This window comes from Neophocaena asiaeorientalis, unplaced genomic scaffold (assembly GCF_003031525.2).
Source record: "Neophocaena asiaeorientalis asiaeorientalis breed wild unplaced genomic scaffold, Neophocaena_asiaeorientalis_V1.1 scaffold46, whole genome shotgun sequence".
Taxonomy (NCBI): Eukaryota; Metazoa; Chordata; class Mammalia; order Artiodactyla; family Phocoenidae; genus Neophocaena; species Neophocaena asiaeorientalis.
The window spans coordinates 13,314,973-13,378,928 of NW_020175393.1; the positions used below are offsets into that span (position 1 = coordinate 13,314,973).

The window sequence follows — 63,956 nt, forward strand, 5'->3', positions numbered from 1 at the left end:
CACTTACTAGAATCAGGGGGGTGCTCGAAGTTTGACCAGTATCAGGAGGAGATGGAAACACACTAACAACTCTCCCTATTTCTTCAACTTTCAACTTCTACTTTTGAACCTGTGAAGTGGGGGACGGATGAGGATTGCATTCTTTCAGCATATCCTCCATGGGTGGCCCTGGCCCTGTTGAATTTTCTCAGTAATTGGGGTCCTCCGCTTTTTACATCTGCACCCAGAAGGAATCAGAAGGTCTCAGAAGCAGCAGCTGGCACCATGTTGGGGGTGCAACAAACTCAGAGGACAGGACTGGAAACTCATGATCAGTGATCCTCCCAAGTCCAGAATGGAGAGCTGGCAGCACCGGGAAGGTCTTTCAGCAGAGAGCAGGGCTCCAACCACACGGTCGAGAGCAGGATTACAGCTCAAGGACACAAGTGTCTGGGAAGCACAAGGCCGGGTCACGGCCCAGGCTAGGGGTCAACCACAGAGCACAGGCAGTATTTCAGACCTTAAACCAGAACACAAAATCTTAGACTGGCGGGGTCTGGGGAGGCAGGCCGAATTCCAAGAGCCAGAACGGGGGCAGGAGACCAGAATTGGACTTGCCCAGATTTGGGGCCCTTGTGGTTGGAAACTCCACATGTTCCAGTGACCTCAGGTCAGATTATTCTTAGGAACAAGGTTGGGACAGGTGTACAGGGAGGTCCTGGAACCATGGGAGGACAGCAGAGGTGTGAAAACCGGGCAGTTTTCTCCATGTATAGATCCTAACTGGGGGTTCCCATCCTGGGAAGCAGGGGAGGGAGGGGAACAGCATTCTTAATACGAGGCCACGGCTGCACAGCGCCCTCTGCTGTTCATATGAAGGGCGGACCTTTATATGACCCAGCAAAGCTTGTGTTACCCAGTGTGATTTCAGGGTCACCAGGACGGCTTCTCCATTTCTCTGAAATCTCTTCCACTTATTTGTTCATGCCTAAAATTCACTTAAAAGAACTCCTCATTCCACAATGAGAAATGGGACAGATAGAATAGATACCCGGAGAGAAGCAACACGGTTTTCCTAGTAAAGCTGCAAACTCAGAGCCGCTGAGTCATTCTAGAGACCAAGCTTAGAGGAGGGGGAGAGAGGGCATTGCAAGTTTAGGCTTGAGGGAGCAGCATGGAGAAGGCAAAGTGCACAGAAAAATTAAGCTGGGGGAATAGCCTTCATGCTGTGTGACCTTGAAGAAATTGCCAATGCCTCTGTGCCTCCATTTCCTCATCTGTAAAATGGGGCTAATAATAGTACATACCTCCCAGGGTGGTCTCAGGATTCAGTGAGCCAACACATTCAAAACTGATAGTCTGGTGCCTGGTTCAAATTAAGTTATTGGTACATGCCAGCTATTATTCTGACTGTTAACCAGGGCTTCATCCATTTTGCCTATGCTGCCCCATTCCTCGTGGATATCCTGTGTCCTGGCCGGAAAGTTGAGCTCCTGGAGAAGGAGGCTGGAAGGCAGGCTGGAACGTGGAGGGACAGTCATGCTTCTTTGGAAGACTTTCTCTTCTTGCCAGGAGTGACACCTAAACTCTCAGTGTGAGAAGGTTTGCTGAGATAAAATTGAAGAGAACATTTGGTGACTGTGCTTGAAGGAGGTAGATCTATGGACTCTTTGATCTACTCATGACCTGCAAAAGCCTGGCTTCTTGGTCAAAGTTGGCAAGAGTAAGACTCAGTCCCCTTTCACCCCCTAGGACCTGCTCTGTGGCTCCTTGGCTTAGCCACCCATTGGCTTTTGACTCTGCAGCAAGCAGGGTGGTGGTGTGGACTGGAAAAGTGGAGTCAAGGACCTAGGGCTTTCACTAGACTGAAGAGGAAGAGTTAGAGGAGGCCTTCCAATGTCCTTCTAGGGGTTTGGCCTTGTCCCAAGATAGGAAAAGGGACAGGGTTTCAGAGCAAGGGATCTGCTTCAGGAATGAAAGTTAAAACTGGATCTGGCAACTGGTGCAAGAGAGCAAAGAACTCTATCTGGATAACAAGAATTTTCACAGTAATGAATTACGGAGAAGATAAATTCTGTTCTTGAACTACTTTACTCACTTAATTCCACGATCCAACCTAAGCTTCATGGAGGATTAGTAGTTAGGGCCGTCTGTATGCTGAAAGTAATAAGATTGTACAAAGGGTTCTATGGGGAGAGACATTCCTATACTGATATTACTATTCAAAAGATACAGGCAGGACTTCCCTGGTGGCATAGTGGTTAAGAATCCGCCTGCCAATGCCCCGGGTACACGGGTTTGAGCCCTTGTCCGGGGAAGATCCCACATGCCGCGGAGCAACTAAGCCCGTGAGCCACAACTACTGAAGCTGCGTGCCTAGAGCCCATGCTCCGCAACAAGAGAAGCCACGGCAATGAGAAGCCCCCGCACCATAACGAAGAGTAACCCCCACTCGACGCAACTAGAGAAAGCCCGCATGCAGCAACGAAGACCCAATGTAGCCAAAAATAAATTTAAAAGATACAGGCAGGCTCTAAAAGCTGGAAAAGACAAGGAAACGAATTCTCCCTTAGAGCTTCCAGGAGGAATGTAGCCCTGCTGATGCTCTGATTTGAATGTAGCGAGACCCACTTTGGACCTCTCTGACAGGCAGAACTGTAAGATAATATATGGTATTGTTTTAAGCCAATGAATTTATGGTAATTTGTTACAGCACTGATAGGAAGCTAATAGAGTAGCTGCAGCTACATAATCGTAGATAATTCACAAGCAAATTAGTTTAAAACTTGGCAAACCGACAGTGAAAATGATTGATCTGTATAAATTAAACACTTCAGTGCCACCTGGTGGCTGAAATCTTACAGCGACTGACTTGAAATGACATAAACCTCTAGCTAGTCCCCCAAAAGAGAAGTACTATCCAAACATGGCATGAGGCTAACTGTGATCAAATGATTAAGCAAAGGTTGAAATTGTTCATAGGGATTACCAAATAACACAGTGGAAAAAGCACTCCACGAATAAACATTCAGGAATACAGCATTTTATTACACGGACCTATGATAGAAAACAGGTAACCAGTAAGACCCGCCTAGGAATCATTAGCCAGGGGTGGTGCAACAGGTGGCTGGGGGAATCGTCACTCCATTGAAGCCTTACCCCATCAAATTTATCGGACCTCTACTCTCCCGATGTTAGCTGTGGACAAGTAACCTTTCCCAGCCTCATATTAAGTATAGTAGCATTGCTTTAACCAGATAGCACTGCTAGACCTCTTCCACAGAGAAAATCTGAGCCTGTCTGGACATACATGATCTAGTCAAAAGTGCAAGGTACCTCACACCCATTAAGATGGCTGCTATCAAAAGAAAACAGAATGTAACAAATGTTGCTGGGCATGTGGAGAAGCTGGAACCCTGTGCACTGTTGCTGGAATTGTAAAATGGTGCAATGGCTATGGAAAACAGTATGGAGGTTCATCAAAAATTAAAAATAAAAGTTCCATATGAACAGCAATCCCTCTTCTGGGTATATATCCTAAAGAAATGAAAACAGGATCTCAAAGAGATTTTCGTACACCCATGTTTATAACAGCAGTATTCACAGTAGCCAAGAGATGGAAACAACCCAGATATCCATTGATGGATAAATGCGTAAGCAAAATGTGATGGATACACATGAAGGAATACTATACAGCCTTGAAATGGAAGGAAATCCTGTCACATGTGAAAACATGGATGAATCTTGAGGACATTATGCTAAATGAAGTAAATCAGTTGCAAAACTCGCACACTGTATGATTCCACTTATATGAGGTATTTAAAGTAGTAAAATTCATAGAAATAGAAAGTAGAGAGATGGCTCTCAGGGGCTGGGGGAGGGGAAAGAGGAGTTGTTATTTAATGGGCATAGAGGTTCAGTTGCAAGATGAAAACATTGTTGTTTCACAACAATGTAAATATGCTTAACCTTACTGAACTGTATACTTAAAAAGGTTAAGATGATACATTTTATGCTATGTGGGTTTTACTACAATAAAAGAAATCGGCAAGGTAATGAAGCATGCACAGTATAGAAAAAAGGATGGCAAGTCCACCCCCCACAGTTCATGTAGTTCTCTGGCTGAGGCTCCACAGGAGTCCCTGGACACTGGAGGGGCAGGCTGGGTGCTATGGCATTTGAACACGGGCCGCATCTCAGATAGTGAGCCCTGTTCAGATGGTCCCAAGAGCTGCCTCCCTCTTGCTCTTGTTATATGGCTGAACTACAAAAGCACAGCTTCAACCTTCTCATCCTCTAACCTGATTTTCTGCTGGTCATTGAGGAAGTCCAATTCTCTCATCAGCCACAGGTCAATTCCTCTTGGCATAAAAGATTTTTCCGTCCATATTTCCGTCCATGTTATTTGTAACTTTAAAATACCTCTGAGTCTAGAGGCTCAACTTAATCTCATTACCTATCTCAAGGGAACTTGACAGGGGCCTGAGCTAACTTAATTCTCTTAGGCCTTTCACCAGCCTACAACCTTTCTTACGTTAACTCTCCAGAAACATAGCAAGTAGAGGTAAAGAACATGTGTATAAAATAAGACAACACGGATCTGAATTCTGGTTCCCTGCTGTGTGACCTTGGGCACCTCAGTTAAAGAACTACCTAATCGGTTCTTCTGATTTGGTTCTTGTCCCATTTCAGTCCAATTGTCAACAAAGTAACCTGAGTAAGGTAATGGAATTCATCAATGTTTTGCTTTATGTTTTTGTTTTTGAAGTTTTGTGTAAAGAAATCCTTTTGTACCCCTGGTCACAAAGATACTCCCTTACATTCAGGTATTTATTCAATTTGTAGAAATGATTCTCAACTGGTTGGTAACTTTGCCTCAGAGGGACATTTGCAATGACTTAGAGACATTTTGATTGTCACGACTTGCAGGAATGGGTTTCTTCTGGCATCTAGTGAGTAGTACAGGACAGCCCCCAGAACAAAGAATAATCTGGCCCCAAATGTCAAGAGTACAAATGTTGAGAAACCCTGATCTATAACCCATTCTTGGACACTGTGATATTAGGCAGGCATCCAGTTTTATGAGTTTTTGCCCATAGCAATCTAATTTTTCCATTCCAATACTTATTCTTCAATGTCCATGTACCCTCTAATTAATAAAATTAACGATAACTGCTAACACTTACTTAGAGCTTAATACATACCAGGATCTTGTAAGCGCTGACATAAATATGAATGTCTTCATACATTCTCTCCCAAATCATAGAGATCAACAAGGAGACCAAATGCAATCACCCCTAGCTAACAATTATATTTAGAGACAGTACTGCAAACCTCAGTTTACCTATCAGGAAGGAAATATTCATTCAAGACTATCAAAATGTCCTCCAGAGCCTGCCTTAGGGTGAACAGTGAGGAGGGATTTGCACAGAAGACAGAGGAGGGCAGTGGGATCCCAGTAGCCGAAGGGCACAGATCACGTCAACTAGGACTTAACCCCAAAAGGCAGGGAATCAGCCTGAAGCCCAGTGAAACAGAGAACTGGTCCTTTGGGTATCAGTCAAGGGAAGGGCCTATGAGGTGTGCTGGAGCAGAGGCAACAGTCTTGGGAAAGCCCTGGTTCTGAGGAGAGAGAGATCTGTAGAGGGAGAAGAGTCTCTTGGAGGTCTGAAAGTAAAGGAAAAGAGGAATCAGTTGAACAAAAGTCCCTACTGAAACAAGTGAGCATAACAGAGTCAGAAGGAGATAAAAAGGGTGTGGTTAACTTTTAAAATGGCACTTCACTGAAGCAGTAGAAGATAGCTCTGTTCAAGGCTCCCTTACATGAAAGAATTTTTTAAAATTAAGAAAAAAAAATTTAAAACTATATAAAGATATGGGCTAAAGATATAAAAATGCTCACAGATAAAAACGTTTACAGTCCTTAAACATATGAAAAATAGGCTTACTGTCACTCATAATAAGGGAAATGAAAATTAAAAACCACACTAAGAAACCATTTCCCAACTCTTAGATTGGCAAAAATACAAATGTTTGACAACACATGTCAGAAATAGGTACTGTGAAGAAATAGGTACTAGTGTATATTGCTGGTTGCAGTGAAAAGTAGTGTGACCTCTATGGAGGGGATTTGGCACTATTTAACAAAATGACACATGCTTTTGCTATTTTCCCTGTAGGGAAATATTTCTAGGAATCTAGTGTGATAAAGCACCTCCCTAAATATTAGACACCATATTCATAAAGTTACTCATTGAAGCTCTATTCTTATTAGCAAAGTTTGGAATCCACCCAAATGTTGACTATTTAAGAACTGGTTGAATTAGTTATGGAACATCCTCACCATGGAGTCCTGTGCAGGGGTAACAAGGAACAAGAATGTAAGCTGTTAAGTAAAAAAAAAAAAAGCCAGGGGTAGAGTTTGTGTATAGTAAGGAATCTATCGCATAAACAAGAAAGAAAAATTAGACATATATGTATTTGTTAAAAACATATATACACAAGAAGCAGAAAGTAGGAAATATGCTCACTGGTAGCAGGAGGGCAGGGTAGGGATGAAAGATGGGCTGGACTTGAGAGGCACGGATGTCAGTTATCTGTGGCTACTATAACGAGTTGCCACAAATTTAGTGGCTTAAAACAACAGAATTTTATATATTGTAGTTCTGGAGGTCAGAGGTCTCAAATGAATGCCACGGAGCTAAAGTCAAATGTCAGCAGGACAGGGTCCCTTTTTGGAAGCCTAGGGAAGAATACATTTCCTTACCTTTTCTACCTTCCTCAAGATGCCCGCATTCTTTTTTTGTTTTTGTTTTTGTTTTCTTTGCGGTACGTGGGCCTCTCACTGCTGTGGCCTCTCCCGCCGCGGAGCACAGGCCCCGGACGCGCAGGCCCAGCGGCCATGGCCCAGGGGCCCAGCCGCTCCGCGGCATGTGGGATCCTCCCGGACTGGGGCACGAACCCATGTCCCCTGCATCGGCAGGTGGACTCCCAACCACTGCGCCACCAGGGAAGCCCTTTTTTTTTTTTTTAAATTTAAATTTTTCTTTTTTTTTTAACATCTTTATTGGGGTATAATTGCTTTACAATGGTGTGTTAGTTTCTGCTTCATAACAAAGTGAATCATTTATATTCTTAAGCACTCTTCTCTTTGCCTCCGAAGATGGGAATAGGTAGGTAGAAGGCTAAGGGAAGTATGTTCTTAAACCAAGTGTGTCCGTTCTTCCTTACTCCACTGGGGGCTAGGCATTACCCCAAGGGTGTGGGTTCCATCTGGACCCCTTACTGATGTCCTGGAAGATTTCTGGAGAAGCAGGTGTGATGTCAATTGCACCTCGCTTCACCTGTAATGATGAGGGCTGAAGACATCCCCTTGTTTCTACAACAGTAAAGCATGAAGTTCAAAACGCAGAGGGCAAACCTAACTGATTGTATTTGCCAGAGTACCAAAGTTTACATTACTGTCATAGGGAAGCATTCAGTGGCACTGAGAATAGAATCCCGAGTTCTTTCTTCTCAGTTGATACTGGGTGTTTACTACGGCCTAGCTCTGTTCAGGGGCTACAGGACATGCAACAAAGGAATGAAACACAGTCTGCCCTTGAAGCTGACTCAATGAGAAAACCGTGGAAAATATCATTATACATAAAGCCAGCGCTGTCCTGAGGGATACAGGCTTTGATGGATATTGTTGAAATTTATCTTCTGTTATTCTTCTTGAGTTTGACTTTCATAAAGTATCAGCAAATCAAAAGCCAAAAACAGAGATTGATTTCTGTTGCCTTGTATCGTTTTCCTATAGGCATTTTGGATTTTAAAATTTATTATTACTGTTTTATGCAGATTATATATACATGGCAGTCAGAAATGCCAATGGCCAATGATGGAAGTTCTTTCTGGCATTCTTAAGATTAAGATATTGAGAATTTAGTGTCTGTATTTTATATTTCCATTTTTATAGATAATCACAAATAGCTAAAAAGTGATAGATTAGGGATTTATATTGATTGATTTCAAAACCCATATGACCTATTTGGTTTCTTCTGTGATTTTTTTCTTTTTTCATCTAGGTCTTGCCCTGTACCACCATCTCTCTGGATTCCAATTATACTGCTGAATCACTCTCAAAAATAGGGACTCATGTGAGTGGGTCATCTGGAAACGTTTGTCCTATTTTAAGAACAAATTAAAAGTTGCCTCAGTCGGTGGTGTCTTGACTCTTTAACTTAGATGAGAGAAAATATTAATAGGAATCAACCCTGCTTATTTAACAGGTCGGGTTGGTCTGTGGTGTCCACGGGGATGCTTGAGGAGAAGCCAATTAACATTGAGATGTGTGGAAACAGGATCAATAGTTTTCAGTAACTGAGGAAGATTACCAGAAGTCAAGGAAGTCTTTATCAGGGGCTGTGCAGCCCTGTGCCCAGGCCTGTCAAGCACTTGGCAGGCGATTGAGAAAGTCTAATTGTGGCTGATGATCAGTCATTTTACACTATTGTCTCACCTCCATTCTCCATGTTTCATTTTAGGAACAGCATAACTTGTCCAGCCAGAAATTGCCTAATTTAAACCCTGACTCTTACCTGTATGAATCAAAATGACTCAGAAAGTGCAAATAAAATATTCATTTTATTTCTCTCATAGCTTCTCTTCTCAGAACTGAGTCCATGTGTACAGAAGAAACACAAGTACTAGAGAATTGAATTTGGGTGGTCGGAGGAAGAAGAAAAGTCTCACAGGACAATAAATCGGAGCCTACATTTTTTCCCTGACAAGAGGATACAGGGTGGGCAGTTTTACAATTTATGATCAAAGTTTTAATTACAAAAAATAGAGTACAAATTCTTTAAAAGGAGAATCGCTGCCTTTTCAATATAATTAAAATGTTGATAATAAACAAAAATAGAGGGTGTATGTGTGTGTATATATACATATATCTACGTGTGTGTGTATCTTTTTCTCCTTTTATATTTATTTAATAATCACAGCCTAGACTCCAAAAAGAAGACTCCAGAACTCACAAAAGCATGGCATATTGCCCTACAAAGTGAGGAATATGTAGCACTGAGGAGTTAGACAATTCACAGGGTATCACTTATTCCAGCATCCAACAAATATTGATGGTTACGACAATAGCCCCGAATCACCTAGAATATAGTAGCTAACATTCCTTAGTTTTGTACAGTACTTTCCAGTTTTGAAGATGCTTTAACATATATACCTCATTTGACCCTCACAAATACCTTGTGTACAGCCAGAGTATAAATCTTTATTTCCAGTTTATAGGTAAAAGGATCAGAAATACAAAAAGCTCCAGTGATGTGCCTACTGTCAAATTATCTTACAAATCATGCATATTGACTTCTAATCTAATGATGGGTAGAACTATATAATACATGATCCACAAATTTCCACCATAAAAAATGAAGATCTCTGAAATAGCGAGGATATAAAATGAATGGCTTCAATTACTCAGAAACATTACATATGTGAAACATATTATTTCCCCTGATTGATTAGGTATCACTATATTTTGAAAATATGTTGTAATTCCTAATGTGCAGACAATTATTCCTTGATTCCTTTTATTTCATTTTATCTTATTAGTAAAGTTAGGTTGTTTATTTGAGATCTTCCTTTTTTTTTTGAGATCTTTTTTCTTAATGTAGGCATTTGTCACTTTAAACTTTTCACTTAGAACTACTTTTGCTGTATCTCATAAGTTTTGGTATGTTTTGTTTCCATTTTCATTTGTCTCAAGATGTTTTTTGATTTCTCTCTTTTTTTTTTTTCTTGCGTTATGCGGGCCTCTCACTGTTGTGGCCTCTCCCGTTGCGGAGCACAGGCTCCGGACGCGCAGGCTCAGCGGCCATAGCTCACGGGCCTAGCCGCTCCGCGGCATGTGGGGTCTTCCCGGACCGGGGCACGAACCCGTGTCCCCTGCATCGGCAGGCGGACTCTCAACCACTGCGCCACCAGGGAAGCTCCCTGATTTCTCTTTTGATTTATTCTTTGGCCCATTGGTTGTTCAGGAGCATGTTATTTAATCTCCACATATTTGGGAATTTTCCAGTTTTCTTCTTGTGATTGCCTTCTTTATCTTTGTACCATTGTGATCAGAAAAGATGCTTCATATGATTCCAGTCTTCTTAAACTTACTAATACTTGTTTTGTAGACTAATATTTGACCTATCCTGGAGAATGTTCCACATGTGCTTGAGAAGAATGTACATTCTGCTGCAGTTGATGGGATGTTCTGTGTATATCTATGAAAGCAATCTGATCTGACATACAGTTTAAGTCCAATTTTTTTTTAACAATTTTTCTGTCTAGATGGTCTAACCATTGTTGAAAGTGGGTGCTAAAGATCTGTTAATATTTGCTTTATATATTGAGGTGCTCCAACGTTGGGTGCATAAAGTTTTACAATTGTTATATCCTGTTGATGAATTGACCGCTTATCATTATACAATGACCTCCTTTGTCTCCTGTTACAGTTTTTGGCTTAAAGTCTATTTTGTCTGATATAAATATAGCTACCTCTGCTTTGTTTTGGTTTCCATTTGCATCCCTTCACTTTGAGCCTACATGTGTCCTTAAAACTGAAGCAAGTCTTTTGTAGCATATAATTGGGTCTTGTATATTATCCTCGTAGTCATTCTATCTTTTGATTGGGAAATTTTGTCCATTTAGCTTTAAAGTAATTATTGATAGATATGAATTCAGTATTGGCATTTTGTCAATTGCTTTCTGGCTGTTTTATATTGAATAATTCCTTTGTTCCTTTGCTCCTCTGTTGCTCTCTTCCTTTGTGATTCGATGATTTTCTGTAGTTACGTGCTTAGATTTCTTTCTCTTTCTCTTTTATGTACTTGCTACAGGTTTTGCTTTGTGGTCACCATGAGACTTACATAAAACGCCTTATAATTATAATAGTTTATTTTAAGCTGATAACAACTTAACACTGAATGCACACAAATGCTCTACGCTTTTATACTCTCCTTCCCACATTTTGTTTTTGATGTCACAATTTAAATCTTTTAATATTGCATTGTCATTAACAAATTAGTGTAGTTATAGTTAATTTTAGTACTTATTTCTTTTAACTTTTATACTAGAGTTATAAGTATAATGTACCACCATTGCAATATTAGATGTTCTAAATTTGACTATATATTTGTCTCTACTAGTGAGTTTTATACTTTCATAGGTTTTCATGTTATTAATAAGCATCGTCTTGTTTCAGGTTGAAGAAGTCCCTTTAACATTTCTTGTATGGCATGTCTAATGGTAATAAACTCATTCAGCTTTTGTTTTTCTGGAAAATTCTTTTTATCTTCTTCAATTCTGAAGGACATCTTTGGTCAGGTAGATTATTCTTGGTTGGCAGGTTTTTCCTTTTTAGCACTTTTAATATATCATCCCACTCCTTTCTGGTCTGCAAAATTTCTGCTAAAAAATCTGATGATAGTCTTATAGAGGTTCTCTTGTAACAAATTGTTTTTCTCTTGCTGCTTTTAAGATCTCTCTTTGTCTTTAACTTTTGACAAATTAATTATAATGTGCCTTGGTCTTTATATTAATTTTATTTGGTATTCCTTGTGCTTCTGGGAGTTCCTTTCAGGGAGTAACTGGGCGATGGGCATTTATGCTTGCTGCTTGCTTGCTGGACCCAGGTGTATAGCCACAGGGGGTGCTTCTGCTCCTGTTTAAAAACTGCTTCTTTGTTTGTTATAGTCTTGTGGGACTCATGAATGGAAGCCTTATTGGCTGTTAGAGCTGGGTGATTGGATGATCTGTCCTGGGGCAGCAGCATAAAAGTTGGGGTGCTAGATGTGTAGACAATCTCCTTCTAGGGAGATACCGGCAACTTGGGTTTATTGTTGGAGCAAGCAGGAGGGAGAGTGACGGAAGTGCCCCATGGCTCCCCTGGGCTCCAGGGAGGATCACAGCCAGCCCTTCAATGTATGCTAATTAAAAGTCGGGACTCTCAGTCAGCAGCATGTAAAGTGTGTAATTAAGCCCCTTTCAGGGAAAAACCAAGAGATCTGTGTTTTTGCCTGTTCCCATTATGCTGAGCCCCAGGGGCATAGCCTCTGCAAGTGCTTGTACGAGCACCAATTAAGAACTGCTTCTATGTTTACTTACTATGTTTGCTTACTATGTTTCAGTCCTGTGGGACTTGTGAATACCAGCCCCATTGGCTATCAGGGCCAGGCAGTCAGGAGACCCATCCATCAGGCAGCAGCTGCAGAAGCTGGGGTATCAAGCATGTGTAATCTCCTTCCAGAGAGATGTTGGGAACCTGGTTTTATTGTTGCAGTGAACCCCTTTGATTCCTTTTAGAGTGACTGTTTCCTCCTATATGTTAGAGGGTCCCTTTCTCATTAGTAATCTGTTTCCATATCGAATTGTGGTGTGGGTTAACAACATAGTGTAATTTTTTTTTTTTTTTTTTTTTTTAATTATTTTTTTTTTTACTAATTGTAAAGGTAATACACGCTCATTATGGAAAATCTGGGAAACATACAAAGATATGAATTTGAAAAGTTAAATTACTCATCTAGAGAATAATCATTCTCTAAGTTTTCTTTTATTTTCTATTGATTGTCATTTTACTCCAATAGAGACATTTTGAAAACAATGCAGTGAGGGTGTATGGCACAGTAAGTTGTGTATTATTACTATTTTTCTCATTATTACATAATGATTTTCCTGTGTCATTAACATTTCTTCAAATATATTTTAAATTGCTGTGTAATGTTTCATAGATAATTCACATGCTACATAATGTATGTAACCACACCCTTATCATTGGACATTTATGCTATTTCAAATTTTGTTTTTGTAATTATGAATAATACCAGGATGAACATTGTCTCAATTTGTGGTTATTTCTTTGGAATAGAGTCTTAGAAGAGGTACCGCTGGATCAAACTATGTGAACGTTTTCAGTCTGTTGACATATATTGCCAATTGCTTTCCAAAGAATTTAACTACCAGCTGTGTAGAATGCTGTATCACCCAATGTGAGATTATTTGAGTGGAATTAGTGTGGAAAGATATATTGCTGCCGTAACAATGCCACAAACTTAGTGGTTTAGAAGAACACAAATGTATTATCTTAGAGTTTGGATGGCAGAAGTCCTAAAATCAAGGTGTTAGCAGGGATGCATTCCTTCTGGATGCTCTACAGGAGGATTGTGTCCTTGCCTTTTCCAGCATCTAGAGGCTGCCTGCATTCCTTAGCTGGTGGTCCTTTCCTCCATCTTCAAAGCCAGGAGTGAAGAATCTTCACACATTTTCTTCTCTTTGATCTCTGTTTCTATCAGCATATCTTCTCTGTCTATGATCCTCCTGCCTCCCTCTATAAGAAGGCTTGTGATTACATTGGTTCTTCCTGGATAATCCAGGATCCTCTTTCCAGCTCAAGATCCTTAACTTAATGACATCTGCAAAATGTCTTTTGCCATGTAAGGTAATATATTCACAGGTTCTTGGCATTAGGACATGGGCATCTTTGGGAAGCCATTATTCAGTCTAACACAAAAGGTAAAACAAAGTTTGACTTACTATTCCCACATGCAGTTTGCAGAACTGCTCATTACTATACCGGTCTTCGTGTCCCGATAGTTCAGAAAACTTTTCATCAGGATTTTTGCATGGTTGAAGAAATAAAACATAAAGGAATGTATTTAAGTCCCTAATGAGGAAACTGAGATTCAGTGAGGTCATGAAACATCTCCAAAGTCAAATGGCTAGAAGGTGAAAGATCTACATTACCTTTTTTGGTTGTTTATTTCTTTTTGGTTATATTATCTTCAGTTAAAAAAACTAAAGATGTGTGTATCAAATCATCATGCTGTACATCTTAAACTTACACGACGTTATATACAGTTGTATCTCAATAAAGGTGAAAAAAACCCTAACAATATCAATACCAAAATGTATAGCAAGTTTCTGGCTTTAAAAAGTTAGTTGCCAAAAAAAAAAGTTAGTTGCCAATTCTATAATATCATTACTGTTATAAAAGTGGCCTATTTTCATGTCAGCAGTATTGGCACAGTACAGAAACAATTGTGGGAGGGTGTCCAGGCATGCTGCTTCTCTGTAGAAGGGTGTCAGTGGCACCATCGGTGGCTGCCAGAGTTGATATATATTTTGGCCCATTTATCTTTAGAAATCATATACCTTTCAGGATTTTTATACATTTAAACTTCAAGAAGAAATATGTGTTAGTTAGAGGAAAGCAGATTTTAGTGGACCTCATGTGTCAGGAACAAGAGAGTGTTTTATAAATCCTTTCCATGGCATTAGCTACTTCTTGGAAGGTGTAAGTCCATCTAAGTATATAAACCATGGAGCATCCTTTGGAAAACCTTATAGAGGCCTTATAAGGACAGTCAATTCACTCCTATTCCTTCAAAATATTTTTTTCCTTCAAAGTATTAAAGACAAAAATTAATAGTTGGCCATGACTTTAGTAAGCATGTTTCAGAGAAAAAAAACATGAATAATTATCTTTAGCATTTTGGACCAGATGAAATTATTGTTTTATATCTTCTGGGTCTGTGATTTGGTATAACTATGCATCTTTGCATTAAGCTGTTCTTGCTAATATTAATTCATACTATTTATATTGATTTTGGTATTTTACTTTGTGTAAGGATTTATATTACACTTTAGAAAAACATCCAGCTAGGGTTCATTATATATGTCTGGAGCACCAAAAGGCAACTTCTGATCTCCTCCCAAGTATGAGAGTTTTTAGCCAAGTTACTAACTATGAAGATGATAACCAAAGATTTAAGAGAAGTGTTGGTGCCTTTCAATGAATGAGCATATGTTGGAGCATCTCGTCAATTTACCTGACACTGTTATCAATACTTTTATGTGCTTGGCTTTCTTCAGGGAGCAGTCCACTTTGACTTGTTTGCCTTCATAGCAAGTTTTATGGAAATCCAAGAAGGCAAGGATGAGAGTATTGACACTATGATAAAGAGGATCTGGTATCTGCTGATTCAGGAACGCAAGATTACTGTTCTAACTGTAGACTCACAAATGCCTTTGAAGAGAGGTTAAAAGTTGGCTTTTGAATCTTAGTCCATTTTGAGGCCATAAAGAAAGGCACAGCACACTGCAAAAAGATGTCCTTGCTTCTATACGCTGCCTGGAATCACGAGAAGAGAAGTCTACAAACATCCTGGCTGCAGAATAGACAGTAATTAGTGAAACTGTGTACGTGTCACTAGCAGAGAGATGTTCAGAATTGCCCTTTAGACCTTTTTATCATGCCAGGCAGCACTGATCTTGCCACCTTATAAACAGAAACACTATTATTATTTATCACTTTCTTGATGGTGTTGTGCAAGTCAGGGATATCTAAAAATTATTCAGGTACTCATATGACATTCCCTTATTCTTTATTAGAATACTAATTTCCAGTCATTATCTTCTGATTCAAAGTCAACAACAATGAGTCTTGTCTCCACTTTGATTTTTTTTTTCTGTTATTTCACTGGAAATCTGGTTCAGTTGATCTTGTGACGTGCTGTAAGCATACCTTCGTTCTACTCTTTGTTAACTCTGCTACATAAGGTGTCCAATCTCACCAGTCTACATGTGATGACTGCTTATTCAGTGAGCTCCAGCCTGACTCTCCCCTCCTTACCTAATGCTCAGACCCCAAGAGCAGTGAAGAATGAATAAGGGATGCATAGAGCCCAGAGGTCATAGCGCTGGTACCCTCCCAGTACAGGAGGCCAGTGGCCAAGACGGTACTCTTCAGGGCTTTCAACTAAGCCTCTTACATTTGTGAATAAAAATGAATGAATGAATTCAAGAGGAGGCGTCAACCATTATGGTGAAGATCACCATATTCATTAACTTGTACTGTAAATTACAAGTTAAGAAGAGAGAAAATGAAGAGTTTAGTGAGAAGCAGCATTAATAAGTTATGTTACAGGATCTTGACAATCACGTAGGCAAATTTAATAATTTGACTTATTTATTTTGAATTTTTTCTTCACCAATGATCATGCTATTTCACAAAGAATTTGAGGTAGCTTAAAGGAAGAAGACAACAAAATAAAAATATAAATTAAAAAATAAGGCTAGGTAAAATATTGATAAAAGAGCAAGGCCAGACAGAGGAGAATTTAGAAAACAGAGCAATCTGTGATCTTCATCACTCTGAAGTTACAGGGAGAGAAGAAAAGTGTTCTTTGGTTGTTGCTTCAAAGTCTCTTCCAATGCGTTAATGGGAGCCGGGTGGTCTGGGGAAGTTTACTGTAATTCACTTTACTCTCCGTAGTAAGCCAATTTAATCTTTGCTCTTTAAATAAATATAGCTTTTTGATGGCTCCTTGCTTATTATCCTTTTAACTTATAATATTGAACTTCCTGATTACTGCAAGGGTTATTATTTTTAGCGTCCAATTAAAAGTCTAGGCTACTAGGGACTTTGTAGAGTACAGCTCTTCTAAATCAGCCAACTGGTGGACAATATTCACACATTCTTGGTCTTTGTGAAACAAGTACTGAACGTGCAAATATAAAGGAAAGTGTCACTTTCTAAAATGGCTTGTTTCCTATCCTATTTCTGCATGTAATGAACCCAAATGAACCGGCATGGTTCATTTTTATTTTTCTAAAAGTAGCTCCTATTTTATTTTCTAAAAAAGAAATAAAGAAATAAAAAAGGAAGAAAAAGAGAAAATCCCTTTCAACTCTCCACCAATTGGCTCAGAAATTAAAGAAAATATATTTTATCAATTTATGAATCATAAGAGCTACTTTATTAATGGATTTCTTGTAAAGCAAATCCCATTATTAGATTCCAATGGTAAGAATTCTGGTTTTTTGCGAGTAAATACTGAATGATCATTTCAGAAATCCCACCTGTGTAAATTAGCAATTAAGTTGAGCCTTTAAAAAATCTAATTGTAAAGTTCAAATTATAGTGCTATTCATCATGGTATAGGTCTTTCAATTCTTTACATTTTTTTTTTTTTTTTGTATTTCAGAAATACCATTAGGTAAGATCTCACTCTTCCAAGATAATAAAAAGCATGTTTAAAAAATGTTAAAATATAGTCTTTACAATTTTACTGAAAATAGTGTCTAAAATACCCTCTAAGTTCCTTTTGCATATGTTTATTTTTAAAATACATACCTTTTACATGTATGTGGGTATGTATATTGTTTTGAGGTCTATGTTTTTATGCAACATTTATTTCTCACATGTAGCTTTTGTTCTTCATACTTTCCATTTTAATGACTGCATAATATGTACATGTGGGATATTTTTGTTTCTTTGAGTATTATATTAACATTGGATATTTGTATTTCTCCTGTCTGTTTTCACTATTATAAATGTATGGCAAACGTACTCATAAGCTTTAGAACATTCTTTTGATAATTTAAATTCTTTGAAAATTATCGATACTATCTTTAGGGCCCAGCATGTGATCAATTTTGGTAAATATTCCATGAAATATGTGTGCTCCACAGTTGTTTTTCAATATGTATTTTCACTATGTATCACACACTGGAATAAAGTAATGAGGAAAGCATGAGTATCTTGTTTAAAGTCCAATAAACATGGATTTTGATCTAAATCAACCAGAGCACCATCTGCTGTGGCAAAAAAACTAATTTTTTCATATCTGGTAGAAATTTTTCTTTGACAGATATAAAAGATTTGAGAATATCTATGCCATCAGTTCAAATTTTTAGGCTGTGAATATCCAATATTTTTTAGGTAAGTCTTTTGAGACAATACATACCCAAAATATTAATTGGGCAGAGTCTGTTATACTGTGTGACTCATCTAAAGCTAAAAGAAGTATTGCATTTCCATGATGTTGGTGTACCATCGTTTAACAAATAATTCACCTCCTGTTGAATTTATGTTACCCCTTTTTTTGGTAGGGAACTGAGCTTGCAAAACAATGATTTAAAAAAGATCTTTATAGTTTAGAATAACAACTAGAAACCAAGAAAATTTAGTAAGGATATATTATAGTCTTTTTAATAATTTATATTTTAGTTTCAAAAGAATAAAAAATGCCAATAAGATACCAGGAGAGCTGATGTTAAAAAAGGCTCAGGCACTTAATTTAACTTGACTATCATTAAAATGACAGTTGTGACCTGTGATATTGTGATTTATACTAAGAAATATGTATTTGGTCTTTTTCCCCATTTCTGGTACAGTACTCCTAAAACCCTTGGAATTTCCCAAGTGGTAAGAGCAATAAAAGTGTCTTTTGTTACGTTAATGAGTGACTTTGGGAAAACACCTAAGGATGGGGACTGGTTGGCAGTGGAGCCAACCTGTGACTAGATGGTTGGTCCTTTCAGTCCCACTCCCCAACCTCTGGGTAGGGGAGATGGGCTAGAGGTTGAATCACTTGCCAGTGGCCAATGATTCAATCAATCATGCTTGTGTAATGAAGGCTCCATAAAAATCCCCCAAAAGGACAGGGTTTGGAGAGCTTCAGTTTGGTGACCACGTGGAGATTTGGGGAGAGTGGCAAGCTTGCCCTATGCATCTCTTCCGCTTCCGTGATTTAGTAAGTAAAATGTTCCTCTGAACTCTGAGTGTTGCTCTAACAAATTAATCCAACCTGAAAAGGGGGTCATTGGAACCTCAATTTATAGGCAGTTGGTCAGAAGTACAGGTAACAACCTGGGCTTGCAGTTGGCATTCTGAACTGGAGGGGGTCCAGAGCCTGCAGGTTGTAGCTTATTGATCAGAAACAGATAACAGCCTGGGCTTGCAGCTGGCTGGTGTTTGAAGCGGTGGGTGGAGGATAAACAGTCTTATCCTTGACCTGTGCAATCTGATGCCATCTCCAGATGGATAGTGCCTTCCAAAACAACATGTTGAGGGCATAATAAACATTTTGGAATGTTTACAATGAGGCAGGCTAGGTGAAGGTGTGAGGTGTACAAGGATGATGAACAAAACACAGTCTCTGTATTTAAGAATTACACAGAGGGGATCAGTAAGGGCACAGGGGATTAACTAAGGTACGATGAGATGTGTGCTATAATAGTCGGTATAATAGTGGTCAGTATAAGGAAATGTGGGAACTGAAGTGACTGAGGAATAAGTGGTTCTCTGTATTGGAGTGTGATGGTGAGAATGGAATGATACACACAGGTGACGTTTAGCTGATTTTGGAGGACAGAGGATAAGTGTTCCAGACAGCAGGGCAGCATATGAAGAGGCAGAGAAAGACCATCTCTTTGACAAAAGTCATCTTCTAGCTCGACAACAAGCCATGACAGTTACAAGTCTATGAAGACTTGAAAGCAGATAAATACAGTTCAAAAGTCTTTTTAATAAAGTGCTTGCAATCAAAGAAGTTTTCTTCCTTTAGTTAGCCAGAAAATTCTTAATAACTTTGTCAAGAAGTGTGTGTTACAGGCCGTATCTCATTTATTTTTCACAACAATTCTTTAACATAGGCATTATATTTGTATCTCCATTTTGCTTCTGGAAAAATGAGATTTAGAGAGTTTCAGTTGCTTAAGATGGCTCGGCCACACCTGGTGCTTGAACCCACGTGTCTGTCTGTAAGAACATTCTCTCAACTGCTATTCGGTGTCTAACCATTGAGTTTGGGAGCTTTCCCCTGTACTCTTAGACTTCTTTTTAGCCTACTGACATGGGTGGGTGGATGCACGTATATACTGCAGTTGTTTATTATTGCCTGACCACGTGGGTCACATTGTTCATTTTATGCACATCTTTTGGACTCATGACCCCTCATGCCTTTCCTAAGTTCTGACAGCAAACCTTTCTTGCACTGTTCTCAACACTTTGCCTGTTTTCACTCATTTAATCTTTAGCAACTTGCCCAAAGGCGTACAACTAGTAAGTAGTGGAGCTGGGGTTTGAACCCAGGAAGTAGAACTCCAGAAGCTATGCTCACAATTACTATAGTACACTTACTTTCAATCTTAATTACCCTTCAACTTCCCACACTTGAGACAGACTGTCTCTGTCTCAGGCTGAGCTCCCAAGCTCCATATACACCTAACTTATGGCACTGGAATTTCCTACCTTTTTGTGCATGACTGCACCGCACATCTTAATTTTTCTACTCCTACCAGAAGGAAAGCCCAGAGTTACGTAAGCGTCTATGACCAACATCATCATAAACCACGTCTCCTCTCCCTTCAATGTTTGTCACCTGGAAAAAGCTTAATAAATATTTGTGTGTTGACTAAGATCATAAATATGAATAGTGATTATTCATTATTACATTGTGATAGAAAACATTGATGCCCCAATGCTGTCACCATATGCAGAGCTGGTTATCTTGACCCTCTAGATTTTAATTTTTTAATGAATTCTTTATTTTCATGTATATATTTATATTTACATATATATATATATATTTGACTTTCCCTTTCCCTTGCTGGCGGGTGGCCTGCAATCACCTCTTTCTTTAATTCATAAACTTTATTTTTTAGAGAAGTTTTAGGTTCACAGCAAAATTGAGCAGAAATCACAGAGTTAGTTCTTATATACCTTCTGTCCCTACATGTGCCCAACCTCCAGCACTATTCACATCTCTCACCAGAGAGGTCCATTTGTTAAAATCGATGAACCTACCTTAACACATCAGTATCAGCTAAAGCCCATAGTTTACATCAGGGTTCATTCTTGCTGTTGTACATTCTATGGGTTTTGACAAATGTATAATGACACCTATCCACCATTTTAGTATTGTACAGAATAGCTTTAATCCTCTGTGCTTTGCCTACTCACCCCTCCTTCCCCCGACCACCTGTCTCCTGTCTCCATAGCTTTGCCTTTTCCAGAATGCCCTATATTTGGAATCATTCCATACGTATTTTTCTTTAAGAAGGGCTTATTTCACTCTGTAATATGCATGTAAATGTCCTCCATGTCTTTTCATGGCTCCATAGCTCATTTCTTTTTAGCGCTGAGTAATATTCCATTATCTGGATTTATCCATTCACCTACTGAGGAATATCTTGGCTGCTTCTAAGTTTCAGCATTTGTGAATAAAGCTGCTATAAACATCCGTGTGCAGGCTTTTGTGTGGACATAAGTTTTAACTCATTTGGGTAAATACCAGAAAGCGTGAATGCTGGATCATATGGTAAGACTATCTTTAGTTTTGTAAGAAACCGCCAAGCTGTCTACCCAAGTGGCTCTTGCAATCACTTCTTGCTTTTATCCCTGGCATCTCTAGTTTTCCTCCGTATTTCTTTTATTGTGGTAAAGAACACATAACATGAGATTACCCTCTTAACAATATTTTAAGTGTACAGTACAGTATTGTTAACTATGTGCATTGTTGTACAGAAAATCTCTAGGGCTTTTCATCTCGCATGATTGACAGTCTATATCCATTGAACAGCAACTTCTCACTTTCCCCTCCCCCAGCCCCTGGCAACCACCATTGTACGTTCTGCTTTTTTGAGTTTGACTACTTCAGATTCTCATATGAGTGATCACGCAGTATTTGTTCTTAAAACTATATTATCCAGCAATCCCACTTTTTAGTATTTATCTAAAAGAATTTACAGTAGGATCTCAAAGAGGTATTTGCACTCCCATGTTTATTGCAGCATTATTCGCAACAACCAAGAGGTGGAAACAACCTAAATGCCCATTAGTGGATGAATGAATAAAGAGAACGTGCTATATACATACAGGGGGATATCATTCAACCTCAAAAAAGAAGGAAATTCTGTCTTATGTTACAACATTTATGAACTTTGAGGAAATTACGCTACCTCTGTATTTTTTTTTTTTTAACTATGTACACAGGAAGCCTGCTGTGGTTGATATCTGTTTTGGGGTTTTTTGGGGGGTTTTTTTTTTGGTCATGCCATGTGGCTTGCGGGGATCTTAGTTCCCCAACCTGGGCCACAGCAGTGAAAGTGCTAAGTCCTAACCGCTGGACCGCCAGGGAACTCCCACTGCCTCTGTACTTTTTATCTCTTCTTTTCAACACCCTGTAGTCAGGGAAGCCAAGTCACTAGCCTTGTTAGAATTGTGTCTAAAGTAAGAGTAAATAGATATGTGAATCTGATCAAATAAGTTCTGTGATGCACACACCCACATCTATATGTATGTGCTTAGAGACTTTTCTTGATTATTCCCGTTTTCTATTTTCATTATTCATGATATACATTATTACATGATTGCAGTCAATATAAAGAATATAACTAGGAAACAGGAATAAGCAAAAAATGTTTGCATAAACTGCATGGGATTGAAAATTTGTAATGAACAGCAATAACAGTTTATATAAAATTTGTAGATGAAATCTATTGTTCAGATATCATTATGTAGAGGTTCTTGACACCCACCGCTACTAGCTGACAAGCTGTCCTATTTGTGTCTCTGATTGACATGAGAGAGATTGGGAGAATTTTGTTTGCTGTTAAAATAAACTTTGAGGGTTAATAAATTTTAAAAATTCTATCATAGTATTTTTTCATTGCATGAAAGTGTCACCTGAGGGGTTCTCAAATTATGTCTACATGGAAATTTCAGTTGGTGATAAAATAACTATGTCTTAAGAGACCATTTCCTCTGTCTCTTATACTTTTTTTCTTCTTTGAAATCCTGTGAAGGGAAGAAAGTATTTCTCCACTTTGCTCCCTGTAAATCTTCAGAGAGCCAATCTGATGAGAACTTTTATAAATTCCCTTCCAAACATACACCCACACCGCTCCTTTTCAACATGCTTCATGCTTCATTTAATCACAACGTTCAGCGTTTACTCGCTTACCAGGGACTTGCATTAGCACTTAGGAGTGCGCCCAGGAAAGCGTCAGCTGGTCTGGCCCTGTCTTCCTCCCTGCCTCATTTGGGCAAGAAGATTTGCAGAGTGAAGACCGGCAGCTTATTTACGTGCCAGCAACTTTTACTTCACTTTCTTTGAGTGCTTTTGGAAGCTCCTCTTTGGGATTGCTGGACGGAAGACGTAAACACCAGTCCCCACATTTGGGTCTTCAACTCACAAGCCAGCATAGTTCACAAAATTTTAAGGGGCTCAAACAGGGGATAATAACTTTTAATAACCTAAAATATTGTTGTGATTGATTTGTTGGTCTAGGATCAAAAATTCTTGTAAACTTGGCTTCTGGGACTGTTTACTTACACAGACTTACAAGGTAATCACCACTGTTAGGCAAATTCAGTCTTTCCCTCCTTCTACACACACGCACACACACACACACACACACACACACACTCACTCACGCACACAAATAAGTATAGGTTGGCATATAGAAGCCACTCAATAAATGGTAGGAATTATTATTATTACCGTCGTCACCATTATTTTTTAAGTATCATCTTAGTCATCAGGTGAACAAAATTTCCTTTAGGTAGAAATAAATTTCCCCATGGAGTACTGTTTAATCCTTCTCTTGATAATCTTTCTCTTGATGACAAGTTTGTCCTTTTCTCATTATGTTAGAACCTAAATACCCTTGCCAATGTTTTATAATGCAGGTATATGTTTTCGTGTTTAGTTGTGTTTTATATTCGTGTTTAGTTGTGTTTTATATTCGCTCTTGTTTGGAACAATTACCTGGAGGACATCAGGCTACCATGTTGAGCTGTCATGGATGGCATCCTGCACTATGGTTGGGGGCCTGTTGTGATGTGGAAGGGAATGATCTAAGGCTTTTCCCATTTCCCATTCTCCTGATGTTTCGTCACCACACACACACATTCACTTCTGAGGAATGCTTTACTTTAGGAGAACTCTGTGTCATTACCTCTTCATATCAATATGAAAATAAATCAAGGACAAACAGAGTCTCATATCATATGTCATAAGTCAAGAGCTCTTAAGCGTGGAGGTATGTCCATCAGAGTTACCAGAAGGGTTTTAAATATGCATAACAAGACCTGAACCAGAATCTCCTGTGAGACCCAGACACGTGCATTTTAACAAGCTCGATCAGTAATTCTAATGTCCAGTTAAAATTTCAAATCACTGATCTAAACCCACAGAATTATAAATATACTCCCATTGCTCAATCATTCACTGAGGCAAAAACATGGACTGTTCTTTCAGGAGATATTTTAATGGCCATCAACTGTCCTATTAAGTCATTCTCTATTGTTTTCCTGTTTTTGATTTCATTGATTCTCATTTTTATCTTTATTATTTCCTTTCTTCTGTTTACATTTGCTCTCTTTTCATTCCTGATTTTTAAGATGGAATCTTAGGTCATTGATTTGAGACTGGCCTTCTCCTGCCTTTGGGCTTGGACTGGAATTTACATCAATAGAGTTCCCAGTTCTTAGGCATTCAGACTCACACTGGAACTATTACCAACTAATCCTCTGGGCTTCTAGCTTGTCTACTGCAGATCTTAGAACTTCTTTTCTTCTTCCAGTTTTATTGAGTTATAATTGGCATACAGCACTGTATAAGTGTAAGGTGTACAGCATAATGATTTGACTTACATACATCATGAAATTATGACCACACTAAGTTTAGTGAACATCCATCATCATATAGATACAAAATAAAAGGAAAAAAATATTTTTCTTTGTGATAAGAACTCTTAGGATTTACTTTCTTAACAACTTTCATGTTTAACACACAGCAGTGTTAATTATATTAAACATGTTGTACGTTGCATCCCTAGTTCTTATTTATCTTATAACTGGATGTTTGTACCTGTTAACTACCTTCATCCAATTCCCTCTTCCCCTACACCCTGCCTCTGGTAACTTCAAATCTGATCTCTTTTTCTATAAGTTTGTTTGTTTGCTTGTTTTTGAAGTGTAATTGACCTACAACACTATGTGAACTCCTGTTACACACATAGTGATTTGATATTTCTATATATTTTAATATTTGATATTTCTATATATTGATATTTCTAGCATAGTGATTTGATATTTCTATATATTTCTCACCATAAGTCTGGTTGTCATCTCTCACCATACTAAGATGTTACATAGTTATTGACTATGTTCCCCACACTGTACATTTCATCCCATGACTCATTTATTTTGTAACTGGAAGTTTGTACCTCTTATTCTCCTTCATCTGTTTCATTCATCTCCCACTCCCTTCCCTCTGACAACTACCCGTTTGTCCTCCGTATCTGTGACTCTGCTTACGTTTTGTTAGTTTGTTGTATTTTTAGATTCCACACATAAATGAAATCATACAGTATTTGTCTTTCTCTGTCTGACATATTTCACTTAGCATAATATCCTCTAGGTTCATCCACATTGTTTCAAGTGGCAAGATTTCATTCTATTTTTATGGCTGAATAACATTTTATATCTCTATCTATCTATCTATCTATCTATATATATATATCACATCTTCTTGATCCATTCATCTATCATTGGACACTGAGGTTACTTCCATATCTTGCCTATTGTAAATAATGCTGCAATGAGCATAGGAGTGCATATATCTTTTCAAATTAGTACTTTTGTTTTCTTTGGCAAAATACCCAGAAGTGAAATTGCTGGATTTATTAACCTCCATAGTCATATGAGTCAGTTTCTCCTAATAAATCTCTCTCTCTCTCCACACACACACACACACACACACACACACACACACACACACACACCCTATTGGTTCTGTTTCTCTGGAGAACTCTGACGAAGACACCATCTAATCTTTGCTCCTCCTTCCTATTCTACTTTTATGATACCATCTTATTTCCTTTGTTGGCTTATTAGCTACAACTCTTTGTTTTGTTATTTTAGTGGTTGCCTTAGGAATTATTATACACATCTTTAACTGATCACAATCTACCTTCAAGTGATAGATATGCTGCATATAGCATAAGAACCACATAATACTATACTTTTTCTTCTTCACTCCTGATCTTTGTGATGTGTTCATTCACTTTACTTTTGCATATACTATACATCCCACACTACATTTAAATTATAAGATTTAAATAATAAGAAAAAACATATATATAAAATTCTGTTTTTTCTGTATGTTTCATTTTTGAGTTTCTATTTCTTTTTCTTCAAATTCACCAGTCTTTTCTGATCTAATACTACCAACCAGAGTCTTTTTTTTTTAATCTCAGACATTGTAGTTTTCATCTTTAGGGACATTTTTAGATTTTATATTTTCCATTTCTCTAGTTAACTTTTGAACATACATATAGAAGACAATTATAATAATAACTGTTTTCATGTCCCAGTTTGTTAATTCTAACATTTGTGTCAGGTCTGGGTCAGTTTCGACTGGTTGATTTATCGCTTCATTAGAGATGATATTTTTTTCCTTCCCATTCCATCTCTTTAACTCAGAGAGTCTGGATTCTTCCTCCCTGAGTTACAGCTTACAACTCTCTCAAGGCAGAAAGCTGGACAATTTTATATTGGGTGGCCAGGGTAGGACACACTGTAAAGATGTCATTGGGGTAGTGTATGAAGGAAGCGAGAGGGAAATCCTTGAAGATACCCATAATATGAACCTTCTAGCCAGAGAAAGGAGAAGGCCCCTGAGGAGGAATAAGGAGAAAAAAAAAAAGTAGTTAACTGTAATAGAGCTTAAATGTTGCACTAGTTGATTTTTTTATGGGGCAGGGATATTCAAAATAATAATTGTACATGCCTTAAGATGACTTAAATTAGAGTTTGTTCTCAGCTAAGATGGAAGCAGTTCTTCAAAACCATGGACCCAGGGAGCTGGATAGAGGCTAATACTCTGGAAAAAAGGCTGCTAGATACATTATTCGTTATAGCTCAATTGACAAGTTGGATTATTTCAGTTAAGTTGATGCATAGGTTTTTTGCTTCCTGTGTGGAAAAAACATTCACTGAGATGGATTTTTACAGTGATTGCTTCCCTTATGTAAAAGGAGGAATAAGCTTGCATCTTTCCTAATGCCCAAGTTTATATGTTAAATCCCAGGGAAGCAGCATTAACTTACAACCATCTGCTTGAGTATTATTGGTGTTAAGCCAAAATGACAAACAAAGAAGATAAAGGACAAATAAACGGATGAGAAAATCTTCCTTTGTCAAAATGTAGAGCCCAAGAGCTTTTAACTAAAAAGTTGTATTGGAGGATCAGAAAAATAGCACCATGATTAATAATCAGAAGAATTTAGAAGCAAGAAAGAAGGGATAAAAGACAACTCGAATTCCTACTCTTTCTTTTTTTCACAAGGGAACAGTCAACACCATCCAGGCTTGCTGTGTAGGACCTCCACCATGTCATCCCAACTCCTTGCCTCTTGGCTTCAGTTCTAACACGGAATGCCCCCCTCTTCACTGGTTGATTCATTCAACAAATATTTACTGAGTGCCTACTGAGTGAGCTTCCGACGCTCTGCTTGGCCCTGGGGACACCGCTGGTGACTAAGAGACATAGTTCCTGTTGTCATGAATCTTTCTGTCAGGCAGAAGAGACACACGTTAGCAAAGGAGCTTTATGAAGGAGAAGTTCAAGATTATTTGAGAATATGTAACAGGGAACAGAGTTCAGTGGACCAGATTCCGGGAACTACTATTTTCCTGGTGGTGGTATTGAGATCCTTTTTGCTGAGAGCCTGAGATGTGCATGATGTACACTTCACAGGTTCTTGTCATGGGTTGGATACCAGAGGCCTCAGCAGAAGTTAGGTCCTGGATCTGATAAAAGACAGCTTGCCTTGGGTTTGACGCTTTTACCTACCTCAGTAACCTTATCCAGGCACATCCTCTCTCTTCCTTTGGCCCACCTCTAAAACAGGGATTTCCCACTGCACGAGTTTGAAGACGTATGTAATTCCTATTCATGCTTATTGGATAAGCACTTATCTCAATAGTAACTAAATAAATTTTGTGTCGTGACCTTGCACCTCCATTAAAATGGAAACTATGAAGGAAGGAACGCATTTTGTCGTTTTACTGTTATTCCCAGAACCCCGTAGATTTGCTGGCCTGTGGTGGAAAAACTGATATTCTTTATTTTAAGAGATAAATAATATTACTCGTATAGTCCTATGGACAATATTATATTGCATAGATGATGTTGTCCTCTTCCAAACCATTGGTGTCTTCCTTCTTGGAATTCCAGCATTTGAGCCTCTCTTTGGACACTTAACTCTGAATTTCTGTGGCCATTAGTTATCTTTTCATAACCCGGAACTTGGGTCTGTGAATCTGCACTCAGAGATTTCATTTTGTGGCAAGCATGAATCTGTGCACAAGGCATGGTCTGGCATCAGTAGAGAATCCACATGCAAATTTAAAAAGTCAATGTTCTTTGTACTCTTTCTCCCCTCCCTCCATTTAAGCATCTTTTCATAACTTTTCTCATTTCAACATCTTTCTTTGGAAAGACATAATGATTTTTAAGTTTTAAAAAATAAATCACACACCTCCAAGAAAGACAAATTTGTGCTCCAAATCCAGGCTTTGAAAGAAAAGATATCTGATCTCCAGAGGGAGGGTAAGTGAGTGATGGGAGATGAATTGGGGCATGATTTTATGGTGAGAAGATTTTCAAAAATGAGATCATATCAGTAGCCAAAAGACGGAAACAACCTAAGTATCCATCAAAAGATGAATAGATAAAAAAAGATGTGTATATGTGTACAGTAGAATGTTATTTGGCCATGAGAAAGAAGGAAGTCCTTTTGTGACAACATGGATGGACCTTGAGGGCATCCTGCTAAGTGAAATAAGCCAGACAAAGACAAATACTGCATGGTATCACTTATATGTGGAATATTAAAGAAAAGAAGTCAAACTCATAGAAGCAGAGAGTAGAAAAGGGTTTGCCAGGGCTGGAAGTTGGGGGAAATAGGGAGAGGTTGGTAAAAGGGTACAAACTTTCAGCTATAAGATGAATAAGCTCTGAGGATCTAATGTATAACATGGTGTCTGTAATTGAAACTTAACACCGTATTGTATAATTGAAATTTGCTAAGAGAGTAGAACTTAAATGTTCTCACCAAAAGAAAAAAAAGATAAATATGTGAGGTGATGAATGTGTTAATTAACTCAGTGGAGGGGAATCCTTTAACAATGTATATGTTTATCAAATAACCATGATGTACACTTTAAATACCTTAAAATTTTGTACATCAATTATACCTCAATAAATCTGAAATTTACAAAATGGTATTATTTGATTGGAAAAGCACAGTTACAATGTTGATAGGATAGAATATTTAAAATTGAGATTATATTGGAAAATCTGGGAATATTTCTTTTGGGGGTGATCTGAAATAATCTTATCTTTTAGGAGGCTTGTCTGAAATGACTGTGTTTATTGACACATACCTTTTTTCTTCTCTAAAATAAATGCAATTTCCCCCTTTTGTCCATGAAAACACATTTGAAATAGTGTTATGTGTGGGTTAAGGGCTTGTTCATTGATTTAGTCCGCAAGCTTTTAATGACATTCTACTAGGAGCTAAGTAGCGTAACATCATGTGAGCTGCTGAATTTCTCTAAATCTCAGTATTCTTATTGACAAAATGGTGATAATAACAACAACCTATTTTGTAGCATTATTGTCATAGGGTTTTAATGGAACAACGCATGTGAAACGTTAGACATAGTGCCAGTTATGGGAAGAGTATCCGATCAATGCTAGATGCTAGATCAAGAACCTCACTTTCAATTCTGATAAATCTTTAGAGCTGTAAACCAGGTCAGGACAAAGTGTTAACATTTATGCTTTAAAAATTACGTGTGAGCTTCTCTTTTTCTATTTTTGTGCTCTTTCTCAGGCAGTTAGGTAACTGAAGAGAGTGTTTCGATTTTTTTTAAAAGCCTAAGAAGATAAACAATTACTAAAAAGCTTTAGGATTTAATTCTCGATCATAAAGAGTAATCTGAGACTTAAAAATCTGGAGAAAAAAAAAAAAGCAAGCATATGGTATCTTAAAGTACCGTATTCTAGTTTCTGATCAATATCAGAGCCCAGTAGGTGCTGCTGGGTTTTTAATCAGCAATAAGTTAAGCTTCCAAAAATTGCATCTCTTCTCGATAATTCAATAAGATGAGGTTATTTTTTCCAGGGATATGATTGGTCCTTTCAGCAGAGGGGTGGAGAGAGCAGGAAAGTCTAGAAAATGAACACCTTTCACTTGGTACTGTTTAAAATCAGCTGAAGTACAGAGTAACTAGTGTTGCTTTTGGAAGAGCCAATAGGAACGCATCAAAAGATCTGAGCAAACCCAGCCTGAGAAGCCCAGGGAAAGACATTTCTTTCTGGCAGGTCCTTAAATTGGTGAGTTTTCATAAGGGGACAAAATAACAAAGGAACAACAAATTCTAAGATGATTGTCGGGAGAGTAGAACTTTGAGTTGCATGGTCAGTTAAAGGGTATGATGACGATTGCCAAGGCATGATTCGTGGGACACAGAGACAGCAGTTCTTAATTCACTTTTCAGGGATTTCCCCCTCTTCTGTGTGATTGTAAGAGCTAGGAACAAGTTAGAGCTGAATTTTTCTGAAGATTCTGTCTGAATCTTTATTCCGAATGCCACTGTGTAATTGATGCAGCAATTTGGATTGTTTTTCCTCCTGTTGAGTTTAGGGTGAAATCTATCAACTGACGCTTATCAATTTATGCTTAAAAGGCGCGGCAGAAACAGAATTTCAGATCAGGAATAAAACAAGAAGGCACCCAGCAGTAGAACAACAACGAGAGACTGTAAAATTGCAGTTTGGGGTCTGTCTGAAGTTTTCTGCCAAAGTAACTGTGTGTCTAGCAGGTTTGTTCCTCCCAGTTATTTTTAAAACCTCTTGTGGTGTGGTTTATTCCTTCTCAAAGGAATGAATAGGCTCAGTTGTTGGAGATTCTGCAGGTGCTTCATGTTGGCCATTATTATTACTGAGGGCAGCTTCATAACTAGGAATCACAGCTAACACGATCTGATCTGAAGGGATGGAGGATCTCAGGCCCCGCAGGAAGTGAACTGGGGAAGGAAGTAGGGGATTTCGTACCCCTTTTTCAAAGTTATTTTATTTTGCCCAAGTTTCTTTTTACACTAGAATTTGAGGGCAGGGGGAGAAAATGAAATGTTGACCGTGAGGTTGCAGACAAAAAGATCTCCAACTTGAGAAGGGTCTGCAGGTCTGGTGTTCTGTCATGATGCCGGTAAGGATCCTGAGATTCCAGCGTCATCTCTGGGGTTTGTATTTTCCCATATGTTCTTGAGACGATCTCTAGGCTAGGAGCTACCTTGATGATCTGCAGAGGTTTGGGCTATTCGATTGCTTCCTTAGGAAAGGATCCTAAGGTATATGGTACAGGAAGACCCCTGGGAGAGAAAGAGGAAAACGTGCCCCACGCCAGAGGTGGGCAGGATTGTCTGGTAGGTGAATTGGGGTGAGTGCTTGGGCCCTTGTTCTAGGAGTGAAAATTACTGAGGGCTGGGAATTAAAATAGTAATTATTATATGAAATTTGTACCTCATCTTTTTTGCCTAGGAAAAGGGGTTTGGAGAGAACGTGGGATAAATTAATTTGAAACTCATTACTCAGAAGTTCAGAAAAGGAGAGATGGTTGAAATGGGAGTTACGTGACAGTTGACACTTAAAAAAAATCATCACGAACGATTTAAGAAAATATTAAAGCAGACCTCTCTTGCTTACAATCCTCCCAATGTCTTAGACTTATCAATTGGCTTCAAGCAGAATTGCTTAGGAATAAATTGACTTGAAGGTTGTTATTCTCAACGGACCGTTCAGCCCCTTTTTACATGGCTTAGAAGCTACTGAGTTGAATTGATTGCTCTCTTGCTGGCTTGGTTCTGCAACCGAAAATACTCTTTCCTTCCTTTTTCCCTCCTTCACTTCCTCTCTCTTTTCTTCCAGCCCTCTCTTCCTCCCCATGTTTCCTGTTTTGTTAAGTGGGTCAAACAAACAGGACTTTTATTTTCTTCTCTAGCATCATATTGAACCACAGCAGAAAAACCTGAAGGGTGTTAATGTACATTTCTGTTTGACAGCCAACCTCAGCTGAGCACTAGTTTTCTTTGTGGCTGTGAACACGTCCCCTGTAGAGAAGGCAAGGATCTCATTAGCACTAACTAACAGATAAAGGTTACCTCTCTGGAGACCTGGATTGCAGGTATTTGGGCTCCCAAATTATTTTATTTTTCTTGATTGCCACTTTGTTAAAACAAAGTTTTTTTTTATCCATTTTTATGTATAAAAGAAAAATACTATATCCTTATATATGCCAAAATCATCCAATTGCTTCACTAGGATACAGATCTGTTTTACAACATATTAGGATGAGTATTATTACTGCTTGATGTACATTAAGCCCCGGCAGCTGCTGACACAGTAAAACATCGTCATGAAGAGCACGGTCTATGCTTATTGAATTTACACAACACTCAGTGAGCAAGAAGAGACTCAAGAATGGGGGAGAAAATTCCCAAGGTGTCACCTGGGTCCCCGACCTGTGTCTGACACACATCCAAGGCAGTGGTGGTTGAGAGTCCGCCTGCCAAGGCAGGGGACACAGGTTCGTGCCCCGGTCCGGGAAGATCCCACATGCCGCGGAGCGGCTGGGCCTTTGAGCCATGGCCGCTGAGCCTGCGCGTCCGGGGCCTGTGCTCCACAACGGGAGAGGCCACAATGGTGAGAGGCCCGCGTACCGCAAAAAAAAAAAAAAAAAAAGACTAGATGCTTCCTCTGCAGGGGGCACAGGTTCGATCGGTCGGGGAGCTAAGATCCAACGTGTCCAAAAACAAAAAAAAAATGAGATAACATAGGATAGGCTTGGCTAATCTACACACTGAAGAATTGAATATTGACATATTTGGATCATGGAAGAAAAACGTTCAAGTGTTCACCAGTTATTAATTAGAGACTCAAGCAGGACTCTGGGAACGTGCTTTCCATTTTAAAGCAGGGGGCGTGGTTATGAGATGGGTCGGGCTGGCTTCTTCAGTTCTGCGGTGACCTCCACGTATCTGCCTTTCAGACCCTGGCGCCGGAGGAGGGCATGGCTTTGAACCACACGGCTCCGGCCCTGGATGAGCGCCTGCCGTACTACCTTCGGGAGGGGGATCCCTTTGCTTCCAAACTTTCCTGGGAAGCGGATTTAGTGGCTGGCTTTTACTTAATAATCATTGGTAAGTTTCCTTGCCTTTTCAGTGCAAAGGCTGCATCTAGAAAATTCATGGGCTGCTATGTTAATTTTGCACAAAGATTCCAACACTTGAGTGGCTATTTTGAGATGGAGAGCGGGAGGAAGCAGGAAGAAGGGGAGGGATCACAGAGTTCATACATGTTTCATAGAAACGACTCTATTATCTTTATTATTAGGGATAAATATTCCCTCGATAATCCAAAGAAGTTTTACAGCAAAATAATTTATCTTGAGACTATATTTCATTTTGGTTGCTTTGATAGTAGGCTTGTCTACCGAATGACAAAATTAATGATCATGAGCTCTTATTTAAATAGAATGCTTTTACTTTTTGAAAAATACTTTTGATATAAGGATAAGAGTATAGTCTCAGAATGGACCTTAGAACTCATCTAGTTTAGCCTCTGCTTTTCACAATGGAGAGGACTCTGTCCCAATGCTGTAGTCAGGATGGATACACTGTGTTTACTTCACCTAAAGTCAGGTCCCACCGTGATAGCATCACTAAGTAATTTTGATGAGAGTTGAAAAAAATGTATGAGTAATAAACGGAAGTCAGTTCAGGGTCAAAAGTTTTCCTGCCTGATCCACAGCATGGTACAGCTGCTTCCAGGCTCTGGTATCCAATGTGGTGGCCACGTGTGGCTCCTGAGTCCTTGAACTGTGACTTTTCCAAATTGAGATGTGCTGTAGTATTAAATAGACACCAGATACTGAAAACATAGGACCAGAAAAAATCATGTAAAATAGCTCATTAATAATTTTAAACAATCGACTACATGTCTAACCTATAACATTTGGGGCCTATTAGGTTAAATAAATATATTCTCAAAATTAATTTAGTAATATTTTTACTTTGCTTAATATGACGACCAGAAAAAATTTAAATACATATGTGGCTCACATTTCTGGTTTCCATGACATTTCTATTGGACAGCACTAGTCTAGGTAATTAGATTCAACCACAGTACTTTTCTTACATTGAAAATCGCTGTTTTAAATTTGGGTAACCAGTGTGCAGGTGGGTTATGTCTTTAGGTGTGTCTGCCTTTAATCTTTTCAGTCGTTGGGTCAAGCTTTCTCTGTCTCCTTCTCTCTTTCTCTCCCCCTCCTTCTCTCTCTCTCTTTCTCATCTACTTATTACGGGCTAAGACTTTCATTTAACCTCCTGAAATTAGCCAAACTCATTAGAAAAGTCTGGAGACCCCTCTATGGTCAGTGCTTGAGGCAAAAGGAATCCATGAAATTGAATCAGAAATTCCACTGCAAAGGGATTCCCTGGGTCCTTGGCTTTGTTATTAGTTAATATGGTACTGATTTAAATTCTTTTTCTTATCAATGGACCTCCATGTCCTTTCAAACACAAATATATATCGAATGCCTATTCTTTGCCACTGTTTAAGTTGCTGGGAATACAGAAGTGAACAAAATGGGCAAACTACTCTCTCCCCGCACAGGAACTACCTGGTAGTAAAATCCACATTGAATTTTTATTAAACATAAGTACTTTCAATGATCAGAAAAGACAGAAAAATAGACATCTTATAAATTGAATTTGTCGCAATCAATTGCAAGGAATGAATTACAAAGTAGCATCTGTAACCTGACATGTTTCTCCAGATGACACAAAATAGGGAGGACAATTAAGGGGTGAAAACTACAATCATATTCAAATGGGAGTGCTGAAGAGGCACCAGATAAAGGGGTCTGAAAAAAGTCCCGGAACAAAGGGAGCTCAGATCACTCAGGGAGTCGGGGGTGGGGCCAAATGTATGTTCCCGAGCAGTCGTTCATTCAGAATGAGGCCAGGGTCAGCTGGTGGGGGCTGGACTCATCCTGGACCCAGTCTTGGGCTTGGTGCTATGTGTGGTTCCCTCCCTCCTGGGGATGTGCCCAGATTCCTTTAAAGGAACCAGAGTGGAATGACATTCTTGGTGAGCTTTCTTAAATACTAGAAGTCTTAGGGAAAACTGGAAGATGAAAAGATAATGTGAGTTTGGAATAGAGGAGAAATAAACTAGAGACCCATTTCCGTCCTCTACTCTTTTACTACAAATACGTAGTTCATTAACGGTCTATATATGAGATTTAAATTTTTTGTATTCATAGAAGAGTCAGGATTTTGGTCATCAAAAAATGTCCCCCTCACTTTAGCTTTTACCTTCTTAATCTTCTTTTCCTTTAACTCTCATTAAAAATAAGTTTGCATTCTCCTCATACTCCCCTACGGGAGATTGCCTGTGGGAATAATCAACATGCAGCTCTTGCAGAGAGTTGACTATTTTTTGTTAAGCTTTGGGCACTGGGTGAAGCCTTATGAATCATTAGTAAAGATAATTTAAGAAAGGAAAAATAAGAAAATCAATATTCTCAAAAGAGAAGTAAAAAGACAAAGGATGTTTAAATGAGCTTTGTGTATCATATGCATAGTTACTGTTTTTTTTAATCTTTTTGGATACAAAGTAGAAGGCATGTGTTTATAATTTTTCTAGCCATGTTTTCACATTATAGTTTCCCAGTGTGCCTTGTTAGCTGGTTTCCTTTAATGCGACATGGGTTTCATTTTAGTTGGTTTAGAATCTCCACCACCTCTTCTATTTTTTTCCTCCTCTGTCTTAAGAAAGCGAAAGAGGTTTTAATGGACCACGAGGCAGCACTGACTCCTGGGATTCAGAATTTCCTAAGACCACAAATGCAGTTAATGCCTGGTGGTTTCATACCATCAGCTGAAACACACATTTTTCCCCCTTGCCCCCCCAAATGAATTGTGGTGGAGAAGTAGAAGTTAAGATAGAAAAATCTGGGTTTCTCCTGTTAATACTCTCCTTATTCCTTACTACTAAAGGCAGCTGTACCAGATTCTCATTTATACACAGCTACACTATGAAGCAAGAATTCCTGAAGAAATCTACTCTACATGTTAAGCTATGGAAGTAGGTGTATTCTTTTCTTAACTAAAGTCAGTAGGGATTGGGTCTTTTTGGATTTAAACTGGGTTTGTAAGAACTTTTGAACAGTATCATTGTAATGTCAAAGCCAGTCATTAATAAAAGGATATATAAAAGTGGGAACACATTTATATCATTGTTGGTAGGTTGGTGGGTTGACAGCTACTTTCTCTCCCTTTGGTGGGAGTGGGAGAGTCCATGTTATCAATTGTCACCCACTTCCCCTTCATACTGAGTCCAGTAGCAGTGGCAGATATCCAGCGTCCATGTCCTCAGGATGCAAAAAAGTCCTGGATGTGTCTCCAGGAGATGACCCTGTCCTTGCAGGGGGTCATGCCAGCCTAATCTGGCCTCTGCTTCTCCTGAATGCTGGTCCCCCCTCAGGAGTCCACAAGAAGAGTGAAAGCACCTCATTTGGTTTGGGTCACTTCGTCTTCAGAGTTTATCGATAGCCAAGGGGTTAACCCTTCTCATCAGAGGGGAGGAGTTCTATAAAGCTAATACTCTAAAAATGTCTGAGGAGATGCTGCATCCTGGGGATTAGTCCAAGAACTGACCATGGGGATTCCCACACCCTACTGAGCCTCACTGGGAAATTAGTGGTTCTTTTTCTGGGTAAGTGCCGTTTGACAATCCCTGACTCCTATCCCTTTGGAGGTAAACCATCCCTCGCCTGTCACTCACAACTCATGCTTTTTATTTCATCTTCTTAACTTAGATTTTTATTTAGAATCCTCTCGCTACCCTCTAAATCTATGGTGTCCATTTTTTGAAATTGAGAAGTGTTTCATATCTGAGTGAGCTCTAAATCCTAGTTTTAACGATGGAAATTTATATTTTTCCTTGTAGGGATTTTGTCCACATTTGGAAATGGGTATGTCCTGTATATGTCTTCTAGACGAAAAAAGAAGCTGAAACCTGCGGAAATAATGACTATCAATTTGGCCATCTGTGATCTGGGGATTTCAGGTAACGCAGCCACGCCATTTCTTCTTTGGGGGTTTGAATGCCTCACTGGCTCACAGATCACCCTGCCCCCAGCTTCTTTTACTCCTTTCACAAATCATCTTTACAGTGTTTGTGGTAAGCCAGCAGACTGTTGTGTGGCTAAAGAGATCATCCATTTAACACAGATGGAGTCCATTCCACGTGCCGGGCATGTTAGATGCTGAGGATACAATTTGAAATGATACATGAGACTTTGGATACCTCACAGTATAGTGGGCTAAATGATTCAGAAAACAGAAACTTACAGACAGGATTTAGATCTCTGTTTTGAGCTCTGTTACATCCCTCACTCGCTTAGGGAAATCTGTTAAAATAAACATCAAGGGGGTAAGGTCTTAAGGGTAAATGATGGGTCAGAAAAGTGAGCCAAGGAAGGGGGAAGGGTTGCCCTTGTAATGACATATTTAAGTGTGGCTTAGGGACTGACTGCAAGTATAGGAAGCTTCTAGTTCAGTGGTTCTTGACCTTGGCTGCACAAAAAAGTCACTTGGGGAACTTAAAACCAAAACCAAAACAACTCACAGCTGGGTTTCATACCCAGAAATTTTGCTTTTAATTAGTTGAGAATGTTACCTGGGCATCAGGTTATTTAAAATTAGAATTTCCAGGTAAATTTATGTGCAGCCAAAATTTTGAACCACTGGTTTATTTCTTGCTTCTTTGGCCTCTCTGGTAACCCAGCAAGGAGGGATTGGAATAAAATTTCTCTTTAACTGTAATTCATTTTTACAAATATGAACAATTTGGGGTCAGTCACTTCCCTTTACATTCACCTATGAAATTCCAGGGTTGCCTAGATACACTCAAATATGCCTCTGGATCCCCACTTTATGGTTTTAAGTTACTAGAATTATAGAAATTGAGTTTGAATAGCACACATCAACTCGTCTTTCCACTGGAAATCTTTTAGCAGGGTCTCATCCAAAGCATCCCTTCTAAAACGTTTCCCGGTATTTGTTTCTCTCTTCATAAGTGGATTTTTCTGCCACTGCCAATCTCTGAAAACAAGTCTTGGTGATGTGTCTACTTACTGAGTCACTGTTTATTACACAGCAATGGATGTGCTGCCCTCTCACTGAGTTTGGATGATCTTGGTTATTTGGGGAGGCTTTACTCAGTATGGACAGACTGAAGTATCATGACCTCTTTTGGGAAATACACATGCACATTAAGAGGAAAGTGACATATCTGGCCCTTTCTGTGAAAATAGTCGCGATACGCCTCAGAGAATTTGCGAGGCTGCAAAGTGACTGCCATTCTCATTTTGGGCACGCGATGGCGGTGTCGCAACATGAATGATGGCTCTCCGGTCAGCGCAACATGCTGCCCCCTAGTGGTTCTCTCACTGGTACTGAACGTAAAATGCTTGAATGAAACCTGCCATTTCAGTCACGTCCTTCGCTTATAGCCGACTGATGCTTAAGGCTGAATTAGACTAGGCTTAAATAAAAATGTCCTTAATTGGTCAGATACATTGAAAATGCTTTCAACTAAGCAAGTCTGCCGCAGAATTGCATAAACCACCTCATTACTCTGTATATATCTTTAGAGTAATTCACCAGAAAGCATTTTCTGCTGTGGGTTAGTTTTCTCTGATCAACTCAGATCATTTTTTGCAACCTCTGGTTATCTCTTAAATACATTTTTTCCTTCCAATAAACCTTAAACATTTTTATGTCTTAAAAATTTTTTTTTCTTGCTTCACTGTATTCCATTATAAGCACCTTGAAGAAACACATCCTAGAGACCAGATGTATTTCATCTATACAACTAATATTTATTGTTTAAATATCAATGGCTCTCAATCATGTATATGTATTAGAATCACCTGGGGAGCTAAAAACAATATATTGTGACGGCCCAGCCAGATAAATGAAGTCAGGTAAATTAAATCCAGATAAATTAAATCAGATTATCTGGGGGTTGGAGCTCTGGACACTGATATTTAAAATTAAGCAAAGCAAAGCAAAACAAAACAAAACTCCTCCAGTGATTTTAATGTGCAGCTGGGTTTAGAACCATTCTACCTAGTGGTGGAGGGAGAGACCTTTCCAAGAGGTTCATCAAAACCCTTTGGCATCCTGAAGGTTCTAGATGACATCCCATAGGTTCATCAAAATCTCCACTCCAGAAAGAAGCCTAAAATACCTTTTGCTGATGGATCCCAGGCACAACAGACACAAATTTTGCTTCATCGGAGTCACATTCAATTGTCTTTTTTGCTGTCTTTAGCACCCACCCAGCAGACACGCAATCCAAGCTCTGAGTTTGCTGTCTCCCCTGCCTAGAATATTTTCCCTCTAGATGTTTGCTCGAGTCCTCAACCACTGATTTAGCATCTACCTAAACATCACATGTGCAGAGAGGTCTTCCCTGATCTCCTGATATAAAAAAACCATTTCTGTCTATTTCCCTCCTCTGCTTCATTTTTCTTCCTGGAACTCATCATGACCCATCAGTCCATCATACTGTATCTTATATTACAAATTATTTGTTTCTTTTGCCCCCTCTATCTATTAAAAATGAATCTGTTAATCTTAATCTCCACTTTGTCCTCTGGCACCTTGTTGCATCCTGGGCACTAAATAGTTCATTTGTTAAACAAAAAACTAATTCTTTTACACTGGGTTTCCTCACTGACAGTGGGGTGTAGACCCAATAGGACTGGGAAGCTCTGATATGAGGGTGCCCAGTCTAGCCAGTTGGAGTATGAGACCAGCTGTGTAGACCACTAGAGGCGATGTATGTCTAACTTAGAAAAGCACCCAATAAATATGTGTTAATTGACTGAACTAACAGTGTACCAGGTACGGGGCACACCTGGGAGGGGTGGGGAAGGCTGGCACCTGCAGGCTGCCAATGTCAGTTACTTGGTTCTTCTAATGCATTAAGGTTGGGGAGCCCTCTTTTGATAGATGGATCAGATACAGATTTTGGAAAGCTTCCTCAGCCATTTCCTTCAAAGAGGGGGAAGATTGAATGCACAGCTGGATAAGGCGGGTGCAGGGCATGAATTAAAGTAGAAGATTACTTCCTAGAAAGTAAAAAAACAAACAAACAAAATGAACTGATGAAGCCAGAAATCTGGGTCTGGCTGTAAACAAACTGGACCTAATATTTCCAAAAAGAGCTCTCTGTTGTCTGCATGGGATAAAACTCAACAGCGAGTTGAGGTAGGTGAGGTAAATTTTAACTGAAGGGAACTTCCCTTGACAAGTTGCTTGGCACTCTAGTTGTAGGCAAACCGTTCACCATCATCTCTTGCTTCTGTCACCGCTGGGTGTTTGGCTGGATTGGCTGCCGCTGGTACGGATGGGCTGGATTTTTCTTCGGCTGTGGAAGTCTTATCACCATGACTGCTGTCAGCCTGGACCGGTACTTGAAAATCTGCTATTTATCTTATGGTAAGTAGGAAGGTTTCTATTCCCTGAGAGTCAAATCTAGGTGGATTGTCAAAGCGGTACAAGTTTTACCCAGAGGTAATAAGGATTATGAATAACCTCAGAGACCAGGAGTATTTCTACTTATAGCTTATCTTGTTCTAACCTATGTTTAAAGATTTGAACCTGTGTCAATGTAGGTTTCTTTAAATACTACTTTTATAGGAATGTCTGGTGTTTGGCTATGATGCTTTTAAAAGTATCATTTTTCTGTCTAAAGTGTGTAAGCTTTTTACCGTGTTATGCCATACAAGCAAAAGAATGCATTTTATACATTGAAAGGATGTTGGGTCCAAGATGTTTAGCTGGTTCCCCAAGTAGTAAATATAATTATATGGAAAGATGTTCTGGTTCTCCTTTAGCACTCAGGATCCCTATGACTGCAGAGAAGAGGAATTCTCCTCCAGGTTAGAGAGCCGTGCCTGCAGGAAAGGACACACATACAGAAATACCACCCAACATTCTTTTTGTGGTCTTGGTAGGTAGAAAGATGAGTAGCTAAGAGAACTGGCCAGGGGCGAGCCAGCAATAAACAAATTTTCAGAGGCTAAAGATTTTTCTTTAACGATAAAACGATTCTACATGTGAAAAATAAACTTTTCGTACTTTGGCTTCTTGGGGCTCTGGAAATCTATTGAACCCAAAAGAGAAGGATTTGGGCCCCTTAAATTTAATACTGAGAACCAGGTGTAACCAGGGAATAAGATTGGTTCCCACCACAGCTGCTTTGTTTGTTAATCTCAATCAGCTTGATTGTTGTGACCATGGGGACAGACTGTGGCCTGGAGCCTGAAATGGGAAGGATCAAGTTGATGTGACACTCTCAATGGGGTGGAATTTCTCTTTCTATTTTAAAAGTTTACAGTCCTAAATTAAAAAAAAACAAACAAACATGCAGGGGGTCAGGGCAGGGGTAGGGTCATGGCCCAATGTCTGCACCATCCAGGCTCACCTTTAAAAAAAAATTGCATCTTTTTCTAAACAGCTTAAAACTTGCAATAGAAATAGCTTGAATCAAAAATTCCAATAAAATACAAAAAATACAATTATAACTATGCTGGATGATTTCAGATTCAATATTTTTCTATAAACTTATTTTTTGGTCATATCAAAATAGATTTTAAATATAGATTTTACAGACAAAGAAGCAAAAGTTCCATTTCCTGAGAATATTTGAGGAATACTAAACCTCGATGTCTCTGCTTTTTAAATATTCTCCTGACTAGGCTTTGGGTCAGTTAAAGAGATGGTGCCGCCCATCCCCAGAATCATTGCAGGGCATAATTCCTATGGGAACTATATATTTTTTCCAGCTTCTTCTAAGGTTGATTCTCGATAGTCTAGTTTCATCATTTGATTTGTCGCACAATTAAACACTCCACACAGTGTCTTGGAATGCTGGAATTAGAAGGTCGCTTGGGGACATGTAGACCTTTTTCCCATGTAATGTGATAAACTGTTTTAAGGCATCCCTGACAGACAGCCACTTGGCCTCTTCTTGAATAATTCCAGTGACCAGTGACGGGGAGCTTACTACTGCACAAGGCAGCCCATTCTCTGATTGGTCTGCTCTCATTGTTACAATGTTATTCCTTATATTAAGACAAAACTGCCTCCCAGTAACCTCCACCCATTGGTCCTAGTTCTGACTGCTGGAGCATCACAGAACCAATCTACTAATCTACTCCCTCCTGTACTTGACAGCCTTTCACCATAACCGAATGTAAGTATAAAACACCTCACTAAGTAACCCTAACCATAAATGCTTCTACGTATGCCTATGCACATTCCTATAAATATATATAATTATTTGTGCCAGTGTCTTCTCCATTATAATGGATAACTGACAGATATTGTGGCTACGTAATTGTTACCCCTATCTGGTGGGTCCGTGAAATTTGCATTTTATGGCACCGTATGTTTGAAAAAATAGAGACAAAGGAAACAATCTGTTATATTTCTTCTTAGCGCCAAATAAGACAAACACAGGAGTAAATACTCGTGTTAGTGCAGTTCTTCATAGTCTGCAAAGGAGGCCTGGCATTGTTCATTTCACCTGTACCAAAATCTGTAAGCAGTATATCTTTATTTTCTCCATTTTACTGATAAGAACACTGACCTCTGGAAAGGTTACATGAAGAGGGTCAAATACTAGAAATGAGAAGCATTAGGCCCTTCTGATTTCCCAGACCTCACATGACACTAAACAGAGGCAGGCCTTGAGTCTGTGCTGAAGAAATCGTTTGGCTTTTATTAAGCATGTTTTGATATTTCTTCTCTGCTACCAAGAAGCAAGGCAGTTAGGGGTTACTTCTCTGGCCCTTTGGGTTTCAGGCAATAACCGGTATGGAGGTAATTTCCCCTGCAGGCTGAAGCCCTAGATCAGGCTGACCTGTCTTAGGTGGTTGTATTGAACTTTTGCAAATGATCACTAGCGCTTTACAGCTTTCCTTAAATGACTGCACTGTTTCTGCCTCTTGGAATTCTCTTTCGGCGAATGGAAACTAGTGCTGAAACACAGAGCTCATTTTTTTTTGTTGTTGTTTTACTGGAAATATTTTCACAGAATTTCTTTTGCAGAACATGATATGATCTACCTAGATTCCCCACTTCTCCATCTATGGCTGTGTGAATGTGACTGTCGTATTAATAACATTGGAAGATTCAAAATCTCCTCTCACCCAGTGGGGTCACCCCATAACGTCACCCCACACAGTCATGACCGTGGCACCAACACCCACTCCACGAGTGCTTAGGTGAGAGGCACACGAGCTTTTAGGAAGAAGCATATTTTAAAGATACGGGCAGTGTCTTATCACTTCTCCCGCAAAGGACTCTACCTTAGATAAACCCTTAACACATGCGTTTTTGGGCTCCATCTTTATATTCTACCAGTTGGCCTCTTGTCCTGGATAGGATCTCAAAGATCATTCCGGATGTTTTCCCAAGATCTTCCACTGTCTTCAGCATCCTCTCATCTTTTTTACTGCCACCTCTCCCCAGCTTTTGTCACTTCCCCCTCCCAAGGCTCCCAGATGCCTAGAGAAAACCTTCCCTGTGAAATCACTTCCAGTTTTATTCTCTTGGAAAAAGGGCGCAAGCTCTGGAACTCTCTTCCCTCCACCCTGCTCTCCCTCCGGCTTCGGTTACTGTGACCACTCCTCCCAGAATCCAATGGATTAACTCTTTGGATGTGGAATTTGACCTATGGAAGGGAGGTATCTGGGCGGAGGGTAGATTACATCCTGCTAATGCTATTCTTCCACCTCCAGGGGTTTGGCTGAAAAGAAAGCACGCCTACATCTGCCTGGCCGTCATCTGGGCCTATGCTTCCTTTTGGACCACCATGCCCTTGGTAGGTCTGGGGGACTACGCACCTGAGCCCTTCGGAACCTCGTGTACCCTGGACTGGTGGTTGGCCCAGGCCTCAGTAGGGGGCCAGATTTTCATCCTGAACATCCTCTTCTTCTGCCTCTTGCTCCCAACGGCTGTGATCGTGTTCTCCTATGTGAAGATCATTGCTAAGGTTAAGTCTTCCTCCAAAGAAGTAGCTCATTTTGACAGTCGGATCCCTAGTAGCCATGTGCTGGAAATGAAACTGACCAAGGTAACTGCAGTCGTAATTTACAAACGTGTTTTCTAATCAGTTAAAACTTCATAGGGCAAAGAGGACAGAGAATGTCTGAGACTGGGAGAACTTCGAATGTCCACTGTTTATGTCCTTATGAACTTTGTTATTATTTATTTAAACCTTTGTAGTATCTCTTCCCTCTGTCTCTATCTCCCTCTCATTTACACACACACACACACACACACACACACACGTCTAATAGCTACCGAATTTATACAATGGATCTACTGGGGGCTTTTTCTTTCTATTGAATAGCATAGCTTCTTAAAATTATTTCACTAATAAGAGTAATAACTTTTATGATTCATAGAATGCCTCACAGTATTTACTGTCCTGTATGGACTTTGATGGACACGATTAGGGACATTAACAGAGTAAGAGCTTACCATGTCTGCTTTCCTATGGGAAGCCCATCTTCACACAAGAGCAATTTCTGCAGCATTGGGGCCCTTGGCAAATGCTAGCCTCAGAGTTGGCAGCTCTTCAGATATTGTGGTGTAAGGAAAAGAGCAGACAGTTTGAAAACGGATGAGAGTTTGGATTCTATCACCGACGCTTGCCAGGTTTGTGACCCAGAGATAGATACTTAACTTCTTTGAATCTCTACTTCCTCACTTGTGTAACAGGGACAGTAACATCTATCTCTCTGGGTTGTGGTGGGGATTCAATGAGATAAACATGTTATCCTGTCAACGGCTGCATGGATGATGTTAAAGAAATCATAATTCCTCATGTCTCTTCTAACTTTTAGGAGTTCCGGTAAGGGCTAAGGCAGTGGCCTTTACACTTCCATCACGTTTCACCCTTATATCGAGGAAACAGTTTTTAGCACATACTCTCAAACTGAGTTTTTAATATTAGCACCCCCTAGTTTCCATCTTATATTTGAAAGATAAAAATAAATGTAGATTGAAGTTCTAATCATTCTTCTGGTGTCCCAATCCATCATGTTGACTGATATCCACCTTCCAGTGTCCTCACAGCCTACCCTGGACACAGACCACTGGCCTTAGGGACCAGGAGTAACACAGTTCCCTCCAGAACACAGGTGGATTAGTCCTTAACTACTAAGTCAGGACTTTTGTCCTAGTAATAGTTTTCTCTCCAAATTTCAGGTTTTTAGATGTTGTGCAAGGACCTCTTGGCTGCACAGTGAGAGCTAGAGGTTCTGGTTCCTTTACTCCCTAAACTCCACATTTGAGTAGAAGAAAGTTTGAAGTTTTCATCACTCTAAATCTATACTGATCACCTAAAAATGGAGCCGTTCTACCTGGACAAATATGCAGCATCAGGAATCATGATCAACTTCTAGCTTACAATTGGCTGTTATGTAGGAAAAATATTTCCATAAATTCAGGATCATGAATTAAGTTCTTCATTTCTAGCTCTTCCTTTAGCTCCTGTCTGTGATGTAAAAAACAAACTAATGCCAATAAATCAATCCAAGTTAAATGTGCATTCCGTTTCATCCAAATCCTATTTGGTACCAAGTACTGTTCCAGGAACTAGGTGAACGCAACCGAGCTAAAAGTGTGTTCGATAGTTCGTGGAAGTATGCCCAGGGAACCACGTGATGGCTGTCACATGGGTATGTGATCTCAGTTGCAGTCCTGTAGTGTGGCATGCCATGAAGCTGCCGAGACGTCATATGATGTCCTCTCCTCTTCGCATCCCCCAAGGTTACTGGCCTTGAGACGCTTGGCTGGTCTTAAGCAGTGAGTCTGGGTCCTCCTACCCATGAGGCCCTTCTCCCGTTTCTCTGAGGCAATCACTCATCATCCTCTCTCCTGTTAGTTGAACTCCTTAACTCAGCCCACTCACAGCCAGCTTTTACCAATACCCTAGCATCTGGTTCTTCGTGTATTTCTTGAGGGTGGGCAGCTCGTTAATCAGAGCTTCTAAAGCTCATTATACATACACGGGGAAGCTCAGCATATACCATGTAATTTGATGCATAGTTTTTTTGTTTGTTTTTATTAAAAAATTTTATTTTATATTGGGGTATAGTTGATTAACAATGTTGTGTTTGTTTCAGGTATAGAGCAAAGTGATTCGGTTATACATATAAATGTATCGATTCTTTTTCAGATTCTTTTCCCATTTAGATTATAGAGTTTTGAGCAGAGTCCCCTGTGCTATACAGTAAGTCCTTGTTGGTTACCTATTTTAAATATAGTGGTGTGTATATGTCAATCCCAAACTTGATGTGTTATCATTCTCCTTGCCCTGCACTGTGTAGACCAAATAGTCAGGCTCACCCAGACCAGATTAACCAAAGCAATGTTAAAGGAAAAGTGTAGGCATATATGTGTGTGATTTTACTTTATATGTGTCTTCTAACATGTATTCTCGTTATATTATACATGCTATCTATATTATATGTTACATCTTGGCTTCATTTGTATATATAAAACCTATATTAAAATAACCTAAACATACACTGCTTCTAATTATTGACATTTGTGCAAAATATTTAAGTCAAAATTCAACCTACGTTGAAAAATAGAGCTTTCTATTGTGGCACATTCTGTTCTAAATTTAAACTATTTTCAATTACTAGTTAATTTTGATTTTTTTTGTAGTGAGTAAAAATAAGTAGAAAAACCTTCAGGGGCCTTTTCGTAGTTAGAAGCCTTGTCCTCCATTCAACTACCTCTCAGGATTGGCACTTTGCTTGTTCATCTGTTGCTTCTGATCTTCAGAATGTCCTGGTCTAAAAGCTTATTAAAGGCCACCTCACTGGATTATGGGATCAAAATAATTCATTTCTTTGTGTACTCTAATTATTTCTAGGTAGGTTATTATCTGGGCCTGCATTTTGCCAGTCTGACCTCGTCAACTTAAAAATTGATGTTCCAGCTATAAACCTTTTTCCACATTGTAATCTCCTTCTAATTAATTAAAAAATGGTTTTGCTAGACGTTTATAGCAGGCTGAAATTTCACAGACTACAGAAATTGCAGAGGTGTGCAAAAGCAAAAAAACGCTACAGAAACTAAAAAAAAAAAAAAGAAAAAGGAAAGAAAAAACCCTTTCTCTTTGTATTCCTATGACTCAGTATAATCTCATTTTTATGCCCGCATTTGACCTTGTAAAACAAACAACATTACACAATCAGGGTAAATTCAGTTGAATTGGGTTTTCCTCCTCTTCCTAGGCTCTGTGTAAGTTCAGGGAGGTCTTTATAACTCCACGGGACCAGTGGGTGGGGGCATCTGGTTTGGTTGTTGTCGTTTATTGACCCTAGTATTGCTGAGATAGTTAAGGTGTCCTCTGGCCTCAGGCATCCATTGTCATGGGTCACTTTGCATCTTTCTTGTTTCAGCTGTAAGGCCTCTTTAGGCTCACTGGAAATTCCAGGTACTTCCCCATCCTTCTTTGGCAACCCGTTGGGTGGATGTCAAGACCTTGGCTGGCACCCTGGGAAGTGAGGCACAAGCTGTCTGCTTGTGCAAAGGCATTGAGAGTCTATTGTTCCCCCAACCCCTTCCCTGGCCCCCTGTGCTCGGTTCAGTGGAGTATTTTCAGGACAGCTTCTCAAGGTCAGTTACCAGCTCCTCTGATGTCCTCCCTTGCCTTTGGGCTGTAGGCCCTTGACGCACTGTGGGCTCTTGTATCCACGTACGTCCCTTTAACCTGTCCACACTGTACACTTAATGCCTCTAGTCTTGCACATCTCTGGCTGCAGATACTCAAAAATCATTTTTGTCACACTCGAAACCCTCTATTTCAACTATTTCCTCTCTTGTAAGTTTCGAATTTCTATTTTGAAACTCAGAGGTTGAGAAATGAATGTTTTACTTCTTCGACATTTCTGCTTGTGAAAACCTTCATACCAATGCAGTGGACACTCTTGCTGCTGCTATGATGAGGGGGAAGGTGGATGGAGTAACGGGAAGGAAATACCAGAAGTTTCAATTAATTTTTCCGTATATGACTATGCTGGGCATCTTGGTACTTCATATTTATTCATTCAGGACACATAGCTCACCTACAATGTCCCAGGCCTATAGTTAGTATCCAGATCCTGTGGACACCTGGGTTGCTCTTTATTTCTCTTATTTCTACCAGGAAACCTTCCCAATCCCTCCTGCTTTGTTGAAGTCCCTCTGCTATGGGCCACCAGAGTACTTGGCATATCCACTTTTCTGAATGACACATCTTTGTGGCTCTTTTTGCAAGATAGTAGCTGGATGAGGGCAAGTGCTGTTTGCTCTGGTTCCCCAGGGCCCGACACCTGCTAGATGCTTAATCAGGATTACTGGGATGACACATAATTGAATATACTATGTTAACCTAATCACCTTGATCAGTGTTCACTGGTCCCTTGACCCCCAGCTTGAGGCCCTCTGTCCGTTTTATACCTGCAGAGGCATTTTGTTTTGCTGTTCTTTCACATTGACTGTGAAGCCTTTTTAAAACTCATAAACGTAAACCTCTGCTTCCTTCAAAAGACTCCCCTCCAGCATTGCTCATTGAATGTTATTTATCATTGGGGGTTCAGAGTCAGAGAACCCCCATGGGGACTCTGAGAGCAGTTAGTGGGAAAGCAGAACTGTGTTCTTGAACCAATTTATTAATTGCTTTCCTCTGGTTCTTCTTACGTGTTCTTAGCTTCAGTGTTACTTTCCAGAGAAGCGTTCTCCAAATTGAATTCAAGTCCTCCTATTAAAATGTTTCATTGCCGCTTTTACATTTGCCTTGTAGAACTTGTCACAATTTTTAGTTAATTTACAATTACCTACTTACTTCTGTGATTGTTTGTTCCATGTCTGTCTTTACCACTAGTCAATAAGGCCCACAGGGGTAACAGCCATATCTTTCTGTTCACTTTGTGTCCCCAGAACCTAATACAATGCCTCAAACATATACAGATATATTTGAAGGAAAGAATTTCAAAGTTCAGTGCCAGTTTTGCCACTTCCCCACTGAGAAATCTCGCAAAGCTGACATTTGTTATTTGTTTTGGCTGACAGTCGCTGAAACCCTTTCCGGGTCTGAAATTTCCATGTTGAGAAATTGTCAACATTTTATGTCTTGCTGGGGAGCAGCAGGGGAGAAACAATGTTTCTGTGCAAAGATGGCCTCTTGACTTAAAAGATACATCAAGACAAGTTATTGATTTTCCAAGATTCCCTTGTGGCTAGAGTGCAGCTATGACCCTAGGCTCCAGCTATGGTAGCCTGTCTCAGAAACTAGTGACACCTGGTGAAGGGCAGGGAGATTGCTCCCAAGGACACGGCTAAAGCAGCAGGAGTTTGTGTATCAGAACCTGCTCAGGTCATAGTTTTTGGGTATCATTTCTGTCTGCTTGGCCCCAATTCTCAGTTGAGCATTCCCAGTGATGCTCTGTCCTAACCAGTGCATTCCTTTTCTGTCTCACTCAGCTAACGTCCATTTCTGTTGCTTACAACTCAAAACACAGATGCATAGAGTGACATGACCTAATTTGCAGCCTCTCCTTCCAATCACAGCTTTCGCTTGTTTGTGGAGTAGTGGTATTTTAAGATTTGAGAAAACTGCAACTGGGAAGTGCAGAATTCTTCTTTTTCTTCCACTCCTTTAAAAATTTTTTTTAAATTTATTTTTTGGCTGTGTTGGGTCTTCGTTGCGGTGCGCAGGCTTCTCATTGCGGTGGCTTCTCTTGTTGTGGGGCACGGGCTCTAGGCACGTGGGCTTCAGTAGTTGTGGCTCTTGGGCTCAGTAGTTGCGGCATGCGGGCTCTAGAGTGCAGGCTCAGTGGTTGTGGCGCCCGGGCTTAGCTGCTTCTTGGCATGTGGGATCTTCCCTGACCAGGGCTCAAACCCGTGTCCCCTGCATTGGCAGTCAGGTTCTTAACCACTGCACCACCAGGGAGGTCCCTACTCCTTTTTTAAAAAAATATAAATTAATATTTCTTAGCCGGATCACAACCAGGGCACCAAAGCTCTCAGAAATTTTTTCATCAGTGTATGAAGGTGGGTCTGAGACAGTTGGCCTTTGTTGTCATTCTGCTGGTAAAATAGAAGGAAGGAGGAAACTCAAACTAGACGTGTTTGGAGTTGTCACATTACTTAATTTCTTAAAGGTGGTGTGAAAGCGAACTATCGCTACCCCTGTTTCTATATAGATGAGGAAACAGAGGGCCGAGGAAGGTAGGTCACAGCTGTCCAGCTCCCCACCTTCCTCCTTGTCACTGGCAGCATCCCTCAATGACAGGCTGCCCACGCATGGAGGGTCGTAGTCTTACAATTGGCATTTATCATTGCATTGCCAACTTTTATTACCGTTTTCCCCTCTAGTTGGGAACAAATCCGTATACTTGCTGGCTAGAGCCAAGAGAGAAAAACCAAATCTGATCCTGCCTGTGTTCCTGCCAAATGTACGCTCTCTGTAGGCAGGCGGGACCCTCTCCTGCCCTGTCTCTCAATGCACAGATGTGGTGATCTCTCTCCTTGTGACCTTATCTCATCCCAGCCACTGAAATATCTCTATTATCAGTAGTCTAGCTGGTTCTGGAGTGTGATTCAGCCTCATCATTGGTGGGGAATTTATTCCATCTCTTTGGCTCTGATTTTAAGCCTTCACTTCCACATCCAGTCCTCTCCTTATCTATTTCATTATCCAAGGTGGCAGGCAGCTTCAAATGTTGGCTGAAGTCTTACTTGTATCTGGGCAAAGGAGCCTGGTGGAAGGAACTGAAGGGGCAGATCTGAGAGAGAGATTCTGTCTCCCTTACAGTGGTCAGTGGAACTGAAGCAAGATTGGAATCCAAACCTGAATATCTCCATGTCAGACTTCCCCACTATTCCACGCTGCCTCTGCACACAGACGAGATAGGACTTCCCTTTTTGGAAAACTTCTCTGCTGTAATGGTTCAGATGTATTGGGCCCAGAGGCAGCGCCTTATAGAACTTCTTCATCCCTATTCTATTCTTGCTTTAATTGGTTAATTCACTGGAATTGATCCATTGTGGGCAGTATGGCTTACGTGACGCTTGATGCCAGCTTGAACCGTGTAGCTGAAACGTACCAGTATTTCTTGGTCCTCTGCAGCAAGATATTTTAAAAAATCAGCAGGGTTGCAGACGTGTGAGTCTTTTGTAGAAGCTAAACACGTATTCTATGAATTTCCTCCCACAAAAACTGTCTAGTTTAAGAATTTGAAGTTTTATTCCTTTTCCAGTGAACCAAAAGGCAGCGATAAAAATGAAGCAGTTAAAAAAATAAACAACTTAGAAGAAATTGATGGGTACAGGTGCCTGTATTAGAATTGGTTTAAGGATGTCTGGGAGAGAAATTTTGGAAAATAGAAATGAGGACACACTTAGAAATGTGGAAAGTGAAGGACAGAGTGATGGGAAGATTAAACGTGCTCCAACTTGAGTAGAAAGTTCTGGGAAAACTGAATGTCACATGAAAGTTTTGCAAAGTTTTGTAGTCTCTCTTAAAAATAGCTTTAATATTTCAAAGTTTAGTATTTTGTGGACTTTAACATGAGAAGCTTGTAGAAAATCACAGTGCCTCATATTAACTTCGTATTCACTTCAAAAACATGAGTAACATTATGCAGTACTTTGAGATCTAAGCTTTTATCCCTCTTTCTGCATTAAACTTGATTTCTAGTCATTCAATTTGAAGTATTTAGCTTTATTCTAATCCCAGAAAAACCACTTAGATTCATTTGCTATGTATTTAAAAACCTTGGTATATTTTAATTCTCTTCTGTCCTTTTAAAAAGGATAAGAAAATGCAAATGTTTTAAGTCCTTAGTGTTCCCCATTATACACTCCCATAAAAAGAGAAAATATGTAAAATGTAGAAAATATTATGGACTAAGTGCTAATCTATTTTTTGTCAATGACTTTGGCAGCAACACAGAAAACAGCTTTTGAGATACTGTGAAATCATCTTATGACTCACACCAAAGGAGAAAGGATGGAGCTATGTTAAGTTCCTAGACATCGGCTAGAGCAAGCTTTATTTATATCGTTATTGTTTATTTGAGGATTTAGAAAAAAATACGACCCTCGCTGTGAGCTTTGAGGCATCCACTCCATTTACAAACAAAAGTCACACAGACCAAACTAAATGCTGTTTCTCCTGGGTAAGCTTCTGCAGAAAGATGGAAAGGCAAGTAGGCAGGAGAGCTGCATGTGTGCATCAGGCCTCCTCTATAACTGCTGAGCGCAGGTGAGAAGTTTAGCTCAGGACCCTAACTCGGGACTTGAGGACGTGCAGGAGATCTGGGCTCATTTGATTCACCTCTTTGGGATTTAGATTCTCTACTTGCAAAATGGAGCAAAATGGTTACTGTTGAGGTTTTTCTCTGCTGCAGTTAATAGTTAAAGATGATCCTTGAACTTTTGGGGGTAGAACTTTTGAATCTGAGACTTTCAGGTACATTTCTCATGCTTCCTTCTTGACACAGCCCTCACATACGGGGTTCCCAGGGCAAGCACACCCTACTGGCAGGCTGTGCCACAGATCAAGTAGACTGAGGGGTCCGGACCATTTCCCGCATGCAATAGCTCTGCTCCCACAAAAGAATATTCAAATGCACATTCACACAAATGACTTTGTTACGGGAAGAACTCTTCCAATTGAATTTCAAACACAATCCAGTATGTGCAACTATTGTTGCTTTAACTACTATTAATAAAATATTTGGTGTCTCATCCTCCACACCCGCTTGATGTTGCTGACCTTGAGGCTGGGAGCTGTTAATTTACATTTTACTTCTTAAATTAGGGGATGGGGGCTGTGAAAGTAAGTGGCTCCTGGCCTCAGGTATCTCCAGCCTCTCATCCTCCCAGGCCTTTAGGTAACTCAAAAGGAAGGCTGACTTTTCCTAAAACTGCCTTTATAAAATCCCAGGGTGGGTCTGACTATGCTCGTTCTAGTCATGTGTCCAACCCTGCCCCTAGGATTGTAGCCAGGGGCATGCAGTCCTCTGGTCAGACTTGGTCTTGTGATTGCTGAGATGCCAACCCCATAAAAGAGTATACAGGGCAGAAGGGTTGCTGGCAATGCTAAGGCCAAAGGTATACTGGGAAGAGGAAAATAAACACAAACAAACAACACCAGATCTTCATCACACAGAGGGCAAATCTGAATACAGTTTCATTATTTATCTTACTGAAAAAATAATCTAGTAGATAATGGTATTAAGGATGCTTTGAAGTTAGTTCACTCTCTCTCAACCGGGGCTTAAAATAGCTCGCATTTAAAAGAAAACTGGAAGCTTGGACTTCCTTTGCAAATCTCGGTACTCTAATTAAGACCCCTTTTGTTTCTTGTTCATACAGTCGCCTAAACAAACCTGCTCCGAATGGAAAGTCTAGGTGTGCCGGCATTGTGTCTGCTTTGTTCATTCTTTTATCCTCAACACAAACACGTAGGAGATGCTCAATCACGCTTGCTGGTTGAATGAATAAACAATGACTTTTCTGCCTCCGATTTTTCCCAGCTGCATTTTATTTTACAGGTTAATCTTCCTAAACGTGACTCTCATATGTCTCCTGCTCAAAAACCTACTGGTGCTTTCAGGCATATGGAATTAAGGGCAAGCTCAGTAATATGTTATACAGAACCCTGAATACGTGGATGTTATCTTTCTTTCCAGGCTCGTCTCCCTTAGTTGCTTTCTCATACATCAAAGTGAATTGCTTACTAGTTCCTATACAAACCTCACACATACCTGTCTTTACCTTTGCTTGTGCTGGTCTCACTCGCCTTTATTTCCATTTGCCAGTGTGTAGGTTATACGTCACATTCCTCCTGAGACTGTTCTTACTTTGCTCCATAGCAGGTAATTTTGTCTTCCTCTGAGCTGGCACTTAAACCATATTCAGCTTTGTCATGTAGTTGTTTGTGCTCTCGAGGGATACAACCCAGGCACGGAGGTGTGCGGGTGTCTCCAGAGCACTTACACAGTGTCTCACGCAAAGCACTTGCTAAAAAAAGATTTGTTGAATTCAAGTGGGATAATCTATAGGGTCAGACTACATTCTTTTTTTCAAAATAAATTTATTTATTTATTTATTTTTGGCTGCGTTAGGTCTTCGTTGCTGCACGCGGGCTCTCTCTAGTCGTGGCGAGCGGGGGCTACTCTTCGTTGCGGTGCGCGGGCTTCTCACTGCGGTGGCTTCTCTTGTTGGGGAGAACAGGCTCTAGGCACACGGGCTTCAGTAGTTGTGGCACGTGGGCTCAGTAGTTGTGGTGCACGGGTTTAGTTGCTCTGCGGCATGTGGGATCTTCCTGGACCAGGGCTCAAACCCGTGTCCCCTGCCTTGGCAGGTGGATTCTTAACCACTGTGCCACCAGGGAAGTCCCAGACTACATTCTTAAAGAGACTGAATGGCAGATGGTGAGAAACTAGTCAGGGTGCTTCGAACCCTATCTCTAACTATTCTTTGGTCTGAAAGTTAAGAGGCTTCTAAAGGTAAATATAATTTGGTGGGAGAGAAAAGCACTTTCTGGAAAAGTCTCATTTTATACAACTGTGTCACTTTGGTTCAAGCTCGATGACTCTCTTTTGCTTTGTAGCTAGTGAATTTCCACCATCTGAGCCTCAAACTTGAGCCAAAGGAAATTACATTTCATAGAAATCTCTGAAGAAGCTTCCTATTAGAATTTCAAACAAAGGCAGAGTTTCTAAGTCTCCTGAGGCAAATGAGGGCGATTTAAAATTTCATCAAGGTGTACATATTCTCCATCTAGTTTTTAAATGAATGTGGGTTGAGAAGTCTGGAAATTTCCGGCTCACAGATGTCCTTTTAGCATGATTTTCCTGCTCCACGTAGGCACAATCTGACACCTTTTATAGGGTTAAACTTCGGGTCTTTGGGTACATTCAAATTCTGGAGTGGAGAACGGATAAGATGTGGTGAATGGGATAAGAATTGTCATAACTTCTTCTGGCTGAACATCTCAGAGATCCATATGAAATGATTCCTACTGGCAAGATAAATGAACACATGTTAGACAGACTTTCTTGGGTGTAAATAGGCTGCCTGATCCTCTCCCCCACACCCATCTTTTCCACCAAGTACCTCGATTTTGTTCTCTGTCGCTTTCCCTTACCAGGTAGCGATGTTGATTTGTGCTGGCTTCCTGATCGCCTGGATTCCTTACGCAGTGGTCTCCGTGTGGTCAGCTTTTGGAAGGCCGGACTCCATCCCCATACAACTCTCCGTGGTGCCAACCCTCCTGGCAAAATCAGCAGCAGTGTACAACCCCATCATTTACCAGGTCATCGATTATAAATTTGCCTGTTGCCAAACTGGTGGCTTGAAGGCCACCAAGAAGAAATCTTTGGAAGACTTCAGGTAAAATTTCTGAAGCTGCAAATGAGTGATACCCTCTTTGTTTCAAAATCCCGTGGGGTTCAAGCCACTGGGAGTGCTGCCTTCTTAGGATTAGAGCTCATCACTTAGGATTACTGCTAGGAGGATTTTACTTTCTGTTCACCAGAATTCCTGAAATCAAGTAATCAGATATATAGGAGTTGGACAACAGGAGTAGAGGGCGGGAAAAGTGATTCTGCTTTTTGTTGTAGAGCAGCCAAGATACGGAGGCATGACCATTTGAACATCCACCCTGTATCGCTCTTACGTGGAACCAAATCCACTTCACTCCAAGAGTTACTGTGCCACATGGCATTGATCCAAAATTAGGTTTTCACAACAGAAAAGATTCTCTTGTTTGGGACATTTCTACCATTAGCTAAGATATAGGATTTGGACAGGCAAAGGAAGGGGAGAAGGGGAGATGACGTTTTTACTCTCTGCCAGTTTCTTTATTTTCACAGCAAGACCCATATTATTTCTTCTCTTTGTCAGTTGAGGAAATGGAGGTTCAAGCAAGGTGAAGGTCTGCTGGGTTTCAAAACTCAAGCATGTTGACCCATAACTATATCTACTTGCTTTAAACTGATCTTCATTCGAGTTCAAACACATTCTAAAAGATCTACAGTTTTAATGTTAGCACTTATCACCATTTTATGCTATGACTACTGTGTTGCTTTTAATTATCCCATTTTCTGAAAAGATCCCTGCCATAGGATAATAAAAAATTAAACAGAATAAAAAGATCTACATTTTTATACTTCCTTCCCCCACATTTTGTGATTTTGATGTCCTGTTTTACATCTTCTGCTACACAATGAACACGTGAGTTTGGGGATCCAGCACCATTTTTCCTAAAGACCTGAAAGGCTCAGGGTGAGTCAAGAGTGGAGGGTGATTGGTCGTGTTCTGTATCCACTCAGGGACAGTCTTAGTAGAATGTGGAACAGGCACCAAGTTCCTGGTCTGAGGTGAGGGGTATTGAACGGCCCCTTAATTCTTACTCACTTGAAGTCTAGATATTTTTCAATGCTATTTTCCTTGAGTAAGTAGGGAACAGAGGAAAAGGTAGAATTAACTATGAGAAGATGTGGGTTTTTTTTTTTTGAAACATCTTTATTGGAGTATAATTGCTTTACAGTGGTGTGTTAGTTTCAGCTTTGTAACAAAGTGAATCAGTTGTACATATACATATGTTCCCATATCTCTTCCCGCTTGCGTCTCCCTCCCACCCACCCTATCCCACCCCTCTAGGTGGTCACAAAGCACCGAGCTGATCTCCCTGTGCTATGCGGCTGCTTCCCACTAGCTATCTACCTTACGTTTGGTAGTGTATATATGTCCATGCCACTCCGAAGTGAGAGAAGATGTGGGTTTTGACCTTGTTCTTTCACCGTGCTCGGGCAAGTGACAAATCTCTTGACCTTGAGTTTCCTCAGCATGTCGGTACAGCAGCAGCAAAAAAAAAAGATAAAACAGGCACAAAATGAAAGGTAGTGCTGTCGCTGTTGCTGTGGTCCAGGGGAAGAAACACACAACTTGGAGGTAGGAGACCAGAGTTTAACGTCGATTTTGCTGTTTACAGTAGCTCTATATCTTTGGGAAAATGAACCACTCAGAGCCTAGGACTGGGATGAGCTGAGGGCAAAGCCCATCTTCCAAGCCGTAATAATTACACAAAATGCCCAGGTGAAAGGGGCTAGGTGACAACTGTTAGTGTTCTTTTTTCCACATTGTTGATGGTTATTACCATCTCTGTTGAATTGACTAGCTAAATTCAAATGCTAAAATGCATCTATTTTGGACGTAATAACACTTTGCCCTTATCAGCTATTAATACTCTATTATGGGGCTTCCCTGGTGGCGCAGTGGTTGAGAGTCTGTCTGCCGATGCAGGGGACACGGGTTCGTTCCCCGGTCCGGGAAGATCTCACAAGCCGCGGAGCGGCTGGGCCCGTGAGCCATGGCCGCTGAGCCTGCGCGTCCGGAGCCTGTGCTCCACAGCGGGAGAGGCCACAACAGTGAGAGGCCCGCGTACCACACACAAAAAAAACAAACAAAAAACCACAACTCTATTATGAATGCAGGTAGGGAGAACACTTGTAATGGAGCAGCTGAGGGGGAAAATAGTGAGGCACTTTTTCATCTGAAGGAGATGGGAATTTGACAGGAATGACTGAAGACAAATTTCACTCACCTCATAATTTGGCTTCAGACTGACTCTGTGTTCTGTATATTTGCTCACAAGTGTGAGTAGCACGTAAATATTCAACACTCCACAATACAAAGAGAAAAAAAATTATGTGGAAGAAAATGACTTAGGGCCACAAAGCTTTGGAAAAATCAGTCAGGCAAGGGACAATTCGGTTCACCTGCTCCGATTAGCCATTTATATGAAACAGAGCAATTGCTTTGCCTAACGAAAGCAAGGGCTGCTTCCTTACTCCAGAGCTTCAGCTTTTGGTGGGAAAAGCAGGCGGTGGTGATGAAGCAGGGTGGAGGCCTTGGATTCTAGAGGTTGAAGCATCTTCAGAGAAGAAATGTTGAAAAGGTGTGATGAGTTGCAGATTCTAGAAGGATCTATTTTGGGGGAGAGCCAGAAGGCTGAGCAGTGGCCACTTTTTAGCTTTCCAAAGAAGACAGACAAACAAGAAGAACCGTATTTATCTTTGCTGCTATCAAAAAGCTAAGAAAATAGGTAATGTGGAGGTCCATAGAGTGAGGTGTAGTCATAGGAAGCCAGTTCAGAGTGGTTAATGTACTACCAGAACGATTCAATTGAATTAAACTGGATTCATTTTATCCTTGGTCTTTCATTTTCTGAGCTCTGAAATGTACTACGCATAATGGGAGACCCTCTTGGGAAATAGTTTGAATTCAAATAAAAAAGCTAATGTGTTTGAATATGAGATTGTTGAAATAAATTTTGAGTAACTTTAACGGTTCATTAAAAGTTAACTCATTTTTCCCCCCTTGAATTGAGTCCCCTGAGATTTTGGTAGAAGCTGATGAACTGAAGGAAAAAAATGTGGCCAAGAGCCCTTTTTGAAGTTTTATTATTCACTATACTATATTATCCGGAAGTAGTCTCTCCCATATTTTGTAAACAGTGTTTCTGCACCCTGGCTGTGTATTAGAGACACGCAGGGAAATTTGAAAAAATACCGCTCTCTGGACCCCATCTGCAGAAATTTGGATTTAATTGGTCTGGATTAGACCTGAGCATCAGTTGTTTGGTTGGTTATCTCTCCCAGATGATTCACATACACAGCCATGGTTGAAAGCCAGCGAACCAGAGTCTGGGAAAGGAAGACATTGACATTGCAGCACGTGGAGTCATAGGCCTTTTACCCCATCTACCTCAAGACCAATGAGGCCACCCATCACCAGTGACAGGTGACCCAGACTTCAGATGCAAGGCCAATCTTAGGTGGAATAGAAATGTTCAAAAGAGCTGGTGGTGCATAGTGAAGGCCTGAGGCATTCCACATTCCTAGTATTTTAGTAAAGATAAAGAACAAAGAAGAACAAAGCCCCAGACTCTGGCATTGCTTGTAATCAAGCCTCCTCTGACCACATTAGTTGGGTGAGTCACAGGGCCCAACTGAGTGGTAGGTTGGTGTGCAGAGAATTTTGTCCTAGAGGACAGGAAACGCACTAGGGCACAGGAAATGTGCTCTAAACCAGTGGCTTGTTTTTGGAAAGCTCTGCCCAAGGAATTTCTTGACTTTGAATATTCTAACTTGAATTATTATTTTCCATCTCTTTCTAATTCAAGTTTTGTGCATATAATCTTCATGGTACTCAAGTTTGACATGCTATACATATATGTCTTTGTGTATGTATCTGTGTGTGTATGTACATATATAGTGTATTATATATATATTAAATTGCATCTTTCTTCTCCTATATCCAGGCTGCACACGGTAACCACAGTCAGGAAGTCTTCTGCTGTGCTGGAAATCCATCAAGAGGTATGAAGTTGGACACGGCATTACTCATGGACACAATGATTCACTTATTTGCTTCTTCACTGCTGTAAACGTTTGATTGTGACCACACTTTTATCTTGATATTATATTTTTATATTTCGTACCCTCTCCCTCTTTTTCTTTAGGCCAAGATTTGCTAGGAAATTCCAGTGGCCAAATGGAAACTAGATGATAGGTTACCACTTCAAGGAATATTACTAGAGTGAGCCTCCCTGGAATTTTTTTCTTTTTAATTCTATTTTAAAACCTATGGTCATGGTACATAGTGTGAAGTCTGAGGTATTAAGAAAAATGTTTAAAAGTTTTATTTATTAGGGCATATTTAATTTCATTACATCATCATTATTATTTCTTAATGTAGGGCCAGGGAGGCCGTTTCTGGGGCTCATTTAGGTGGGTGATCATGGGGGCAGGGTGTCGGACCACAGGCTCTTTGACCGGGAGATGCTCCTGATTCTTGAAGCCTCTCTCTTCTCGTGCGGACAGAGGGTCACACCCTAATGGTAGTGATGCCACAAAGTAGTCCTCTAGGGAAATCAATTTTGCCTTAAATCCCTCAATGGAGAACTCTCTTGTATCTCAGAATTTGAGGACCAAAGTGATTCCCACTGATGATAATTTTACTCATACGGATTTTTTCATTACGTTCTACATACTACTATAGTGGATGTGACAGGGCATTACTAGCTATAATTATTTAAGAAGCGAATTTAGTGAACATAGCTCTGTATAAGTGCTGTTTCTTTTACTCTTTGTTACCTTTGTTCTTTCTTTTGTTCCTTCTTTTTTTCCAACAAATACCTTGTGAGGTCCGCAGGTAAAGAGATGCAGTTGCCTGCCCTTTAAGAGTTCGTAAAGGCAGCAGGCATGTAAATACTAGGTCTAAATTGGCCTTCAGCTCAACGTCTATCTTCTCTCCTAATTCAGCATGCAAGGCCATCTCTACTACAGTTCTCTCTTTAAGGCCAACCACATGTTACCCCTGCTCCCAGCTCCCATCTACCTCCCCCTTCTGCTAGGAACATAATGCACCGATTCTGATCCTGCTTTTCTGACAATGGCTGGTGAGAGAAGTGAGGAAGGGAAGGGAGGGGCTGTTGGTACTCTCTCCACCCCTCCCCACTCCTTTCTCTCTAGGATGGATAGAGAATGGACCCTCCTCCAGGGTTCAGCCTTCAGTACAGGACACCTGCAGTTTCTTGGTCTTTCAGTTTCCGCCAGAGTTGGGGTGGGGGACCAGGAATGGGTTGGGGTGTGTCAGTGGTTTAAGAAAAATACTAAATAGATGTGTGTATAAAACACATGCTATGATGAAAGCAAAAGGAGTGACAACTCTACTTGGGGCTTGGGACCGCTTGAGAAAAGAAGGATTGTCCTGAAAATAGAGAGGCCAGGGACTTTTAGGCAGAAAATACAGAGGTGTGAAAAAGTGTGCTGCCACAGGTGGAGAGCGACACAGGTTTAGAGAAGAAAGTCTGTGTCTGCACCCCAGCTCTGGGCCCTTCGGAGAGCCTGTAGAATGGGGATAGTAACAGGAGTTTGCTCACAGGGTCATTGTAAGGCTTAGAAGAGAAAATATCCATATAATTCACTTAGCACCATGCCTGAAACAGAGGGAGCATCCCTTACATGTTAGCAATTGCTCTAATTATGATTAAGGTGGGCGCTGGTTGTCAGAAGTGGGCCTGGAAGTTGTAGTTAGCAACTACAGGCCTTTGTTGTTTGTGCTGTTCTGTGAATTTTACCTGCAAGGTAATGCAGAGACCTTGCAGGAATTCATGCAGGGGAAGGAAGAAATGAAGTTTATGATTTTTATTTTTTAATATAAATTTATTTATTTACTTTTATTTTTTGCTGTGTTGGGTCTTCCTTGCTGTGCACGGGCTTTCTCTAGTTGCGGTGAGCCGGGGCTACTCTTCGTTGTGTGTGTGGGCTTCTCATTGCAGTGGCTTCTCTTGTTGCAGAGCACGTGCTCCAGGCGCAAGGTCTCCAGTAGTTGTGGCACACAGGCTCAGTAGTTGTGGCTCACGGGCTCTAGAGCACAGGCTCAGGAGATGTGGCACATGGGCTTAGTTGTTCCGCAGCATGTGGGATCTTCCTGCACCAGGGTTGGAACCCGTGTCCCCTGCATTGGCAGGCGGGTTCTTAACCACTGTGCCACCAGGGAAGTCCAAGCTTATGATTTTTAGAAAGACCGGCCTGATGGCCATATGGAGGGTGGATTGTCCTGGGTGGCAATGGGGTTCAAGATTAGAGATTTGGAGACAAGTTAGGCAGCTTTATAAAGAAATTACAACTGTTAATGGGGGCCTGGATTAAGGAATGGTAACAGAAATTAAGATGAGAATATTTAAATTTAAAATCTTTTAAGAAGTAGGGGATCTTGGCAATTGATTGCCTGGAGAATGGAGGAGTCAGGATGACCCACAGGCGTCTGCTTAGGAAACTGGGAGGATGATGGTTTCTACAGAAGGGAAAAATGCATGTGGGAGTGGGACGGAGGGCAGATAATGAACTATATTTGGGATGCGTTGAACACAGTGTCATAACACGGGCCAAGCTATTTAAAATAGTGGTTAAAAATCATCTACATTTCATACTGGTTGATATGGGGATTATAGAGTTTGGGGGTTAGCAGGTAGGAAAAGCATGTTAAGGAGGAAATTGTTGGTCTCAACCTGAAGAAAATGAAGTGAAGGAGTTTTTGTTTGTTTTGTTTTTGAGGGAATGATTATGGAAATAAATGATGGAGGGAATAAGTAGAAAAGAGCATTCAGATGAGTGTCGGTTTGTCTAGAAGGTAGAACTTAACACTGATATAGGAAGCCCCCGAAGGTAGACCATACCCTGTCATTTACTAACTGGTTAACTGGAACGTGGTCTTTAACACAGCTTTGAAAAGCAGGAACAAGAAAAGATTAGTAGAGCGATGGGGGTGTGGGGCGAGGGGAGGAAGCGTTTAATTCTAGGAGCCTTGAGGGAAGTTCTGAAAATTCTCTTCTGCTTCCAATTTGAAAATACGATTTAAAAAGTGATCCTCCATGGTGGTACTCTGGGATCTGGGAGGCTCCAGAAATGTTCCCAGTATCGATAGGGAAGGACAGAGCTGGTCCTTGGGATAGAATGGAGGAAGAAAAGAATGATTCTTTGAGGGTGAGCTTGTATACACTGGGCTGTCGGTGGGTAATTGCCCCACCCCCAGGGTCTTCCAATGATTTGAAAAAGCCCTCCCTGTGTAGTCTCCAGACACCTCTACTAATGTAAGTTTACTTTAGCTTAAAGAAAGACATTTCCTTTTGTTTGCTGATGTGGTTGTGTGTAAGACAGACTTCGAAATCGTGAGCAGGCACCATGTCTATTCTCCTCTAGGTGCTGGTGTCTGGTCCAGTGCCTGATGTGGGATGGGCACTAGGAAACTGAATGGTTGAAATCAGTCATCAAAAGGGTAGCTAGGGCTTCCCTGGTGGCGCAGTGGTTGAGAGTCCGCCTGCCGATGCAGGGGACACGGGTTCGTGCCCCGGTCTGGGAGGATCCCACATGCCGCGGAGCGGCTGGGCCCGTGAGCCATGGCCGCTGAGCCTGCGCGTCCGGAGCCTGTGCTCTGCAACGGGAGAGGCCACCACGGTGAGAGGCCCGCGTACCGCAAACAAAACAAAAGGGTAGCTATCAGGTTAAGATTTGGGAAAGATTTGGAAATATGGGCTAGCGTATTAAACCAAGAATGTAACATCCTAGATATCTGATTTATTCCTTAAGTTCACTTATTCACTTGCTTCTATGTACCTCCATTTAAATATGACCTGTTTCATTAATGAGTGAATGAATAAATGAATTTGTGAAATGGGAATTAAGAAAAGAAATGCCCTATTAACTTGAAAGGTTGGATTTCAAGAATCATAGTAAATTCCAAATGCATTTTGATTTTTTCCAAGTAGAGTGAGGCAACAGGAGTATTTTATGCAGTAAAATCCTATTATTTGACTCTTAGAAATATAGTTGTCTCAAGAATCAAGCGTGATGCTTATTTAGAACTGAAGTGGTAACTAAAAAATTTTTCTCATTTAGTTTTCCCTTGAAAAACTCAATACCACCTCTAATGAGCTTTAGAAATATGAACCCCACATCCACCAATGGGAATGCTTCTCCATTAAGTTAGTGCAAATGAGGGAGAAACAGGAAGAGCGGAGGAGACTGAGAGTAGGATACTGAAGGGGTCGCTGGTGCCTGCATAACAAAATGTCTTAAAGACTTTTGAAATGTCAGAGGACATTTTATAGAGTGAAGATATACAAGCAGACCTTGGAGATATTGCAGGCTCGGTTCCAGACCACCACAATCAATGGAATATTGCAATAAAGCAGGTCACACGAATTGTGTAATTTCCCCGTGCACGTAAAAGTTATGTTTACACTCTACTGTAGTCTATTAAGTGTGCAGTAGCATTGTGTATAATTGTATGTAGGGATCTTCCCAGTTTTATCATTTGATGATGAAATAAATTTTATATATATATA

At 40.2% G+C, this 63,956-nt stretch overlaps 1 protein-coding gene across 1 annotated transcript; it reads left to right on the plus strand.

Annotated features, from left to right (window-relative positions):
• Positions 1-32,949: 32,949 nt before the first annotated feature.
• Positions 32,950-59,430, plus strand: OPN5 (opsin 5). Its single transcript, XM_024766367.1, has 6 exons — positions 32,950-33,079; positions 36,894-37,013; positions 40,286-40,456; positions 43,765-44,099; positions 55,191-55,432; positions 59,367-59,430. The coding sequence occupies exons 1-6, from the start codon at positions 32,950-32,952 to the stop codon at positions 59,428-59,430; spliced, it is 1,062 nt and encodes a 353-aa protein (XP_024622135.1).
• Positions 59,431-63,956: the final 4,526 nt, after the last annotated feature.

Coding starts and splice junctions, on each gene's coding strand:
- OPN5 (XM_024766367.1), top strand. CDS start 32,950: ATGGCTTTGAACCACACGGCTCCGGCCCTGGATGAGCGCCTGCCGTAC. Junction 37,014..40,285: donor CTGTGATCTGGGGATTTCAG/GTAACGCAGCCA, acceptor TTGGCACTCTAG/TTGTAGGCAAACCGTTCACC. Junction 44,100..55,190: donor TGGAAATGAAACTGACCAAG/GTAACTGCAGTC, acceptor TTCCCTTACCAG/GTAGCGATGTTGATTTGTGC.